This window comes from Primulina tabacum, chromosome 8 (genome assembly GCF_025594145.1).
Source record: "Primulina tabacum isolate GXHZ01 chromosome 8, ASM2559414v2, whole genome shotgun sequence".
NCBI lineage: Eukaryota > Viridiplantae > Streptophyta > Magnoliopsida > Lamiales > Gesneriaceae > Primulina > Primulina tabacum.
In genome coordinates this window covers 33,867,967-33,921,326 of record NC_134557.1, presented here as the reverse complement: position 1 = coordinate 33,921,326, position 53,360 = coordinate 33,867,967, and the positions used below count along the sequence as shown (strand labels likewise).

Sequence of the window (53,360 nt, the reverse complement as noted above, 5' to 3'; positions counted from 1 at the left end):
TTTTTGCTCCGTTATAATTTTTTATTGGTAATTACATATGGTTAATTTTAAATGATATTTTTAAGTAGGACTGCATGCATGCATATGATTCAAATGTTTATAATTTTAAAATTTGAGCTTTATAAAAAAATATTTCCGCATTTTTAAGTTAGCAGACGTTACATATGTGTTTGCATTTTTATGCTAGTGATTCCCACAAAAAATATGCTCAAATTCTCGATTTATGTACTCAATAGAATATGAAATGTAGTGAAATTGTTTTGTTGTATGATGAAATCAATCTATTTGATATCGAGAATTATTATGCTATTGGCTTGTGTTAGGTATATTAAAATAATGGTAATGAATTGATTTCCCAATTCTTACTCATTAAATTGATATATGAGTTTTCTTTTTTATGCTAGTGGTTCCCCTCAAAATATATGTTCGAATTCTCGATTTATGTACTCAATAAAATACAAAATATATTGAAATTGTTTTGGTTGTGTGCTGGAATTAACAAATCTTGTGTCCGAAATTATAATGCTATTTACTTGTTTTAGGTAGATTAAAATCATGATAAGGAGTTGGTTTGCAACTCTTACTCATTAAATTGATATATGAGTTTGCATTTTTATGCCAGTGATTTCTCTCAGAATATATACTCAAATTTTTGATTTATGTACCGAATAGAATACGAAATATACTGAAAATGTTTTGGTTGTATGCTAGAGTTAATCTATTTTATGTCCAAAATTATGTTAATATTGAGTTGAGTTTACTCATAATCATAATAATTACTCAGAATCAAGAATTCAGGTTTTCAAGAACTTAACAAAATAGCTTCAGTGTAACTACATCATCTAATATCCAAATTAGCATATGTTCGTCAAGCTAAAGATGAAAAAACTACAAGGTAATATTATCCATACAAAATACCAACGTAGATTATCCATCCTACAAATTTTTTCAACCATCACGACTTTTTACTGAAGAAACCATTATTGTCAGATAAAATGGCTGCGATGATACGTCCTCTAACACTGTTCATTGTCCAATCTCTTTCACAGGTCCAAGCTTCATCGTCATCACGAGCATAGCGATCCGCCCACCAAACATGTGTAAATAGCGCAATTCTTATCAGCACATTGTTGTCGACATAAAGCTCGGCTCAAATATTCCCCCATTTTGTAATCGAATATAATCCTCATATACCCAACGAAGAAAGTAGCCTTAAAAAATGACAACAAACACCCAGTTAATATTATCTTACATAAGCTCTTGTGATTCCAAGTGACATAGATGTGTATATCGAGTTTCTAAATTCTAAATTTATTTTCTCAGTTCTGTATACAAGCAAGAATAAATGATATCCGGTGTGAATTGGGAACAACAAAAATCTACAATGATCCATCAACTTTCCATTTAATTTTTCTAATTTTCCCCTCGAATCATTTGTCAAATGTGATAAAACAATCATGGTATCCATCATCTTTCAACTTTCGCTTTTTGTTCGACCTCTGTAACGCAGCCAATAACTTATCCGAAGCATGAAAAATAATATATTATTATATTTATATTTCATATATACAAACCAATCATTCAAATTTTAAAAAAAAATACAAATCTAGACTGTTGTATACATGCAAAACATTTCACAACCATTTTTCCCACTATACTCACTCACAATTTTTGTATAGAAATTTAGTATATTTTTTTTAATGCATTCACAAATAACAAATCACATAATTCAATGCCAATTTTTTTGAATATTTCTCCTTCCCACATAGTACCACTACAAGAACAAGAATAAGGTTAACTCAAATGAAATAAAAACAAGAACTAAATTTGAAAAATGGTAAGAGCTGTACCTTAATTTTTTCTTTGTAAGATAATTCATTATGGTATTTGACCGAAGATTTCGGTTGGAAATAAATCTAGCAAGCGGGCTAGGTCAAGTTATAGCAAATGGACGATAAGTCCAAGTATCGATCCCACAGAGACTATTATTTAAGTACTAAGATTTAAATTTTTCGATTTAATCTAGGCAAACAATAACAAGTGATTTGATGATAATTTAAACTAGTAAAATTAAATTTAAATTATGCTAAATTAATAACTAAGATCGAATTTTCAGAACAGGTTGAAACTTGGGAAATTTTCAAATTCGACAAAATGACCGGAAATACACAATTGTCCAAACTTTGATTATTGTCACGCATTGGAATTAATTAACCACATATTATTGATGTCACGATGAAATTCTCTAATTTAACTATAAATCTATTTCTAGAATTTATAATCCTATTTTCATTTAACAGTTCAATTATTTCTAATTGAATTTAATTAAACAAAAACGCATTTATCAATGATGGAATCACAGCTGTCATCTAAAATCGCACATTGAAACCGAATGCTATTTCTAGTCAGTTTAACCGTGTGTTGATTAATGTTTTTGAAGCTAAACTCAATCTATTCCCTTTTGAGTCAAGATCGAACAACAAACATGCAAATAATTGGCCAAATTAAAGCATGAAAATTACAAACATTAATCAATAACATAAAATTAATTCATAAATCAAATACTCCAATGAATGAACAAAATCAATAGTTTGTTCCTATCGTGGTCCCGATCACAAGAAAAACTACTCCATAAATTAAAAACTAGAAGAAAATCTAATATTCGAATTCATGAATAAAAATCAGAAAACAAGAGAGGAGAAAATTTCAGCGATGGTGCGCGACTCTTGCGTGTGAAGCGCGGTTTTCTCTCTTTTCTCCCAAGCCGTCGCCGTCTTCTCTTCGATTCTTCCAAGCCGTCGAAAGCGTTCAAAAGTTCTTTCTTTCCCGTCTGAAAAGCGTCCCCCAGTCTCAATCTCTCTCAATATCTTTTATTTTCCCTTTTATCATATCTTCCTTCCAAAAATCTCCAAAAAATCTGAATCCGATATCAAGTACACGGACCCCGTGTAAGCCTCAAGATTAGGGGCCGTGTATGTTTGCTTCAAAATTCTTTCCGGGGGATCGTGGGCACGGACCCCGTGTAGGGATCTGTCGTGGGGTCCTGTAGTCACTGGGTTTTTCTTCTTTGAGGATGATGGACATGGACCCCGGGTATAGGTCCGGCGTGGGGTCCGTGTAAGCACTGGAATTTTCTTTCTCGGATGGTAATGGACACGGACCCCGGGTACAGGTCCGGAATGGGGTCCGTGTAGGCTCTGTAAAATTCTTCCTTGGGCTTCTAAGACACGTACCCTTACACGGGGTCCGTGTAGGGGTCTGGATATGCTCTTTGTACTATTTCCTATTTTTCTGGGTGCTTCTAACATGGCATTGTGCAGCTTGACTTTCTTTCCCTTTCGTTGGTTTTAATCATATTTTGGTCAAACCTGCAAATAGAAATAATAAAACGAATAAAGCGCAAAACTCGGAATAAAATCGCCAGATAAGCATGAATACGACAAAATAAAATCCCTAAAACACTATATAATTCGTGCTTATCAACTCCCCCACACTTAAACCTTTGTTCGCCCTCGAACAAGTCAGATATGAAATAAAGATGAGACATATCTTATATTCAGAACTCATGTACTACAATCAAAACTTCTCAATTTGTCAAATTCTATCACCCCCGGTCAAAAGATCATGCTTCGAATATCACAAGATTCGTTTTCATTGCAATTTAAGATTCAAATATTACCCAGTAAAGATCAACAAAATGAGATGTGTGTAGTGTGCAAGTCAGAACTCATACTCATCAACAACTACTTGGTTTAAGAACATCTTATATTCATCATTTTTTTTATTTTTTATTTTTTCGAAACGCCCTATATGCTCGACTTTCATACCCCTCTTTACTAAATGTTGAACGATAATGACTTGGTTAATAGGTCTTTTCAAGCTTATAACGTAAGGCCAAGGTTCACGGCTACAATAAAAGGCATGGGAATCAAAAGTGAGATAAAATAAACAAATTCCTGCAGCGTATTCATTCAACTTTTAACTCGTCACCAATCACTGTCCAATCAAATTAGATATTCAGGTAAACATGCATTTCAAAGCAGTGAACATGCTAGCACATATAAGCAGGAAAGAAAACTCAATCTACCACGCTCACTAGCTTCTATCTCAGTCTACAGAACCTACTACTCCGATACCACCTGCTGTGGGGATCCGAACCTAATTCGTCTTCTTAATCATTATTAGGATCATTTAATTAATCTGGGTCTAAATTTTTTTTTTTAAATACATAAGTGCGGAACACAATGAAATCAGTCTGATATAAATATCAACAGTAAAATACAGGTCTAGTACAAAGTACATTTATTCCAAACTAGTGTTCAGTCACTACATCAAGCACTGAAAACCCATCAACTCTAAGTCTGGATCTCCACGCTAATCTTGAATCTCTCATCCTCTTCGTGACCCTGATCCTGTCCCATCTGTTGTCATTCACACATACAAACACAACAACAGCCGGATAACTCCGGTGAGAAATACATCCCAATATAAACAACGTATACATGCGATCATATAAACAGATATAAAAACATGAAACTGATATCAATAACATGTATCAATCTGAAAGACATGAATTGATATAAAACTGTAAATAAACTCTGGACTCGTCATCTCAGACTCGATTCATCTCTAATCTAGGGATCCCAGTTCCTGGACATTGGCATACTATATCGAATCTCCTCAATAGAAATCAGTCCGCTCCTACGCAACATCGATATAAACAAAACATCTAGTGTCTTGGCACATCCGCCAAAGACTTGGCACCTCCGTCAATGACTAGGCACCTCCGCCCATGACTCGACACATGCTTTGCTATAAATCAATAAACTAAGCATATCAATCTCATGAATTGCAAATATCAATGCAATAAAGTAAAGTATGTGGTTTTTGGGAAACTCGAGTCAAATCAAACTCGAGTCATATCCTCCCGGTTCGACATTGATTTATACCTTTCTTTTGTTGGGGTTCGGCTCTGATCTATCTTTCAAATCTTCAATATCAATCTGGCATAACATAATCGAGGAATACAATATCAACATATACCCCAATCAATACCCGATATAATCAGAACTCAGTCTAATTCTGTTTCGACGGCATAACATCACAATCTTAAAATACCAAAAATACAAAATCAGTATATACCAATCCCAATAACTCATAATCAATCAACAAACAAAATCTGATATCAACTCTGTATAATCTCAATCAAATCCACTCTGAAAATGGTAAAAATTCATACGGTATCCATTCTTCGATCCACTTTCGATTATACAATGTCTAATATCTCAAGAACACCATATATAGATCAAATCATGATTCCTTCCATATCATATTTTCAAACCATATCAGAACATAATAAAACTTACGTCCTTTTGAAGTTCTCGTCGATAGCAACACGGTACTGAAGTCGGATTAAAATTCAGACGGACGGATTTCTCACAAATTGAATTCTAGTATGTGAAAAGGTTGGAAATTCTCCCTGGCCTCCGTTCTTTCTTTTCTGGATATGAAGGAATGAAGAATGTTTCTATATATATATCAATGCATGTTAAGGGCAAGTGGCTTCATCTTTATGCAGCACGTCTCGCGCATATGCGCGACCCTCTTCGGCGCATATGCGTGAGACATTCTGTCTCGACGCGTGTCTTCTCGGGAGCTCGCGCATATGCGCGCCCTCTCCCGGCGCATATGCGCGAGGTTCTCTGCCATACTCGCGCATATGCGCTCCGCCTACCTCGTGCATATGCGCGAGGTTCTCCGCTGGGTCGCGCATATGCGCGAGGCTCATTCCTCGCACATACTTCCATTCTTCTTTCGTCTTTTCAGGTCCGATCCTTTCCATCTATGATCACATCAATTATCAACAAATCATTTCAGATTACAATAAAAAAATCCTCGGGCATACATTTCTCCCCCTCTAGGATCTGATTTCGTCCCCGAAATCACAGGCAATCAAATCAGATAACGAATCATATACAATAATAAATGGAGAATAGAAGCTAAATAAGAAGACTCACATCAGTGAAATAACTATGAGACTTTCTCTCTCATATCTGATTCAGTCTCCCATGTAGCTTCCTCAATGCCATGATGACTCCACTGAACTTTCACAAGCGGAATAGTCTTCGTTCTGAGCTGCTTTTCTTTACGATCAAGAATCTGAATGGGATTTTCAAAATAACTCAGAGTCTCATCAAGTTCGGCCTCGTTTGGCTGAATAATATGAGATGCATCTGGAAGATACTTCCACAATAAGGATACATGAAAAACATCATGTATTTCAGATAAAGAAGGCGTTAAGGCGAGTCGATAGGCACGATGTCCTATCTTCTCAAGAATCTCATAAGGCCCAATATATCGTGGAGACAAATTCCCTTTCTTGTCAAATTTGACAACGCCTCTGAAAGGAAAAATCTTCAAGAATACTCTGTCTCCTGCCTCAAATACCAACGGTCTACGTCGAACTTTGGCATATTTGGCCTGTCTATCTTGCGCTGTCCTCATTCTCTGACGAATCAGCTTCACTTTCTCAGTCATATATCTAATCATATCAGGTCCAATCTCAGGTACTTCAGAGATATCATCCCCATAAAGAGGGGATCTGCACTTCTTGCCGTACAACGCTTCAAATGGAGCCATCTCTATACTCGTCTGATAGCTGTTGTTGTACGAAAACTCACAAAGTGGCAAAAAATCTTGCCAACTAGTGCCAAAATCTAGCACTACAGCTCTAAGCATATCCTCTAGTGCCTGGATAGTCCGCTCTGACTTTCCGTTGGTCTGAGGATGATATGCGGTACTCATATGTAACTTCGTATCTAGAGCCTGCTGTAAACTGTGCCAAAAGTGCGAAGTAAATCGAGGATCACGGTCTGATACAATCGACTTCGGCATTCCGTGCAATCTGACCACTTCTCTGACATAGATCTCTGCCATCTGGTCGTGTCTGTACTTCATCTTGTACGGAATAAAGCATGCTGATTTGGTCAATCTGTCAATCACGACCCAAATTGCATCACAACCTCGGGAGGAACGTGGTAACTTCGTCACGAAGTCCATGGAAATGTGATCCCATTTCCATTCAGGAATGGAAAAACTCTGTAATAGACCTCCTGGTTTCTTTCTTTCTGCTTTTACCTGTTGGCAATTCAGACACTTTGATACAAATTCAGCAATATCAGCTTTCATCTGTTTCCACCAAAACTGTCTTTTCAAATCGTTATACATCTTTCTGCCACCAGGATGAATACTGAATCGACTACTGTGCGCTTCTGACAATATCTGTCGTTTCAAATCTGAAACATATGGCACAACAAGATGATTATTCACATACAGTACCTGATATGTTCCTGATACTCTGATCGATGCCCTGCTCTGATCATCGATATCGAATTCTGCACATTCTGATCAACTTTTTGTGCCGCTTTAATTCTCAAAATCAACTCTGGTTTGACTTGAACAACATATAATCTCAATGGTTTACAATGTGTTTCAAATACTAATCCAGACAAACAACAATCTTCAATCAAATTCGAAACACCAATCGTCGATAAGGATAAAGAACATACCTTTCGACTCAGTACATCAGCTGCTGCATTAGATTTTCTCGGATAGTACTTGATCTCACAGTTAAAAAAGAGTTGGCGTATCTTGGCAGGGGCAACACCAAGACTACATGAAACAGGGTCTGAATAAGCAAGTTTTGATGCCAAAAACCCACCATTAGCAGGTGTGTTTGGTACACAAAACAGAAGGATAATAAGTGAGTAATGCAGAAAGAGAGGTGTACGATCACACACACACTCCGATAAATAAATTACATGTTCAACTTTTCTTTAAGTGTAATTATTAATGAACAAACAAGTAGCTAGTTCATCTACGGCTGCTATGATCTTCTTTCTTGGGGAGGGTGGGGCACCCAAAGAGCAACTTTATACGGAAGTCTTGCGCTTTAATAATTTAATAGATATAATTTTATTTTTTCCGATCATAAAAGATCTCAATTTTATATATATATATATATATTTGGTTTCAATCTATGGGTAATATTTACTTAGAGCTATACCCGTGTTTTTTTATCGTTAGCTTTGCTATAAATCAATAGACTAAGCATATCAATCTCATGAATTGCAAATATCAATGCAATAAAGTAAAGTATGTGGTTTTTGGAAAACTCGAGTCAAATCAAACTCGAGTCATATCCTCCCGGTTCGACATTGATTTATACCTTTCTTTTGTTGGGGTTCGACTCTGATCTATCTTTCAAATCTTAAATTAATTAACCTTAAATTAATTAATAAAAATTAAACTTGTAATAAAATAATTTTCCTGATAATTCTCCGGTCCCCGTTCCTCATTCGAGCGCTAAATGCTACTTTAAAAAAATCTAATACATGAACTAATAAAATGTATGGAATAAATTATACCATAAACAATCAAATATTCCTCCAATTCACACATCATATACATGCCATATTTCTGTGAAGTGCTCAAGCGATACTCAAAAAATGCATATAAATTACACTTGTATGCCTTGTTAACGTGCAATCCCGAGATTCTTATGTGTAGATTATACTTTTGGTCAAATTTTAGAACACCAGTCTCACTACGTTAGCACACAGATGACTATTTTCCACAATTAATGATACATACAAGGCAGGAATCCTTTATTTATAGAACTAACACCATTTCATAATATAACGATTCAGCAAGGCAGGAACATGGCAGCTTCTCGTGGTGTTGTTTATAAGTCAACAGAATTTGACATGATGTTTCGAGTTGTGGGGGTGTTATCGACGATGAACAAGACTGACCTTTCACGAAGGCGCACTTTCATGAGCTTGTAAATGAGAAGTTTCAGCGCTCCAGCACATCTTTCCACATTCTTGAGAACTTGGCTGCTAAAGAAGTGTGTGGGGAATCTGAAGGAGAAAACAATAGAATAGTGAGTATATATGATAAAATCATCAAATGGTAAATTGACTGGTTGAAATTTCTAACTCATAAATCACATCGAGCCAAAGCAATCCAAAAAAATAAATTAAGCAATTTGAACGCAAAAATGAGCAAGTAATCAAACTAAATATCAACCAAGTTTCAATGGGGGTAGAATTATGTAACTTGGTCAGTGTGTTCTACATTCTCCTCTAACTAGAGCAATAACTTATGTTCCAAAACACCTTACATTTCAACTATGTAGCTCCTAATAATGATCAACACGTATCAACAAATTTCACGACACAACTTTAGAACAACTACAGCCCTTGACTCATGTGAACGCTTTTTAACTAGTGAAGCAAATTTTCATCAGGTTTAGACCTTAAGACTTACTTGTAATCGACTTTATTCAACTTAAGAAATAAGATTCCATCCTAATCAAAAAAACTTAATTACTCTTCAAACAATTGCTAATTTATTTATCTTCTTAAAATGTGGAAATGTACTCACTTGGACATTGATGCAACCGCATAATTTCAACTAGGTATTAACAATAGCAACACACAAGAGGAAAAAAGCAAATAAAAACCTGACAACAAGACGCTCTGAAAAAGGGATGTTGATAACGTACATTACAGAAAACTTTTTTGTAAATCTATTAGTTTGTGTATTACTTAAAATACAAACATAAATGTGTGACTATTTAAGAATACTAGAAGACAAGTCTGAAAACACGTGATCCTCCAAAAGAAAATTATCTTCCGTAAACAGAAGAACGCACCACCTCTTGTGAAAGAATAATTTTTCGGGAGGCCCAGGTGGCTTAGTGCATAAATGCAGAAATGTGACAAAATAGTTGAGGGATTTACAAGGGACTGAGCATTTTGTAAAACTGTAGTCGATGAACTTATATTAAATTCTCAACTAATATAATTACGATGGTTCATTGTAGAGGTAATGAACTTATTGACAAATAAAATGTGGATGCCTATTGAAATAAATGTCAGACTATATTTTTAAATTCATAGAGCAGTTTAAAAGCAGTCCACGAGAACCCATAGAGAATCAGCAACAAATATGCTTTCTTTAAAACCTTAAAAAAATTGATTTTTGGCCTATAGAGTTTGCAGGAAAAATATAATATGGCCCATAGAAACCATAGTTTTATATTCACCAAATTAGGCAAGCACAACATAAGATAACCACTAAAAGCATAAGACATGTTAACCATCAAAACCTCCTTGTATCATAAACACAAGGACAGATGTGGATACTTTACCTTCAGAATCTTTAAGAACTGAAGCATTACTTTGGAGGTATAATCTATCACACTGATGTAATTCTAAGCCTTCCATCTTAGCAAGCTCGTCCAACATATGACCTATAAACTGATAGGCGACCATACTCACGGCATCACAAGCTTCCTGCACCTCAAGGTATTGATTAACACTCCTGCTCTGCTCAGGGAAGGGGATTTTCTGGTGCATCAGAAAATTCTAATTTCGAGGTGGAAAATGAGAATTTTGTCGTCTTTCCACCACTAATTTCATTGTGGCTGCTGTCAGGCGAATTAGATAGAGAAAATAGTTTTTTCTTGATTGTCGCTTTAAGAGGATCAGGATAAGCCAATCCACATTCCCCAAAACATCCTGGTAGGTGATGTTTCGTATCTGTGAATGAACAATCTAGTACTTTTGAGTCCCCGCATTTTGCGGAATGAACAAAACTATGGTTTTTATCTGGATCCATTTCTGTGGTATGAAAAGACATTAGAGGTACATCCAACTTACTGCTTGAGGACGGAAGAGGGGAAAAGCAATTTGATTTAGCCGTTGATACAGGTGAAGTTTCACAAATGCTTTCTGATCCACAATATGAATCATGAGAATAGTGTCCACCATACTGAGGGTTCTCTCTTACTTGTTCATCGTCATCTGATATATAGAGGATATCACTTTTTTCTAAATCCTCCATGCATGCGTTAGAAAAATCTCGATCAAATGCATACTCAGGTAGAATGTTCCATACAACTTCTTTTGCTTGAGCACTGACAATTAATACATATTCTACCTCCTTTTGTATTTCCTCCTCCACTAACTCTTTGGTATGAATTCCTGAAGAGGGCGATCTTCTGAGACGTGGACGTCGAGATCTATTATTGATGATAATGTCAAGAGTTTCCAGTAAACAATTTGGGACCTTGTCCATATCGCTGCACTCAAAAAGATATTCAGTCAATAAATTCCTTACAGCCCTGCGTAAACTTCTGATCGACATCTCAACATTAGGAGACTTTAAAACATTCACTCTTCTCACTTCTATCAAGCTTACTCTCTTCGGATCATTTATGAAGAAAATAGCCCTTGCTATGTCATTTTGTAATGCTTCAATTTCTGGTGAAAATTTCCTAAATTCTATTGCAGCAGGCTGGTTAAGCATCAGCTTTAATTGTTGGATCTGGGTTTTCTACACCACAAACGCAGCGGAAGTTTTAAAAATTTTATTTATTTTGACAATCAAAATATGTTTTGCTTTGGACGCTCGTATGATTTAAACATAAACATTCATAGGATGTTAGAAGATTATACCTTTGTGAATTAATCACGAGGCTCTAACTAATCCGGTATAAACAGATTAGATCTTGATGAATCCCTACGAACTTTCTTCAAGGACTCCTTTCCTCTAATCAGGTCCACAACTAGATGATTTTTTCCTCTTCTAATTCGCACTAGAAAATTAGAAGAAGTTTTTACGTTGGAGATTAAAATCGAGAGATGGATCAAGCACCCTTCTCTTTTTCCTTTTGCTTGGCCGAAAAAAAATTGGAAGAGAATGAGTTTGTGATTCTCGAAAATCATAATTTTTTTAGATAGTGGAGGGTACCCCCTTTTTATATTAAAAAGAGTTTTAACCTAAATTTCATAATTATGGATTTAGGTTTCTAAATTAAATTTAATGGGCTTTGTTAATTAAATAGACTAGTCAAACTAGTTTAATTAATTATATTAAAGTCCATTAAGAACTTTAATCATTTAATATATTGGACTTGTACTCTTACAAGTCCATGAAACATATCTCACATCATATTTAATTTAATATTTAATGAACCCAACTTTTTAGTTTAATAAATTAAATTAATTATAAATTCAACATTTGAATTTAAATTGTGAATTCAACTCCTTGAATTTTATCACCTCCAAAATTAATATTTAATAAACTCAACTTTTGAGTTTAATAAATTAAATTCTCAAATTTTATAAATTCAACTCCTTGAATTTATTTTCTCCAAATTTCATAAATTCAACTTCTTGAATTTATTATCTTATAAATTCAACTCCTTGAATTTATTTTCTCAAAATTTAATTATCTTAAATTCAACTCATTGAATTTACTATATCATAATATAAATTCAATTTCTTGAATTTATTCTCTCAACGGGAACAAACGATCTAGTGCTTGTGTGACCCTCAATGGTTCAGAGATACAGCTAGCCGTGGGTTCACAACTCTTTGTGATTCAGAATAATATTTATTCTTATTCGGGCTTACCCTAGTTAGCCCCATTTTTTCATCAACACCTTGATTAAGAATGTCAGAACTCATTTCTGATTGCACCCATCGGATCATGGTAAGAGCGTCTAGTAGCATCGTCCCATGATCCCCTAGGTATCACTGATAGTGCCTACAAGAACCAGTCGATTATGATTAACGTACAGTACGGCTCCCTTCATCTCAAATATCCCGATCGAATATGCAACCATTGGTTCAGCGAGGATTGCATATTAATTCGATAACTATGTGATAACTATAATAGTGGCATCGCATGTACTATTTTGAGAACTCATTCTCTAACGTACATCTCATACTCTGGCCAGAGATTCCAATCACTATTATTTCATCAGATCACACAGGATATCCACACCCGTAGGTGAGCGGTGAATCCCCGACTACAATGCACTGGCTCCTATATGTGTCGCAACTGTACCCAACCTCGCCACCTGATGACTCTCCTGGAGCCGGTAAACGAGTCAAAGCACAGCCCTAGCATATAGAGCCTCAGTGTTGTCCCGGGTCGTAAGGACTAATGGTGTACAATCATAACCACGGACTTATCCTCTCGATAAATGATAACCACTTGGAAAGTTCGAGAGAGGGTTGTTCGGTATAATTATCATATGACTACCCATCTGTATGTTTGGACATCTCTATGCCCTTACCAAGAAACGCAATACACAACATCACAGATGCTAGTCTTGAGCTCAAGCGGCCTTTATCCCTGTTTTAGGCGGCTGAATCGACTAGGAACGAATTTAGAATTTGTAGTGTTTACAAATGAGTTTCAACATCGAATTACGATTCATTTGTATTAAAGCATAATCAAGGACTTTATCTATGCTGTTTGCATGGGTATACAGATAAAGTATAACAAGACCATAAAAAGTTAAATTATATTAAAATAAAGATTGTTTATTTCACTTGAGTCAATAAATTCCCTAGCCAACCGTTGGCTTGCAGGGCATCTACTCTATTAATCTCCCACTTGCCCTAGAGCCAACTACCGTTAACTTTAATCCCATTGTTTTGCGATACTTTTCAAACAATGGTCCTGGCAAGGGCTTTGTAAGTGGATCAGCAACATTATCTGCAGAGGGGACTCTTTCGACCGATATGTCTCCTCTTCCCACAATCTCCCGTATGATGTGGAACTTCCTCAGTACATATTTGGATCGCTGATGAGACCTTGGTTCCTTTGCTTGCGCAACGGCACCAGTGTTGTCCCAGTACAACGGAACTGGATCAACTCCATTAGGAATAACGCCCAACTCTTGGACAAAATTCTTCATCCAAACTACCTCTTTGGCTGCATCAGATGCAGCAATGTATTCAGCTTCAGTGGTGGAATCCGCAACGGTGTCTTACTTGGAACTTTTCCAAGAGACAGCCGCACCACTAGGCATGAATACAAGTCCAGAGGTCGATTTCGAATCATCTACGTCACATTGAAAGCTAGAATCAGTGTCGCCTTCCGATTTCAATTCTCCACCACATAGACCATGAACAAGTTCTTAGTCCTTCTCAAGTACTTAAGAATAACTTTCACGGCCTTCCAATGCATTGCACCAGGGTTCGCCTGATATCTGTTTGTAACACTCAGAGCGTAAGCAACATCAGGACATGTCGATATCATACCATACATGATACTACCAATAGCTGACGCATATGGAATACGTGTCATCATCTCTATCTCTTCATCAGTTTTGGGACACAAAGCTTTAGATAGAGTAACACCATGACATATTGGTAAGTATCCTCTCTTGGACTCTTCCATAGAGAATTGCTTCAGAATGGTATCGATATAAGTGGCTTGGGTGAGCCCCAGCATCCTCTTGATCTATCTTTATAGATTTGTATTCCCAATACATATGATGCTTCACCCATGTCTTTCATGGAGAATTTACTTGCTAACCATATTTTAGTTGATTGTAATAATCCTACATCATTCCCAATGAGCAGGATATCATCAACATAAAGTACTAGGAATGTCACTGCATTCCCACTAACTTTCTTGTACACACTTGGTTCCTCAGGATTCTTTGCAAAACCAAACTCTTTGATAGTGCTATCAAATCTGAGGTTTCAACTCCTTGATGCCTGCTTGAGATCATATATTGATCTCTGAAGTTTGCATACCTTATGCTCACTTCCTACTGATGTGTATCCCTCAAGTTGAGACGTATAATTTTCTTCTTTGATATCTCCATTGAGGAATGCAGTCTTTACATCCATTTGCCATATCTCATAGTCATACCATGATGCTCTATGGCTAGTAGTATTCTAATGGACTTAAACATAGCAATTGGTGAAAAAGTTTCCTCATAGTCAACTCCTTGCCTTTGAGTATAATCTTTTGCAACCAGCCTTGCTTTGAAGGTCACTACCTTCCCATTCGCCCCAAGCTTTCTTTTGTAGATCCATTTGCACCCTATGGGAACGATTCCCTCAGGTTGATCTACCAATGTCCAGAATTGGTTTGAATACATAGAGTCCATTTCTGACTGCATGGCTTCAAGCCATTTGGTTGAATCAGTATCAGATATTGCTTCTTTGAAATTCATTTGATCACATCCAACACAATGCTCATCGTGGCTTTGTTCATGAAGAAGCGTATATCTTGCAGGCGGTCTAATAACCCTATCAGACCTTTTAGGAGCTTGTACTTCAACTACTGGTTCTTGGGAAATGGGTTCAACTTCTATAGTTGAGGGAGTATCTTGAATTTTTTCAAGTTCTATCATCTTGCTTTTTCTATCTAATAGAAACTCCTTTTCCAAAAAGGTGTCATTTCTTGAAACAAACACTTTTGCTTAATTGGGATGATATAAATAATATCCAACAGAATTCTTTGGATATCCTACAAAGTAGCACAAAGTGGATCTACTATCCAATTTGTCTCACACTGTCTGCTTCACGTAAGCAGGACATCGCCATATTCTCATGTAAGAATATTTGGGAGTTTTTTCCATCCATATCTCATATGGTGTTTTATCAACTGCTTTAGCATAGACATTATTCAACAACATTGCTGCAGTTTCAAGCGCAAAGCCCCAAAACGATGTAGGCAATTCAGTGAATCCCATCATAGATCGAACCATGTCCAACAAGGTTCGCTTACGACGTTCAGAAACACCATTCAATTGTGGTGTTGCTGGTGCAGTCCACTGTGAGAGAATCCCATTCTCTTTTAGATAACCCAAAAATTCAGCACTCAAGTATTCTCCATCTCGATCAGATCGAAGTGTCTTAATACTCCTTTCTAGCTGTTTTCCTACTTCAGATCTGAATTTTTTGAACCTTTCAAATGCTTCAGATTTGTGTTTCATAAACATACTCATACCTCGAATGGTCATAGTAAGAATGCCCAAATTTTGTGCTAACACTTAGCGGGCCACAAATTGTCTGTGTGGATCAAATCCAATAGACCATGCGCATGTTCCACGTTTCCATTTAACGGAGTCTTAGTCATTTTTCCTTTTAGACAGGACTTACAAGCAGGTAGAGAATTTTTGTCTGACAAGTCAAACATGCCTTCTCGCACTAGCTTGTGCATCCTTCTTTGGGAAATATGACCTAGTCTAGCGTGCCATATTTGTGTGGGATTTGGATCATCTAACTTTATTTTTTTTTTTGTTGAAATCATGTTTACTTGGACATTCAATTATCATTTCCAGAACATTTCTGGCACATATAATTTCTTATGTTCGGACTTCTTGCAGTGAAATAAATATGTTCTAACTTATCGGGCTTTGTAGGCCTTTTAAGTGTCTTTCAGAGTTTGCCTCTTATTGTGATTGTTTTTCTTGTGAGGGGCAGAACATTTCTTTCCCTTACCATGTAGGCCATTTTTGTTTGACGAGAGGTCCATAAGAAAAACAATAATTTCTTGTTTTTATGGTGATCTCATAAGTTATAAGCGTATTGACTAGCTCTTCAAGGCTATCATCTATCTTATTCAAATTGAAATTCACCATAACCTCGTCAAATGTGGAAGAGAAAAACAACAAATTGATGTCATCAATTAACTCGTTAGGAACCACATATTCCAGGCCCACCACATTCTCAATAAGCGCAGTCATATGTACACCATGCTCATGGGCTAGAGCCCCATCTTGCATGTGTGTAGTCATGAGCTCCTTGAAAGTAGTGTGCATCATCGTATGAGTTTCATGCACCATGCAACTCTTGCACGTGCATTCGAATGTCAGCAGCATTCAAAATTTCCTCAAACTGGCCATACAGTTCATTTGACATAGAAGCGAGCACATCACACTTTAGCTTGCATACTATGGTCCTACCATCTTGCATGCTTTGTCAGTTCAGCAGGACTGGTATTAGTGTGTATGTCATTTTCTCCGAATTTAGAACAAGTTTTTCCCAACCAGTCTTGAAAATTAGATTCGGTTAACTTGTTAATAACAAAAAGATTACGTGACGAAATCGAAAATATACTGATACGGAAACAGAATAATGGTTGCTGATTATTTTAAAATAATTTTAAGATATAAAATATGGATTTTATTTTATAAATCTCCCTCCCACTATTTTGACATTTCCACCACCCTCTGATGAAAAAGGGAAATCGTATTTCCTTAGTGGGCACGTAGAGTCCAATTAGCCAATTATAATCCTGAATAATATCAGCCAATTATAATTTCTAAAAGGTAGAATCCAATTGCATCCCTATGCAACCTCCGCGTATTTTGCCTCACGTTTAATAAGGACCCAATAATATGACGCCGTTTATTTTCGCGTGTCAAACCGACCCATCAATATTGAATTGTAGTAGATGATCGCCATGAGTTCCCCCAATAATATGAGCCGAAGTCATGGGAGTTCCACTCAATTCACATCATATGTCCGGTGGAAATCACAGCTTTCCGGTGTACAAGCCTCCCCAATAATATGAGCCAGACACATGCCCGCGGGTAGTGATCAACATGCAACCACGGTTGATGGAAGGCAAGGAAAAATTAAACTCTTTTAATTTTTACTTTTTTGGTTTGATATAAATTTTGAATCATATTCAAAATAAGGGATTTTAATTTTAAAATTGTCTCATCATTTTAATTTAAAAATCGCGTGCCACGAGTTTGTATGTTTGCCGGATCCATGCAACTATATTATCTAATAATATACACACATGCATACTACTATATATCGCATATATCATAATATGACATTGAACAATAAATAAGGATGATCGATCGCCAACACTATTAGATCAATGTGAGCCAGACATGGATCCAGGTTCAAAACCTAGGTCAATGTAGGGATACAAATGCAACTATTACAAGAGCTTCCAATATTTTACATGTCTTCATCTCGTTCATCGGGCCCACCATCTTCCAGTCTTGATCTCCCACTATTTCTAATAATTACATTTAAATAGCCATGGCACATATGGGATACATCTCATGGGATGGGAACGGTCCATAAACCAGGCTCACTTTAATAATATCAAATATTAAAAACGAATAAAACAGTAAAATATCCTAACATACACCTAACACATTGGCCAAGGCTCTCGATCATCCTTCATGCATTTAATATCAAATATTAACATCAATTTAATTAAACAATTTAATTAATTGATAAATCATATATCTAATAATTTTATCATTAACCACCACAATTATTAAAGGATTTAATAAATTAAATAAACTCCTTTATTTAATTTCCAATTAAATCAATAATAATTGATTTCTTGTAAAACTCATTTTACCATAAATAATTAAAATCACATTCTAATTATTTATTTTACAAGAAAATTATTAATTTTCTAAAGATCAATTTTCAAAAATAAAAATGAACCAATTTTCAAAAATAGCAATTTTATCCAAAATTTTGAAAAATCAGAAAATTACACTCTGGACCCAAACAATTCAAGCCCCACCATTCAGCACGCTTCCCGAGATGATCCCGGGCAGCCGCCCTCGCTACCCGCCCGCTGCCCAAACGTTTCGGGCAGTGGCGGCACTCCTGTGCGCGCAGGGCGCACAGGCGCGCGCGGCGCCGCGCTGGCGGCGCCCCGCGTGCAGACGCTCCGCACGCGGCGCCTCCTGGCGCGCGCAATCCTCGCGCGCGCGTTGCACGACCCTGCCCGCACGGACTGCCCGGAACAGTTCCGGGCAGAAACGAAATTTTTTTTTTGTTTTCTGGAAAAAGTAAATTTTTTTATGGTGCATCAATTTTCTGAAAAATTTTCTTGTGTGGTTAGAAATAAATTATTCAATATCAAACCATACGATTTAGAAAAACCTTGGCTCTGATACCACTGTTGGATCTGGGTTTTCTACACGTCCAAACGCAGCGGAAGTTTTAAAAATTTTATTTATTTTGACAATCAAAATATGTTTTGCTTTGGGCGCTCGTATGATTTAAACATAAACATTCATAGGATGTTAGAAGATTATACCTTTGTGAATTAATCACGAGACTCCAACTAATCCGGTATAAACGGATTAGATCTTGATGAATCCCTACGAACTTTCTTCAAGGACTCCTTTCTTCTAATCAGGTCCACAACTAGATGATTTTTTCATCTTCTAATTCGCACTAGAAAATTAGAAGAAGTTTTTACGTTGGAGATTAAAATCGAGAGATGGATCAAGCACCCTTCTCTTTTTCCTTTTGCTCGGCCGAAAAAAAATTGGAAGAGAATGAGTTTGTGATTCTCGAAAATCATAATTTTTTTAGATAGTTGAGGCTACCCCCCTTTTTATATTAAAAAGAGTTTTAACCTAAATTTCATAATTATGGATTTAGGTTTCTAAATTAAATTTAATGGGCTTTGTTAATTAAATAGACTAGTCAAACTAGTTTAATTAATTATATTAAAGTCCATTAAGAACTTTAATCATTTAATATATTGGACTTGTACTCTTACAAGTCCATGAAACATATCTCCCATCATATTTAATTTAATATTTAATGAACCCAACTTTTGAGTTTAATAAATTAAATTAATTATAAATTCAACATTTGAATTTAAATTGTGAATTCAACTCCTTGAATTTTATCACCTCAAAAATTAATATTTAATAAACTCAACTTTTGAGTTTAATAAATTAAATTCTCAAATTTTATAAATTCATTTCCTTGAATTTATTTTCTCCAAATTTCATAAATTCAACTTCTTGAATTTATTATCTTATAAATTCAACTCCTTGAATTTATTTTCTCAAAATTTAATTATCTTAAATTCAACTCATTGAATTTACTATATCATAATATAAATTCAATTTCTTGAATTTATTCTCTCAACGGGAACAAACGATCCAGTGCTTGTGTGACCCTCAATGGTTCAGAGATACAGCTAGCCGTGGGTTCACAACTCTTTGTGATTCAGAATAATATTTATTCTTATTCGGGCTTACCCTAGTTAGCCCCATTCTTTTCATCAACACATTGATTAAGAATATCAGAACTCATTTCTGATTGCACCCATCGGATCTTGGTAAGAGCGTCTAGTAGCATCGAACCATGATCCCCTTGGTATCACTGATAGTGCCCGCAAGAACCAGTCGATTATGATTAACGTACAGTGTCAGGGCCCGTGCACTTAGTTAATATTTAATTACCACACAACAAGGATTAATGGTGTAAACAGCGAAAACGAGTTTAAAACGTTCATTAGGGCCTACAGAAAATTTCGACATGACCTCCCCGTAAGTAGGACATCCCAAAAATTTCAAAACACAACAATAACAATATACGCTCGGAAATAACATCAGTTTCACAACTAACCCAACAAACATCCTACAGCCGCACTGGCCAGGACTAGACACAATAACCACAAATAAAATCCAAAACAACATAAAAGCATCATCATACAGTTACACAGGGCATCTCCCTGGCAAATGTATCAAACTAGGATAATATATATAAATATCTGGGAACTCTGACACCAACCGACTGACTACTGGGTACCACTCGCTGACGCTCCACCAGACGCGTCAAAACCCCTGGAATGGCCTGCTATGGCATCAAAAACAACCACAACATCAAAAGAAAACAGGGGTCGGACTCCAGTACGACAAACCAGTAAAATCACGACGTATATAAAAGACATGTAATAATATCAAGTAAATGCAATGACATGCGATGCATGAATGGTAACAATGGAATAACGGATATCAAATGGAGTCCAAACGAATAGCATCATCAACAGTAACAGTGGCCACCCGTGCCAGGAATGCAGCATCAAATTGCTGCTCGTCCATGCACGTAGCATCGGGAATGCGAGTAGCTAAGTCGCTCGTCCCTAGCTGTCATCTGGGAATGTGGCTAATCCTAACCCACTCGTCCCTCTGATGAATCAATATATCTCAACAGAATCAACATAAATAGCCGTCAAAGGAGTCAAGGCTCAATATGTTATGCCAATACAATTTATGCATGAATGCATCAGATTAAACATTCAAAGCACATAATAGCAAACAACATTCACCGAATATTCTTACACGCCAATATAAGCGTCATAATGATATAGGTTTGAACGTACCTCAACTATAGTTTACAATACCACGGTAAATTCTTAAGGACTATCGAATGAAACTCGTCCAACGATAAAACCTACAATATAAATTCGCTATACACTTCAATACAATGCATACCAAACGACGGAAACAATTTAAATCGGCTCGGTTAAAAATCGAATTCCGGACAGCCTATTAAACCCATACAAATTCTGAAATTCCAAGCTTAATACCTCAAGAAACGAAGCTTAAACACACAATGGTGATCTCGCGAAAATGGCTCGTCGGAAAAGTCGCCGAAAAATACTGTTCACGCCGGAAACCTAGCTGGAAATTAGGGGAAAAGCTCAATTCTTCACTTATATAAACTAATACACCAAGAACAACCAAAATTCGAAGCCAAAAGCTTACCTAAAACCAAATCGAAGCTCATGCACAGTGCTGGAAAACAGGGCCGATCGAACTCGATAACTTCCAATTCATGGCAGGAAAGTAGCTAATATACCTGAGGAAGAAGATTTCTAACCTACTACGCCAACATTCCGGCCGCTGGCGGCGTTATGCGAAGACGGCAGAAAACCGAAGAAGGCGACGAGCAAGGCTGGGGAAAAGTTCTGGATTTTTGAGCGATCTGTTATTCTGATTTCTCAAATGGGTTTGGGTATTTAATTAAATGGAAATGGGCTGGGCCTAGAATAAGTTATTGGGCCTCACATACAGTACGGTCCCTTCATTAATGTCAAGCCAGCAACTTCCAAAGCCCCAGCTAACGATTCTGCAGGCTCATTACCATTACTAAGATCCAAGAGCATCTTCTTGCACTTTTTCCTAATTACATTGATTAAACCATCACGGCTCCATCCAGATATTGGTGACTGCAGGGTTGGGATGTATCCCCTAACTCCTCTCACCTTCCTATGCATAGCGCTTAACGCTCTAAAAGGGAAGTCCTCAAGCCCATCCAGTATCTTGATACCTGCAGCGCAATAATCTTCAGAAGGAGTTGGACAAACCGCATGATACCCGCGAAAAATTGTCACATCTTTCAGTAGTTGAAAAATATGTTTCAATCTTGTTTTGGAAATGTCACTCTTATCAGCAAGAACTTCAGGAAGAAACTCTCTAATTATCTTCTTCATACACCAATTGGTTTTTTCGTATTTAACTAATCCCCCCGTGAGTATCTCAACGAAAGAATATAATCCTTTGTTTGTCATGTCATCAAGAAGGAAGAATACATCTTTGAGATCATCGTGGGAATTAAAAATTTGTAAACCCTCTAGTATGCCCAACTTTAAAGCACAAATGCAATGTGTGGCCATAAATTATTAGGAAATAAGTATAATCCGAATTTAAAATATAAATGCATTGATTGATTAATAAAATTATGATAAATGATAAAATATGACCATGTGGGAAAGTATATAATATTATTTTAAAAATAAATATATTATGGAGTTGAAGCATACGGTTACACATATAGAAAAGGTTTCACAAATAACTATAATAACAAAACCCTTTTCTGCAAAAAAATACAAAATATTTCAAGTTGATAACATACACCCGAAGGCTTAATGCATATTGACAATTTTTTAAAAAGACAATAACACAACCCTAATATCAAAATAAAGCAACAAACTGTCACATAGCAAACTCAAGTTTTTTTTAGAAAAAATAAAGCACAAAAAAATTTATATATCATGTTGATCATACCATGGGGTCATTGACAACAATTTTTTTTTTTTTTTTATTTTCTTGTTTTTAAAAATATTCCTCATAGTTGGTAAGTAATATAAGAACATAAAATTAAAATTCATTCCGAACATCATGATTATTTGTGTAACCTCATATCCAAACCTCAACTCCCAACCTTGTCCAACCCCACTTCCCAGTCACATCCCGACTTCACCATCTACATTTAACGTGTTATAATTCCCTTCAAAATATAACCACCATTTTGACACAAATCTTCAAACTCATTGCTATATGTTAACCATGGAGTAAAACCATATTCAAACTCTTTAAAGCCAAATCTTTATAGATTTAAAGGATTACCTTGATAGGCGGCAATATAGTTTCTGTTTACAAACTTGGTTATTGTGACGACTAACAGATAGTAGGGAGTGTGATGTTTTCACCAAAACGTTAATATTGATTTATTTAGAATTCAACCTTCTTCGAAACAACTCAATAAACCCAGGAAAAAAAAACATACAAGGACATATTAGTTTTTCATATTTCTCTTATGAACTGAAGCAAATTAATCAGCATGCTTAACATGAAGTAACATATCCAAGCTCGAAAGCCATAGTTGTTTTAGGGCGGCAATATCATAGTACTTGACCTTAAAATGTTTCATCTACAAATTTTTTTAAAAAAAATCCTTAACAATTCTTAGGAGGCTATAAGCTCGAAAGGAGACACCAAGCCCATAAAACTAGATTTCTAGGTAGATGAGCTTTTCTAGACTTGTTAGCCACACCACATTTCTTGTTAGACGAGCTTTCTAGACTTGTTAGCCACACCACAATTTCTTGTTGAACCAGTATGGGATTCTTAGAGGCTGATTTTAAACAGTGTTCTTTTCTCGATCAATAATGACCCCCAAAACTAGAATTCTCCACCATGATCACATCACACTGAAAAAAGGTTTAAAAAAAATACACTCACATGAAAACAAACAAAAGAAAAATAAAATTTTGTGCATACTTATCATTGGGTGGCAGTAGTTCTTCAGCACGTTCTTGTTCTCTTTTGGACAAGGATAGACCCATCAAACATCTACGAAGTAATTTTTCAGATTTAATTACAAAACATGCGTCAAAAGAATGAACATAAAAAATATAATTAAGAGACGAAAGGAATGGAAGGAAAAGTGGTTGGAAGAATTAATTACCGGCGCTTGAGCCTAAGAAGAGACTCACGCTCCTTAAGTTGAGATGTCAAAGCTTTAAAATGAAACATTGATGGTGATTCATGAATATCAGGGACTTTGGATGGGGGTTATCCGCGGACTTGCTGTTCAAGCAATGATACTTGTTATTGTAAACCTTAGCACTGCTTGTGAAAATGTGAGAAATTCCTGATATGATCGGATTACATTCATATAATATTAAAGCAAAAATTTATAAATTTGCTAAAGCTTATGTACGAGTTATTGAAAGTATAAAAGTGAGAGTATCCTACTTTATTTCATGTTGTCACCAGAAGGTAAAGAAGTCCCTTCAAATACTCTACAATTTCTGATCCCCCCAGCTTCGAGCTTCCATATACTCTATCAACAAAAGTGATAGGAACCTGGAGAAACATCAAAAGAACATGACGGAACCAAGATATTAAACATAAAAAACCTTGATATTTAAAGGTTTAGACGCTCGACAACTAGAATAATCGATGTAATTCAGTCAACATGCTGAATTCTTGTTCGCAATCATTCTAATTTCTGAAATGGCAATTGGACATTTTAAATCATTTAAGTTTTACTGTACAATCCATTGCCAACTCAAAAGTCCTTGCTGTTTTCATAGATTCAATAATTGCCAAGATTTAACATTGTGTTGTGAATCTTCTGATCTCTAGCTAGAGTTAATTCCCTCTCTATGAAATCCTTTCCAAGAATTGACACTGACTTTGACTAATCTTGCCAGGTTTAGTCGCCCTCCTCTTCTTCTTTCCCCCCCTTTTTTCTATTTCCAGATTTCAACTAGTGTGTTCAAAAATCAGTTTGTTAGCCCTAAAATCATTGCATATCACCAATTCCAAGTCATGTGAAAAAAATTAAAGAAAAAAATGCATGAATAAAATAATTTATATAAACCAGCTATATAAATAAATTAATTAATTACATAAGATAATTACCTCTTCAATTTGGTAACCCTTTCTCGAAGCCCCAACAATCATCTCCATCTGGAAAACATACCTGAAGGGAAATATTATTTCTAATTTTAATTGATATATTTTATTGATTTAAATTATTTCTCTAATATTATGTTTCCTTATTGATCTAATTAAGTTTAATTTTTAATATGATTTTGCCTTTCTTAGATAATGATATAATCATTTAAATATATTCGGAGATATGTTATTTGTGATAATGAATTGATAAGATATAGGTTGTAGTGTTTAAAAAGAGTTTATTCCTAACAAAACTCTACCTTCCTTGTGAAATAGGTTTTCTTGTGGAGGAAAAAGTCTACATCCATAAATAAGAGCAAAGGGACTTCATTGCGGCGGCTCTTCCCTCTTGATAATACATACACTCACTTGCACACGGTATGAAGTTTTTCAGAGAAACAAATTCAATAAGCCGTTGCTGTGTTGAAGAGTCGTGATAGGGTGTTGCCGTGAATGTTGAGAACATCTGCGGACAACATCTGTGAAGAAGTAGGCCGAAGACTGTTTTCTCGTGGATCTCTGTTTTAGCAACACGTTTTGCTTTCTTGTTTAGTTGTATTCTGGTTATTTGTTTTAGAAAACATTTGTTTTCTCAACTTGTTGAGGAAACTGATTTTAGTGAGAATCATTAGTGATAGGTTTTTGTAATCGATTTGATTTTCTAGTGATTAATTTTTGCCATAAGGCACCGCACAAGTATTAATACTTGTGCTAATTTAATCTCGTCCATCTATTTATTTAAAGTGAGTTTGTGTTACAAAATATAATAATCCGCTGCATGTTGTCCGAGATGTTGTAACATCTGGAACGACATTTAATTCTGACAAAACACAAATTCTCTGTTTTACATCCTATACTGATATTCTTATTATTTTGAGCATCTGTCGGACAAAATAATTCTTACAAGTGGTATCAGAGCCTACTCTTGATATACTAAGTGCCGATTCTGGTTCTCGTTTTGTTTGACAGTGAATTAATCAAATGGACACTTCATTTGCAAGCGCAGCACTTCGACCACCAGTCCTAGATGGTACCAACTACAGCCTATGGAAGGTCAAAATAAGATACTACATAAAATCCATAGATGAACAGGCATGGCAGCGTGTCATCAATGGATGGACTCCACCAGTCATGATAGATCAAGAGGGTGACAACCTGCCAAAACCTGAAACTGACTGAACTGCTGACTGAAGTGCAAAATTCGAACTACAACTCAAAGGCCTTGAATGCTATATTTACTTCGGTTGACATGAACATGTTCAGTTTAATCACAAACTGTACTTCGGCTAAAAGTGCATGGGATACTCTCCAAAGACACTGTGAAGGTTCTGAGAGTGTTCCACGAACCAGACTGAGGATGCTCACTTCCAAATTCGAGATGATGAGGATGGAAGAATCTGAGAACATACTCGATTACGATCGTCGCCTTCGGGAAATTGCTAACGAGGCATTCAGTATTGGAGACTCCATTTCCAATGAGCGTCTAGTTAGCAAGGTCCTCCGCTCTCTGCCCGAAAGATTCAACATAAAAATTTGCGCAATAGATGCGGCTAAGGACACTTCTCAGATGGCATTGGAAGATCTTATAAGTTCACTACGCACTTTTGAGATGAATCTGGACATGCATAAGAAGGATAAAGGGAAGACAATTGCATTCCAAGCCTCAAATGACTCCTACAATGAACTCCTTCAAATATCTGAAGAAGTAAATGATTCTGATCTATGCGAGGATTCTATCTTCTTTATCACAAAGAAATTTGGTGATTACTTGAAAAGAACCAGAGATAAGAAAAAGGATGCACAACCATCCAAATTTCCAAGCCTTCCTGCACCTGAAAGGTCACAAAAGTACCCTGCCAAGCAACAATTTCAACCAAGGAATGAAGGCAAGGGACAATACAATTCAAAAAGGTATGATTCGGTGCAGTGTAGAGAGTGTAAGGGCTTTGGACACTATGCCAATGAATGTGCTAACAGATTGCGAAAAAACAAAGGCTACAATGTGTCTCTAAGCGATGAAGAATCCGATGCTGAGGAGAAATCCACTGATGAAGAAAATCAAACCTCTTTGACTGCATTATGGACAGAAAATCGCAGACTACAGGTGAATCCTTTAGGTGTTGCCCTAGGTGTTGCCACTCCTGACCGCAACATCTGCAAAAATTCAGTATGTTTGAAATCCACAACTTCTGGAAATTTGAGTGGAGATGATGCATCAGAAGCTGATGATGAAGAAATCACTCTTGAGAGTGTGCAAAACGTTTATGAAGAGCTGTTTGAAGATTGCACCAAAAGAAACAAGTTGAACTCAAGTCTCATGAAGGAGAACGTTGAACTAAAAGCCGTAGTTGCCAAACTTGAGGTAATTCTGAGCAAAAAAGATTTGGAACTTGGTAAGACCAAAGAAGAACTTCAAAAGACATCTGAAACCTTGTCCAAGTTTAGTTCAAGCACATCCAAGCTTGATTCCATACTTTTGATGGGAAGAGATGACAAAAAGGGGCTAGGTTTCAAAGACAGTGTGTTTGAAATTGGTGAATCTTCCAAGTCAACTATTTTTGTAAAAGAAAAGGCCGATACATCCACACAACCACAATCCAAGTCGCCTATCAAAAGCTCCCACAAAAAAGACAAACTGAGGCACCCATTCCTAGGAAAAGAAAACGAAGGTACGTATGTCATTACTGCTTTTAGCCTGGTCATATCAGGCCCTACTGTTTTAAACTCAGGGATGACTGCATGAATCAAAAGACAAGTCAAATGTTGCCCCGAATGTTGCCCAACACTTCCCCCAAACCTCTCACCATCAACCTACAGTAAGACAAATTTGGGTACCAAAGGTAAAAATTCACTGTAATGTTGTTTATACTTCATTAAAAACTAACACTGCAGGTCATTGGTACTTTGATAATGGAAGCTCACACCACATGACAGGTTCAAGAGAACATCTCATCGATTATGTTGAACAAAATTGTGGTAGAGCAACCTATGGAGGGGGAGCTAAAGGAAAAATTGTTGGAAATGGCACTCTGAATGTTGAAGGACTGCCACAGCTCCACAATGTGCTTCATGTTGAATGATTAAATTCAAATCTTATAAGCATAAGCCAATTATGTGATGATAATTTGCTCGTTAAGTTTGATAAACATAATTGTGAAGTTTTTGATGAAGCTAACATGTGAATTATGACATGTACAAGGTCTTCGGATAATTGCAATCAAATAAGTGAAGAATCTTCATGCAAACATGTGCAAATCACCGAACTTGACCTTTGGCATCAAAAACTCGGACATGCAAATTTCAAAACCTTGAAGAACTTGAGTAAGTACGATGAAGTAAGAGGTATGCCTAATCTTTCATCTGAAATAGCATACGTGTGTGGAGGCTGTCAAAAAGGAAAACAGACTCGCGTGTCGTACCCAATGTTGCCAACATCTGGGACAACATGCTGTCTAGAATTGCTACACATGGACATTATGGGTCCTATGGAAGTGGAAAGCTTTGGAGGTAAGAGGTATTATTTTCTGTGTGTTGATAATTTCTCACGATATTCATGGGTAAATTTCATTAGGGAGAAATCAGACACTTTTGTTGTGTTTAAACAATTGGTCACAAGAATCACAAACTTCCATAATTTGAAGGTGAGAAGAATCAGAACTGATCATGGTAAGGAATTTGAAAATTCTTTATTCTCATCCTTTTGCGACAAGAAGGGAATCTCACATGAATTTTCAGCACCAAAAACCCCACAACAAAATGGCATTACCGAACGTAAGAACAGGACTTTTCAAGAAATGGCAAGGGTGATGCTAGCTTCAAAGAATATCTCAAAGCGTTTTTGAGCAGAAGCTCTTAATACAGCGTGCCATATTTCGAATAGGGTCTATTTAAGAAGTGGTTCAACCATGAATTCTTATGAAATCATCATGGGGAAGAAGCATAATCTTAAATACTTTCATGTTTTTGGCTGTGTTTGTTACACTTTGAATGACAGGGATCAACTTGCAAAGTTTGATTCAAAGAGTGATAAGTGTTTGTTTTTGGGATATGCCACTAATAGTCGAGCCTATCGTGTGTTTAATGTAAGAACAAGGACTATTATAGAATCAATTAATGTTGTTTTCGACGATTGTGCAGGCCTCAAGAAGAAAACTACTGAGGATGATGTTGATGATCTTCTGGAAAATCCCACCATACTGGAAAATGCAGGTGTTGCCCCAGATGTTGCAACACCTAGCACAACATGTGACACTGAAGTCACTGAATTTGAGAACGAAGCAAATAGTGATGATGACACAGCAGATGATGGACAGAATATACCAACTAAGATTCAGAAAAATCATCCATCATCCCAAATAATTGGAAGCGTGCAAGGTGATGTCCTAACCCGAAAGAAAGAGAAAATTGATTACCGAAAAATGGCTGGACTTATATGCATGAGCTCAGCTTACTCACATGTTAGATTTTCATGTTTTGTATCTCAATATGAACCAAAAAATGTTGACGAAGCCTTAAAAGATGAATTTTGGGTCAACGCTATGCATGATGAGCTTGATGAATTCGTTCGAAATGATGTGTGGGATCTTGTTCCACCTCCTGACCACGTCAACATAATTGGAACTAAATGGATTTTTAAAAATAAAACCGATGAGTCAGGAAACATCATTCGAAATAAAGCAAGGTTGGTTGCTCAAGGGTACACACAGGTTGAGGGGGTCGATTTTGATGAGACCTTCGCTCCTGTTGCCCGCATTGAGTCGATCCGACTTCTGTTATCCATTGCATGCTACATGAAAATCAAATTATTTCAAATGAACGTCAAAAGTGCATTTTTGAATGATATCTTGTGTGAGGAAGCATACGTCAGACAGCCTAAAGGATTTGAAGATCCACATAATTTGCATCATGTGTGCAAACTAAAAAAGGCTCTCTACGGTTTGAAGCAAGCACCACGTGCATGGTATGACAGATTAGCAGAATATCTTCTTGAAATTGGCTTCAAACGAGGTGAGGTAGACAATACCCTCTTTATTCAAAAATCCAAAGGTGAAATTCTCATTTGTCAAGTTTATGTTGATGATATAATCTTTGGTTCCTCATCTCAAAAACATGCTGATAATTTTGTTGAGTGCATGTCATCCACATTCAAAATGAGCATGGTTGGTGAGCTAAGTTTCTTTCTTGGTTTGCAAATCAAACAAATGCATGATGACATCTTTTTGTGTCAAAGTAAGTATGCTAAAAACTTGATAAAGAAATTTGCTAATGAAAAAACCAAACACATGAAGACTCATATGGGCTCAAATGAAAAATTATCCAAAGATGATGCTGCCGAAAATGTTGACAACACCTTATACCGCAGCATCATAGGTAGTCTCCTTTATTTGACAGCCAGTCATCCTGACATCATGTTTAGTGTATGCTTATGTGCTAGATATCAATCTAATCCTAAGATCTCTCATTTGAAAACTGTGAAGCGTATTCTTCGCTACATAGCAGGCACAATTGAATTAGGGCTATGGTACACTCAAGAAACCAACTCGAATTGTAACGCCCCATATTCGACGACTGTCCTCAGTGTATCAAGACGAGTCTTTCCGGCGTGCTTATGTCTTCACTCACACGCACCCTAGGAAACTTCCCAGGAGGTCACCCATCCCAAAATTGCCCCAAGTCAAGCACGCTTAACTTTGGAGTTCTTATGTGACGAGCTACCGAAAAGAAGATGCACCTTCGTGATATGAGTAGTACCAATCAAATCTTTTAAGCCCTCTTCAACTGTACAGTCCATTACATTGAACAGTCTTGAAATCCATCTCATTCCGGTGTGGGATCGTTTCATTCATGTTCCCTCCACCTAGAAGCCTGCCAGGAGCCGCTCATTGTCCGTGCAACCTTATGGCACCGGCGATCACCCCCCGCCCTCTTCGGCCCCGGGCCTCACGAGAATTTAGTAAGTTTTTCTGATGTTGATTGGGCTGGTGATTTAAATGATAGGAAGAGTACATCTGGAGGTTGCTTTTACCTTGGCAATAATTTGATCTCTTGGCATAGTAGGAAACAAAATTGTGTGTCACTCTCAACTACTGAATCTGAATATGTGACAGCTGGGAGTTGTTGTTCTCAACTTTTATGGATGAACCAAATGATAGAAGACTATGGACTTAAGAGTGAAACATTAACCGTGTACTGTGATAATTCTAGTGCAATCAATATTTCAAAAAATCCAGTACAACACTCTCGAACTAAACACATTGACATTAGACATCACTTTATTCGAGATTTAGTAGAAAAAGAATTGATTCGAATTGAATTTGTTGGTACAAATAACCAACTGGCTGACATATTCACAAAAGCATTAGATTTTGAGAGGTTTTCCAACCTTAGGAAATCTCTCAGCATGTGTTCTTCCTGATCATACATAGATGTTGTCACAGATGTTACAATATCTCGGACAACACCTAACATGTATGTGCATTCTTAGGACTTAGGCATATCACATAGCATTCATACTGTGATATGTTGTGTTGAAAATTTGTAGCAAACTTTTCTGATGCACCCACAATTCCTTGTTATATTTTAAATCCTCACACTTATATACATGTGAACTTAAGTCACGAAGGTTTTGAAGAATGGTCGATTGACTCTAACCAATATGACAAGTCACCCAAGTAAAATTGGTACATTATTATTTAAAATTATTGGGTCTGTGTTTAGAAGGAAAGATGGAAAAAGCTACCTAAATTAGCCCTATGAAGGCTGGACTTTAAGTGTGGGAGCTACCCCTTCTAAATATTAACACAGAAATAGAAGAAAATGAAAAAAGCTACCTAGAGGAGTCCAAAGAAGACTGTTCCTCTAGTGTGGGAGCTGCCACTTCTATGTTCAGAAAGTTGATAAGTAAGTGTGAAGAAAAACTGGAAATTTTTTTGAATTGTGCGTGTTGTCAGAATATGTTGCCAACATCTTCTGACAACATTTCATCAGTACTCATACCTCATATTTATTCTCATATTTCTATTCTTGTTACATTCTGTTATTAGGCATCCATAAGTCATGCATAAACATAAATTAGTGAATTTTGTCAAGTCATAAGGATATTCGTATGTCAACAAAGAAAAATTCTATAAAAATCCATTTTTTTGCAGGAAATCGAATTCTTGTGCTCTTTGATGTTAAGTGGAGTTAATTCGATGTGGGTTCTACCTCTAGAAATCTTTTTGAATAGACTTTGCTCTTAATTATCTCGATAAAATCTTAAGCGAGTAACAGATATTTTCTCCTACCCGTTATTTTTTTTATCGTTGGAACCGATATTACTGAATTATATTACCGTTGCACTGAGATTTCATGATTATCCTCTTGTTTTTACACCGCTTAACTCAAATCATCTGCATTCTCATTGTTCTGAATATCCTCGAAAAAATTCCACTTGCGATTCCTCCTTTCTTCCTGTGATCTCCCCTACTGACATCGTTTAATTCTCAAATCATAATCAATGGCAGGAAAAGGGTTTGACCCCATGACATTCGGAGCAAAATGGGATACACAGAAGATGTTGGTCCTGACGTGACAACATCTGCTGCAACACCCACAGTCGAATCGCCTCTACCACTGGTACCTGCTGTTGAAGAAGCTGTGCCCTTGGAAGTAATTGCTCCAGGTGAACCTGAGAATGAAATTGATCTCGATAATCCACCGGATTTTGCTGCCATCAATAAGGCATGCCCGCCTCCTCCTCCAGACAGAAGATCAAAACGACAGGCGGGGTATAATCCTTACTTGACTACATCCAAGAGGTTTCGTCACAAAGGAAAAGGGCCGATTCGACCGTCTCTTATTGATCCAGAGAATACTTCAAGGGATGACTCAGATGATGCGAACTATGAATTTGTGGCGCGCAAGAAAACTGCCACGCCACTTAAGGACAGTTGCACCTCTTCCAGCGAAGCCACTGAATCCAATGATGAAGCACTCAATGTTCCTCCACGACAGCCCTCACCCACCAGAGAGGAGGAAATCACGTTGGCCCAATTTATGGCCAACTTGAAAAATCCTAGAGCTGACACTTCTACTGTTCCTGCGGATGTCCAAGCATCTGAGAGTTCTACTGAATCCAGCGGGTCTCCTGATATCCCTGCTGAGGTAAATGATATCCCTGAAGCACACGAGCCTCTGGAAGCAGATGTTGCTGAGGATGTTGTCCTTCCTGATGACAACACTTACCTCAATGATTATGACCTGGACACTACCTTCTCTACCAGATTTTACACTGAGCACGCCGTTGCTCAATGGTATCTTTATGCTCACCGTGAATTCATAGAAGAAAGGAACATTGATACCGATGCTTTTGACAGACAGAACTTGATCACATTCCTCCAGCGAGCTCAACTGTCTCTGCTGTTACACCTTTCTGCAGGAAACTTGTTCTGGAGTTCTATGCAAACCTCTCGCCTGGGGTAGGTGATGAGAGGTCAGACAAATACGGGAGGGTATTTGTTCGAAACAAAATTTTTTATTTCAATCCTGTTGCTATCAATCTGCTCTACAACACACCCACTGATTCCGAAGACGGACTCCTTCCTGACATCCATGAGGTCACCTCTACTCTCAATGGGGGTCTGATAACGCATTTCCCAGCACACCCACAGAAGCTATCAGCTGCAAAGTTGACATCCTTTTACTCAGTATTACACAAGGTGGGTATTAGAAACTGGACACCCTCGACAAATTCCACCATCGTGACAAGACATCAGGCGTTCATACTGCACTCCATTGGGACCCAAGGAGTGTTCAATTTTGGGAATCTTGTTTTCCAGACAGTTCTTCAGTATGCCGAAGGGGGACTCAAAGCTTCCAAGCTACCATTTCCATCACTGATATATGGAATGCTTGTTTCTCAAGGCTTTATTAGAGACATTGATGAGCAACTATCCACCACCAGTGATACACTCAAGATTGCTCCTGCACTCTTCAAGGGCAATCACCTGAATTGATCTTCCTTGGTGTGACTCACCCGAAGCACCACCTATTGCAGAGCCACCACCAAGTCCTCCTACTCCATCCCAGTCCACTGACTATATCATGATCTCTGTCCCAGACGCACGTGCTCACATTGCTCACACTGAGGCACAGATTGAGCAAGCCAAGGCTGCTGTTGTTCATGCTATGAAAACTGTTGCACAAGACACGGCAGGATATTGCATACTATGAAGCATTGGCTAGACACTTTCGAATGCTTTCGGAAGTAGCAGTCTTTCCTGGACAAAAAGGGGGAGATGGAGATGAGCAAACCGAAGCTGGTCCTTCAAGGACCAAGGATGAAAGAGATGAGGGGAATTAAGTGTTTTTGTTAAGAGTTTATTCTTCTGAGTTGTTTTTGTTTTACTTATGTGTTGATTCTGCCTATGCGTTTATCTTTCAACTGCTAATGAAATGGTGCCGATGTTGTCTCCAGTGTTGCCAACATTTCTAACAACAATTTTTTAATGTCTGTAGTTTGTTCAGGGGGAGAGAAATGCTTTAACTCAGGGGAAGTTGATTCCAACTGAAAGGGATAAATGTGTTTGATCTCAATTTGTCCAAGAAATGCAAAAATGGGGAGATTGAAGGGAAATATTATTTCTAATTTTAATTGATATATTTTATTGATTTAAATTATTTCCCTGATATTATGTTTCCTTGTTGATCTAATTAAGTTTAATATTTAATATGATTTTTTCTTTCTTAGATAATGAGATAATCATTTAAATATATTCGGAGATATGTTATTTGTGATAATGAATTGATAAGATATGGTAGTAGTGTTTAAAAAGAGTTTATTCCTAACAAAACTCTACCTTTCTTGTGAAATAGGTTTTCTTGTGGAGGAAAAAGTCTACATCCATAAATAAGAGCAAAGGGACTTCATTGCGGCGGCTCTTCCCTCTTGATAATACATACACTCACTTGTACACGATATGAAGTTTTTCAGAGAAACAAATTCAATAAGCTGTTGCTGTGTTGAAGAGTCGTGATAGGGTGTTGCCGTGAATGTTGAGAACATCTGCGGACAACATCTGTGAAGAAGTTGGTCGAAGACTGTTTTCTCGTGGATCTCCTTTTTAGCAACACTTTTTGCTTTCTTGTTTAGTTGTATTCTAGTTATTTGTTTTAGATAGCATTTGTTTTCTTAACTTGTTGAGGAAACTGATTTTAGTGAGAATCATTAGTGATAGGTTTTTGTAATCGATTTGATTTTCTAGTGATTAATTTTTGTCATAAGGCATCGCACAAGTATTTATACTTGTGCAAATTTAATCACGTCCATCTATTTATTTAAAGTGAGTTTGTGTTACAAAATATAATATTCCGCTGCATGTTGTCCGAGATGTTGTAACATCTGAAATAATATTTAATTCTGACAAAACATAAATTCTCTGTTTTACATCATATACTGATATTCTTATTATTTTGAGCATCTGTCGGACAAAATAATTCTTACAATACCCCTTACTCACAACAGTGCTTATAACTTCTTCAAGCACAGATTTCCGGTAGAGTCTGCACAAGAAAGGTTAATATCAAATATGTGGTTGCATATTGTCAAGTTGTGAAGGGATTTACCTTTCACAAGACGCGTAGTTTTTCCGTTTCCTTCTATTGGAAAGTTAGGGTTAGGGCAATGTGCAAGACAACGCCGATGGGAGTTGGGACAACGAAGATGAAAAAAGTTTAAGGGAGCGTGAGTTTTCCAGGCCCAATAACAACTTTTTCAAGAAAGCCCAACACAAATAAAATCATAAGAAAATCAAGCCCTATTCCATGTTAATATATATATAATATATCGGTTTAACTGGTTTTTAAAATTTAAAACCAAAATCGAACTGATTCAAATTTGAATATTTTGATGGTATTAATTGAATTATTTAAATTATCGTTGTTTCTAGAATTTTTGCGAGTGGTGTTGGTTATTTGTGTTGGATATTTGAGATAAGATTAACCTAAAACTCAAATATTGCGACTTTGAGAAAATAATTATAGATTCCTCTTTGTTAATGAGATTCTTTGAGTCGAGATTGTTACCAACATTTGAGTTGAGATTTAGAACTTCGAACTTTGTGGATTTTAGCTTGTTTAAATAATTAAATCAATTGAATTAGTTGGTGCGATGGAGGAACTTTGTACGGATTGATGAATTGTTGTGGACTTTGGTGGAATAATATGTTGTTATGAAATATAAGGGAAAAATTGAGGAACCGGTTAATTATGGGAAAATTGGTGGATTGAGTAATGAGTTGAATTCTTCGTTTATGCATCTTTGACTCGAATCATAATTTATGACTAGTATATTTTCAACTACAGCTGGGTAATTGTCTTGGAAGATTTTCTGGATATTCCGACTATTATTTGAGGTATGTCTATTGTGGTATTCATTGAGCATCTCACACCTGCCTCTGTGTTGTATCTGTTGCGATGGAATTTTATCGACAAGTTGTGACATTGAGCTCCGTGCGATGTATATGGATTTATGTTGATGGTTGTTAGATGCTATATCTGATTATTTTGCTCAGATTTTGGTCAATATTCTTATGGATTCGACATCTGACGTATCTAGGCCGACCTATTGGATCGGAGCAATGCTTTATATATTTTAATGCTTTATTAAGCGGTTTATAATTAATAACAAGTCTAGGAGTCCCTCTTTCTAACTCAGCTGTATTTTCTACATCAAATGTCGGGCAACTCCAAGGACTATTAATTAGTCTAATTAATTCTTTTTTAAGAAGGCTATTTATTTCTTCTTACAATATTTTAAAAGTCTAGGCCCCATTACAATAGACATTGCTTTAGTAGGAATGTTATCATCAGTAAAATCATCTGTAAAACGAAGACTTACTTGATGCTTATTCCTAATCCAAAAAGCATTAGAAACATCTGCACATATCTCTTATATATGTTTTCTAAAATAATTTTTATTTTTTCTAGAATTTTTTCAGAATTAAATTTTTCTTTAATATTTTTAAAAAGAATTTCAACTTTTAATGAAATAACAAAATTTTCTTAGTTAGTTACTATTTTTTGTAAAATATTAATAGATTTCGATACTCATATTGTTGTGAGTGGAAAAAACAAATTATTTCCTTTAATATTGGTATATAAACTTTTTTCATTAATTTTATTATTAGAAAATAACATTTGAAAAAAAATGTGTTCCTAATATAACAGGAGTAGAAATATTTTTAATAAGAATAAAAGTTGTGTTTAAACAAATTTTCAAATTGCATACTGCAACATCAGACAATTTGTAATTTCTCTTCATAAATGATATAAAATAGTGATCATCCATTTAATTCTCAATACTGATTTTGGATTACATGAATAACTCATTTTTTATAATGGTAGTTTAAAGCTAGCATTCTTTACGCAGCTTTACCCAACAGGCATATTAATTGGGTCAAATATTGATCGAACTCTTCTTTATTGCATATTTGTATCAAAGGCACAAAAGTGGAAAATGGAATTCGGTTAATTGTAGGAGTTTTAAAGAGATGTGTTTAATAAAGGAAGTGAGCTTTTTTCTATAACTTTCCTCCAATTTAATTCACTCAACCACTCTCTATTTTTATTTTGTTCGCTTTTGATCAAATATACATACATTATATGTTTCCAAGAGTTTTTTTGAAACAACTATATATGTACGTGAAGATTTGAGTGATTTGTTTTGTTTGGGAGGATTGGAGCTTGCGTCTCGATATTGTCTATCAGGTCTGCTTATTGTTTTATATTTACATAGAAAAACACTTTTGAATAGTGTTTGTTGAGTTTTCATATTTTTTTGGGTTAATATTGTTGGCTTTTGATCAAATATACATACATTATATGTTTCCAAGAGTTTTTTTGAAACAACTATATATGTACGTGAAGGTTTGAGTGATTTGTTTTGTTTGGGAGGATTGGAGCTTGCGTCTCAATATTGTCTTTCATGCACTGCTTACTGTTTTACATTTACATAGAAAAACATTTTCGAATAGTGTTTGTTTAGTTTTCATATTTTTTTTTGCCGGCGGTCTGAGTGGATGGCTAGCAGTGGTCGGCCGACGGCGGGGGTGGTAGGTCGGCAGTCGGTCGAGGGAAGTGGTGGTGAGTTTGGATTTAGGAGAATGGTAAAATTGGAAAAATAAGATGGATTAAAAGTAGGATAAATAATCATAGAGGGTGATGAGTAATTATATTATCCCAGTTAATATAACCTAATCATTCATAGGAGGAATTGACATGGTTAAATAAAAATCCTACTAAACATAAGATTGGGTGGGTTACAAATTAATAAACTCACCTTATCCCCCAACCAAACGCAGCGTTAGGCTACATTTGGTTGGAAGATAAAATTATGAAATGATTAAGACATAATGATAAAAAGAATGATTGAAGTAGATAATGATAAAATACTATTATGTTTGGTATGATTGTTAAGAATGGAAGAATTAATAATCTTTTGATGAATTGACAAAATTGCCCTTCCACTTTTACGGCGGTGGTGGTCGGCCGACGGTGTGATTGCCGATGGTGAGGCGGCGGCGGTCGGCCGACGGGAGGAGGGGGTGGTCGGCAGTGGTGACGGCAGGGGCGGCGGCTGTCGGTCGACAGGAGGAGGCGGCGGTCGGCCGACAGGAGGAGGGGGTGGTCGGCAGTGGCGACGGCAGGGGTCGGCGGCCGTCGGCCGGCGCTCTGAGGGGGTGTTCGGCAGCGGAGCAGCGTCGGGCGACGGCCGACGGCGGGCGGCGGTCGGTGGAGGGAAGTGGTGGTGAGTTTGGATTTAGGAGAATGGTAAAATTAAAAAAATAAGATGGATTTATAGTAGGATAAATAATCCTAGGGGTGAGTAGAAATTATTTTATCCGAGTTAATATAAACTGAGATAACAGGAAGGAAAAACCGAACCACATTATCATTTAATTATTTTTGTGTTGACAGGGCATGGTTACCACATTAGAGAAATTAAAGCTTAACTACAGTCCCTGTTTTGCTAACCAGAGTCAGCAAGGTAAAAATCTTATTTTTTATCCAATATTGAAGCACATATGTTGTGTAGAAAATACCAATTTTTTCTTCTTTTTACGCATTATTTTATTGTCGAACTCGAATAACTAGCTATTATTTATACTATTTGGTTTGATTCAACATGAACATGGAACCAGTAAATTTAAAGTAAGCGAAAATGCCATTACCAATTTTTTGGGATATGGACACTTGTCCGATCCCAAAAAGCATCTCAGCAACTGAGATAATACAAAATATACAGGATGCGCTACGAAACATAGGATACGAGGGACCAATATCCATTTATGGATATGTTAAAAACAACAAAGTTTCCGGAGAATTCATTGATGGCCTAAAATCACGCGACATGAAATTAATTGTGATCGACGGTATAATGATTTTGATTTGGGGATACATTTTTCTTGTGAAAATACTATTTTTTCAATATTATTATTATATGTTTTATTTAATTTCTTGTGAATTTGCTTTCATTTTTATATTATTTATGCATTTTATTTATTGTTAATTTACTTTCATTTTAGTATTATTTGTGTTATTTGGTTAGGTAAGAAAAACACAGTAGAAAAGAGGATGATTGTTGATATACCTTCCCAGAAACTGCATGTAGATTTCGGGTAATGATGAATTTGCCTCTATATTACATAGGCTGAAGATGAAGAAGTTCAACATCTTATTGGCGTTAGGCTACGTTTGGTTGAATGATAAAATTTTGAAATGATTAAGACAGAAATGATAAAAAGAATGATTGAAGTAGATAATGATAAAATAATATTATGTTTGGTATAATTGTCAAGAATGAGATAATTAATAATCTTTTGATGAATTGACAAAATTGCCCTTCCAATTTTACGGTGGTGGTGGTCGTCAGGCTGTTTGATTGCCGACGGTGAGGCGGCGACGGTCGGCAGGAGGAGGGGGTAGTCGGATGCGGCGGCGGCGGTCGGCCAGCAAGAAGAGGGGTGGTCGGCAACGGCGGTGGCAGCGGGCGGCGGTCTAAGGGGGTGGTCGGCAGCGGGGGCGGCGTCGGGCGACGGCCGACAACGGTCGGCGGTCGGTGGAGGGAAGTGGTAGTGAATTTGGATTTAGGAGAATGATAAAATTGAAAAAATAAGATGGATTCAGAGTAGGATAAATAATAATAGGGGATGAGTAGTGATTATTTTATCCGAGTTAATATAACCTAATCATTAATAGGAGGAATTGACTTGGTTAAATAAAAATCCTACCAAACATAAGATTAAGTGAGTTAAAATTCATAAACTCACCTTATCCCCCAACCAAACACAGTGTTAGGCTACGTTTGGTTGGAGGATAAAATTATGAAATTATTAAGACAAAAATGAAAAAAAAAATGAATGAAGTAGATAATGATAAAATAATATTATATTTGGTATGATTGTTAAGAATGAGATAATTAATAATCTTTTGATGAATTGACAAAATTTCCCTTCCATTTTTACGGCGGTGGTGGTCGTCGGACGATTTTATTGCCGACGGTGAGGCGGCGGCGGCCGGCAGGAGGAGGGGGTGCTCGGATGCGGCGGCGGCGGCGATGGAGGTCTGCCGGCAGGAGGAGGGGGTGGTCGGCAGTGGCGGCGGCTGTCGGTCGACAGTCTGAGGGGGTGGTCGGCAGCGGACGTGGCATCGGGCGACGGCCGACGGCGATCGGCGATGGTCTGTCGGCGGTCGGTGGAGGGAAGTGGTGATGAGTTTGGATTTAGGATAATGGTAAAATTAGAAAAATAAGATGAATTCAGAGCAGGATAAATAATCCTAGGGGGTGAGTAGTTATTATTTTATCCCAGTTAATATAACCTAATCATTCATAAGAGGAATTGACTTGATTAAATAAAAATCCTACCAAACATAAGATTAAGTGGGTTAAAAACTCATAAACTCACCTTATCCCCCAACCAAATGCAACGTTAGGCTATGTTTTGTTGGGGGATAAAATTATGAAATGATTAAGACAAAAATGATAAAAAGAATGATTGAAGTAGATAATGATAAAATAATCTTATGTTTGATATGATTGTTAAGAATGAGATAATTAATAATCTTTTGATAAATTGACAAAATTGCCCTTCCACTTTTACGGCGGTGGTGGTCGGCCGGCGATCTGATTTCTGACGGTGACGCGGTCGGCCTGCCGGCCGACGGCGGCGGGCAGGAGGAGGGGTTCGTCGGATGCGGCGATGGGGGCGGTCGGCCGACAGGAGGAGGGGGGGTCGGTAGTGGCGTTGGTAGCGGGAGCCGTGCGGCGGCAGCTGTCGGCCGGCTGTCTTAGGGGATGGTCGGCAGCGGAGGCGGCGGGGGTGGTCGGTCGGCGGGGGGTTTGAGTGATTTGTTTTGTTCGGAGGATTGGAGCTTGCGTCTCGATATCGTATTTCAGGTACTCCTTACTATTTATATTTACGTAGAAAAAAAACACTTTTGAATACTGAATAGTGTTTGTTGAGTTTTCATATTTTTTTTATTAATAAACTTGGTTGGATTATTTCCACTTGTGTTCTTCTAGAGTGAAAAAATTACCCTAAAAAAGAAGTAGATTGACAATATAGAGAGGATGCGAGAAATATAAATATGGTTCCGTCTCTCATAATGATATTCAACAATTGATGAATTAACATAAGAAATTATTAATATTACAAATCACAATACAAGTCTCAAGGATAAATTGTTTCAATCTCTCTCTTCGACAGGGGAATTCAGGAAGGAAAAAACCGAACCATATTATCATTTAATCCTTCATGGGTTAACTCAAAGGTTATTTCCTGCACATTTAACTTGTCCAAACTCTTGGCTCATCCTATAGCTCCCTTTTTGGTCTTGTTAGGACAAGCTTGGTTGAGCTGCTGTGAGCTGACAGATCGAGTCCTTGAACTGGGGATTTACTCTTCCAGTGACGACTCTTTGATGGATATGGTTACTTGCAGCTTGACCTCTCGTTGAGTCAGTCTCCGAGCTTTGAAGCTACTTTCTCGAGTCAAGTTAGCTGAAATCTAAGTTCATATTTAAGTTCTATAGTTAAAATGAAAGTTGTTAAGCTTAGTTTGAGTTAAATTTCAAGTTCGAATTTTTTACATGATTTGCTTCGGGTCGGAAAATCCTAGGTTCTGACATCCCTCCCTCCTTATTGAAAGTTTCGTCCTCGAAACTTGGATCAGCTCGAGCTTTTGAATAAATGAGGATATTGTGAGCGCATTTTCTCTTCGAGTTCCCAAGTGGCCTCCCTTTCGGTATGATTTGACCACTGCACTTTGACATAAGAGATTGTTCTATGCCTCAACACTTGGTATTTTGTGTTCACTATTCGGATAGGGACTTCTTCGTATTTGAGTTCTTCATTGAGATTTCTTCAATCATCAGTGGTGCAACCTTGAGTATATCACTCGGGTCTGGGACATATTTCCTCAGTTGTGAGATGTGGAAAACATTGTGAATTCTGGACATATCAGGCGGCAAAGCTAGACGGTAGGCTAAGGTTCCCACCTTCTCCAGTATCTCAAACGGTCCCACATATCTCGGGCTTAACTTTTCGGATTTACTGAACCGAACTACTCCCTTCATAGGAGAGACCTTGACATAAGCCTTTTCACCAATCTCCAATTCCAACGGTCTTCTCTTCAAATCGGCCCAGCTCTTTTGTCTATCTTGGGCTGCCTTGAGTCTTTCCTTGATTATGGCTACTTTGTCAACCGTTAATTGAACAAGCTCTAGTCCGGTAACAGCTTTTTCTCCGACTTCATCCCAATATAGAGGCGACCTACACTTTTGGCCATACAGAGCCTCATACGGAGCCATCTCGATGCTACTGTGATAGCTATTGTTATAGGCGAATTCTATCAGGGGTAACTGTTCACTCCAGTTTCCAGGAATATCCAAAGCACATGCTCTCAGCTTGTCCTCGAGGGTCTGAATCGTTCTCTCGGTTTGACCATCAGTTTGTGGATGATAAGCCGTGCTGAGAGTGACCTTAGTTCCCATAGCCTTTTGAAAACTTTTCCAAAATCTTGGATCTCTGTCAGACAGTATACTTACTGGGACTCCGTGTAATCTCACTATGCTGTCCATATATAAAGTAGCTAGCTTATCAAAGTTGTAAATCATCCGCACTGGCAAGAAATGTGCAGATTTGGTCAGTCTGTCGATAATTACCCAAATTCCATCGTGACCTTGCCTTGATCTTGGTAGTCCTACCACAAAATCCATGGAGATGTTATCCCACTTCTATTTTGGTATTTCCAATGGCTGTAAAAGTCCTCCAGGCCGTTGGTATTCTGCCTTGACTTGTTGACAGGTTAGGCACTTGGAAACAAAGACAGCCACGTCCTTCTTCATTCCGTTCCACCAGTAATTGTTTTTCAGGTCTCTGTACATTTTGGTGCTTCCTGGATGTACCGAAAATCTCGATTTATGTGCCTCGGTCATGACATCTTCTCGAATTCCGTCGATATCGGGTACAAACAACCGTCCTTTCATCCAAAGGATACCATTCTCATCCATTTGGAATTCTGGAACTCTTCCTTCTTGGATCTGTTCTTTAATTTTAAGGTTGGAGGTGTCTTGGTTCTGCTTCAATTTGATGGTTTCCCGAAGTCCTGGTTGCGCTGATAGTGAAAATAAGCTTACTTTTCCAAAAATTTTCGGCTCAATGCATCAGCCACCTTATTTGCCTTACCCTGGATGATAATTTATTACCAAATCATAATCATTTAGAAGTTCCATCCACCTTCTTTGCCTCATGTTTAATTCTTTTTGGGTGAAATGTACTTGAGGCTCTGGTGGTCAGTAAATACTTCACATTTCACTCCATAAAGGTAGTGCCTCCAGATTTTGAGCGCAAACACAACTGCAGCTAACTCCAGGTCATGAGTGGGGTAATTCTTCTCATACGGTTTCAATTGTCGTGAAGCATAAGCAATTATCTGACCTTCTTGCATAAGTACACATCCTAACCCTCCCTTTGAAGCGTCACTGTACACTGTGAAGTTCTTGCCGTCTTCAGGAAGGATTAATACTGGTGTAGTTATGAGTTTTGTCTTCAGGGTTTCAAAACTCTTCTCACATGCTTCATTCCAAATAAATTTCGAATTTTTCTAAGTAAGTTTGGTGAGTGGAATGGCTATCGAAGAAAATCCTTCCACAAATTTTCTATAGTAGCCAGCTAATCCCAGAAAACTTCTTACTTCGGTTACTGTTTTCGGTTGAGACCAATCTTTGATTGCCTCTACTTTCTTAGGGTCTACTGACACCCCTAATTCAGAAATTATATGACCTAGGAACACCACACTTTTTAACCAAAATTCACACTTCTTGAATTTGGCATATAGTTCCTTTTCTCTCAGTGTTTTCAACGTGAGACGCAAATGTTCTCTGTGTTCTTCCTCACTTGGTGAGTATACCAAGATATCATCTATGAAAACAACCACAAACTTGTCGAGATATGATTTAAACACTCGATTCATAAGATCCATGAATGCTGCAGGAGCATTTGTTAGGCCAAAAGGCATTACTGTAAATTCGTAATGTCCATATCTCGTCATAAAAGCAGTTTTAGGGATATCCTCAGTTTTGACTTTCAGCTGATGGTAACCAGATCTTAGATCGAGTTTTGAGAAAACTCTGGCTCCTTTTAGCTGATCAAAAAGATCCTCTATTCTCGGGAGTGGGTACTTGTTCTTTTTGGTGATCTTGTTTAACTCCCGGTAGTCAATGCATAGCCTCATGCTTCCATCTTTTTTCTTTACGAACTGCACTGGGGCTCCCCACAGAGATGCACTAGGGCGAACCTGCTTCTTGTCCAGTAATTCCTGAAGTTGTTCCTTTAACTCATTTAATTTAGTTGGAGCCATTCGGTATGGTGCTTTTGAGATTAGCGCAGCACCACGGACCAAATTGATTTCAAATTCTACTTCCCTATCGGGTATCTCACCCGGTAATTCCTCGTGAAAAACATCTGGAAGTTTTTGAATAATTGGAATATCTTCCAACTTTGGGACCTCTTCTACTTTGATCTCATCGATCATTGCCAGATAAATTTCTTCTCCTCCTTTTATGGCCTTCCAGACTTGCGAGGCCGATAACAGAGATTTTTTTCTTTGGATTTTCCGTGATATATGACTTCTTCTTTAGTCGGAGTCTGAAGTCTAATATCTTTCTTTTGACAGTCTACTATGGCATGGTTTTTAGCTAACCAGTCCATTCCAAGAATGATGTCAAACTCAACCCTATTGAGTTGAATTAATTCTGCCTCAAAAATTTGTTTGCTGATACATATTTTACAATTTCTATACATTTTGTGGGTCTCAATTATTTTGCTCGCCGGTGTTGCCACTCTTAACGGCTCACTAAGAATATCATGTTCAACTTTAAGTTTCTTAGCAAATCTTTTGGACACAAACGAGTGCGTAGCACCACAATCAAACAAAGTATATGCAGGTATGTCATTGAGTAGAATAGTACATGCCACCACCTCGTTGGTGTTATCAGCTTCTTCCTGGGTGATTGTATACACCCGAGCATTGGTCTTGTTTTCATTCTGCTTTCTGGGTCCCGCCCCTTTTTCTTTGTTTTCTGGACATTCCTTAATTCGATGACCTACATGTCCACACTTGAAACATGCGCCTGTCTTCCGATAAAATTCTCCGGTATGATACTGTTTACAGGTGTCGCACCACTTCCCTTCCCTATTGCCAGTATTGCCAGAGCTTCCTTTGAAAGGTCCACCTGAATAATTTGGCTTTTTAAACTTGGGACCATTCTGAGTAGATTGATTGACCATCGGTCTTTTGTTCTTGTTTTCTTCCTCGCGGCGTTTGATATCCGTTTCTGCGCTCATCGCAACGCCCATAAAATCCGCAAAACTATTTGGCTTGAATACTGCCAAAGCTGACTGAATCCGGCTGTTGAGTCCCTTTTTAAAACGATGCATTTTTAGCGTTTCATCAGACATGATTGTTGGGACATAGGTTCCTAGATCATTGAACCATGAAGTGTATTCCATCACTGACATGTCCGGAGCCTGTTTGAAGTTTTCGAACTCGCTCATCTTCTGCAGACGAAATTCAACTTGGGTAGTATTGTTTCAAAAATTCTCTCTTAAAACTCTGTCATGTGATCTCTTCCACTTCAGTTAGAGATGGTGACACAACTTCCCACCATTTCCTAGCTCGGTCTTCCAAAAACGATGTCACAACCTCCACTCTCAGTTCTTCAGGTATTTCCAGTAAATGCAGTTGTGTTTCGACATTCTTGAGCCAATTGTGGCTGACTTTCGTGTCTGGGTTCCCATCGAAAGTTGGATTTCAAGAACAGATGAAAGTTGGACTAAAATTGGGATGCACTAGGCTTTTGCCAATATCAAAATCCCAGCGGGATTATGAACCTGACGGCTCTGATACCACTTAAATGTCACGCCCCGTGTCGGAAGTGTCGATGACATCCGGCATTGTTAAACAATTACTTGAAAACAATTAAGCCTCGTATCGAAATGCCAAAAACCAGTCTTTTTCATAAATTAAACATTGTCTTTACATTGACAATAGAATTAAAAATACATAAGAGTAGCAATTGCGGAAACTAAACAAAAAAGAAATAAAGTCTTTATTTCTTGTATCCTGCTCGTCGACTACCATCCCCAGAAGGCTTCTTGTTCCTCCTCATTCAGTTGTTCTTCATTTTTATCTGAAATTTGTAAGGGGTGCGTGTTTTGGGGAAACACTCAGCAAGTGGGGTCGATCGATTTTCAATGATACATATAGATCTTAATCTTTAAACAGTTCTTTAACAATCTTTCAAATCCTAATACTTTTAACTCATCATAACAGCAACGAATCGAACAAAAGACAAAGTTTTTCAGATGATTCGAAATAGTTCAGAAACAACTTAGAGAATTTCAGACAGAATAGACACAACACTGTTACTCATCTCATTTCCATGGTCAAATTGTCCCCAATATGTTAGTCCTCTAAGGGGTGAGGCCAGAACTCGGTTTTATACCCACCGGTGGGGGCCAGACAGAAATGGTTTTATACCCACCATTGGGGGCCAAACGGAAATGGTTTTATACCCATCATTGGGGGCCAGACAGAATCACAATTCTCGTCCCATTTCAAATTGAATCGTAACAGTGTAACAAAGATTCCAGATTTTTATTGAACAGAACTTATCATATTTTTCAGATATCAGATTTTCAAACGAATTCAGCGGAATCAACGAATTTCTAAACATTGAAGAAACATATAATCGATCGAAATTTTTAAACAAAACAACTAGAAATTTTTGAAATAAGGACACACCTAAATGTATGTCATATTATGTATATCAAATTTTAAAAATACAAAAAGATATGTAACAAAAGCCCACTTACCGTAATTTGAGGATAGAACCTAAATTTGTAGACTTGGCACCTTGCCCCACGAAAATTTAGCAGCACCACAACGTAGAGATCTAGCACTCGAGCCGCACGAACTCCTCCTTCTTCTTTCTTGAATTTCGGCCGAGAGATTTTTAGGGTGAGGGGGAGCCGAAATTTAGGCTTTGTGGGATGATTTTTCTATCACTTTGGTGTAGTATTTATAGGACAATCCAAGGCTTTTCACCTAGCCTCTTGGCCGAATTCTTGGTCTCCAAGAATGGTCATAATGGTGATCATAATGTTGGTCAAGGATATTCAAATACCAAGAGTCATTCTTTGCATAATAAAGATGTCCTAGCCCTTAGCTCCCCCGCAGCTCCTTCATGGGTTAACTCAAAGGTTATTTCATGCACATTTAACTTGTCCAAACTCTTGGCTCATCCTATAGCTCCCTTTTTGGTCTTATTAGGACAAGCTTGGTTGAGCTGCTTTGAGCTGACAGATCGAGTCCTTGAGATGGGGTTTTACTCTTCCAGTGACGACTCTTTGATGGATATGGTTACTTGCAACTTGACCTCTCGTTGAGTCAGTCTCCGAGCTTTGAAGCTACTTCCTCCAGTCAAGTTAGCTGAAATCTAAGTTCATATTTAAGTTCTATAGTTAATGAAAGTTGTTAAGCTTAGTTTGAGTTAAATTTCAAGTTCGAATTTCTTACATGATTTTCTTCGGATCGAAAAATCTTGGTTCTCACAATTTCAACTGATCGATTGATGCCAACTGGAGTTGAACCACCTCTAATTTCTATACCTATCAGGGCAGTTTCAGTTGCAACATCAGTTGGAGAAACTCAGCCACGGAAGCCAACTGATCCTCAGAAGAAGATAATCAGTGAATCTGGTGATAAATTAAAATTGGCTGGAATTCGTGCGCCACCTATCTCTGTTTTCACCCCAACTGTTTTACCAGTTGCTGAACAAATTTCTGAGCAAGTGACTGTTCCTACTTCAAAGGATGCTCAACCGTCATCTTCTGCTCCTCCGAAATCTTCTCCAGTGAGTCTTCAGCTGTATACGAATGCTATATTGTAATTGGAAAATATAGACAAAGTGATACAATCAGTTGCCACTGAAATCTAGCTGAATCTTATAACCGATCAATCAGTTGAATACCAGAGCACAACAGAACAACTAGCCTCAGAGGCTATGTTACAAGAAGCCGAACAGCTAGTTCAGTCGACTGCCACGACTGAGCAACAAAATCAAACTTAAACGGCTCAGTTGCACTCAGAACAAGCTGAAGGTGTGCAAGTGCAAACTGAAGAGCCAACCAGTTCAAGTGCTGTTGAACCTTCTACCTGAGCTCAAGAACCTCAACAGAATCAGTTGAAGAAATTATCACAAAAATAGCTCAAGCTGAGACTGTATCACCAAATATGGCCATGGTTATTTTCGATGAAGAAGACAAGGAACAAGAACAAAATGCATCTGAAGCCATGTCTCATGAAATACCAATGGCTGCTGAAATCATGATTGAAGAAATCCAGTCCAGCTTGCACAATCTTATCTCAAATGTTTTTGATATGAAGTCAACCCAACTGCTGCATATGATGAAGATTGATTCTATGAAGGAGAATACTGTGAAGAGCCTTAACTAGGTTACTAAGGATATCACTTCATTATTCCTCCAAATAGATCAATTGAAGAAGGACAGAGTGACAGTTCCGAAACTTTTCCAAAATCAAGACATGTTGATCAATTGAATTGATTTCGTGCAAATAACCATGACAAAGAGAATGGATTTGATGCAGGAACAAATGTTAAATGCTATATCTCAAGTCACTACAGAAGTCTGTATGCTATCCAATCGAGTTGGTGGTGTTGACAAAAAGGGGAAAGAAGAGTAGCAGCATCATGAATCAAAGAAGAGACCCAGTCAACCAACTGATCAAGAATCGGCTGAGAAAAGAGCCAAGAAATTAAGAGATCAAGATCAATTAGAAGACAGTCTCTATTCAGTTTTTCTTTTATTTGGCAGATTTTCAGACAGAAATATATTCTTTCATTCGTTCATACTTTTATTCTTTGTACGAATATGTACAGTGAAAGATTATTTTCAATGAGAAATATTATTTTATCTACAGAGTTCAGTTTATATCAGTTCATAAATTCTAAATTTTGTCAAACACCAAAACGAGGGAAATTGTTGGAATCAGAATTTTGGAGTTTGACAAATTAAGCGCTTGAAGATTGAAGAACATATTACTCAACTGAACATATGCGAACTGATATTAATCGTAACCGAAGTTGCCCGAACTGATAATTAACGCGCTAAAAATCGAAGGCAAATGAACTGATAAAAGCTAATTGAATCTGTGTAGTTAACTGGATTATCAGTTAAGACTGATCAGTTACACAATCAGTTCATCTAATCGGCTACAGAGTCAACTGATAAATCAGTTTGACACGACATCAGTTATGAACGTAGCCAATTACCGACAAATTGTACAAAGCAGACTGCAACTGTGAGTAGGGAAAACGCTACAGTGTACGATTGTCAGAAGAATGATGACGTGTCTAGAACAATACAAATCAACAGATATATATTATTTGAACGCATACAAAGTTATCGTTGAGAAGCAAAGCCTATAAATAGCCGAGAAAATCAGCTGAGAAGAATAATACACAGTTACAAAAACAAAGCTACTGTAACCAAGCTATTCTTACGATTACAATCGTTCTCACTTACAAAAAGCTCACGCTTATCATATTTATATCATAGCTTTCAGGCTATATTTTGAGCACTAGCACAAGAACTTATTGTTGTTATATTTGATCTATCTTAGATCAGTTGTGCTTAGAAAAACCATGTCAATTGTGTACTAATAATATTGGAAAGATACTAAGAGTTTCAAATTGGCAATATTTAAATCCAAACTGAAGTGGGTTATTACCATTGCTATAATTAATAAAAGTCTTTTAGTGAAAAATCATATCCTTGAGATAGAAGGTATAACGTAAGAGCATTTGAAGTCTCCGAGTATTCATAAAATCTTTGTGTTATTTATTCTTCAAGTATTCAATCTGTCCTTCAGTTTGTTTCCGCATTTTTTTGATTAACTGATTGACATTGACATCTAGATTCACGAATTCATTTTATCACTAAACTGATTCACCCTTCGAAAAGATTTAAAAAATCTTGAAGTTTTTATTCAACCCCCCTTTTAAACATTTTCACTCACCCAACAGATCTTAACAAAATATTTCATTAAGGGTTCTATGAAATAAGATAACTTTTGCACACAAAAAATTTTCCGCCAAAATTTTTCTTCCCTCTCTCTTCCTCACAAAAATCCACCACATAATTTTTGGAGAAGAATTTCAGCAACCCTTCAATCATCGCACTGCAGCAGGATTTTAGAAATTCCGGCTATTCAATCTCAACACAAATTTCGTTTAGATATCTAATGCGATCTATGAGAGGAATTTAGTCTTTGATCGTGGACCTTATTTGACGATCGAAGAAGAAGGAATATTCGTTTGTGGATTTACAAGAAGGACCAACTCGTTAATCCCGGACTGGTTTGGTGTCCAATGTTAAATACACAAAAGTAAACAGATCTATATATTCTATGAATGTGTTAAATCATACGACACTCAAGGTACATTTTGAATGTAAAAAAAAAAATTTAAATTTCTGTTACGCCTTGAGTGCTAGAAAACGACAATACAACATGATGATGAACTAACATTATCATTTATTCTTCTCCTTAAGTGACCAGCCATCTTTCTCTTAGCTCCATTGAAATTCTCCATCAACTAGTGGTTAAGTTCACTGATCAAGGACCATTTGACACCTATTTTACTGTGTTATAAAGGAACACTATATATTTAACATTTTATAATGAAAATGAAAGAGAAAGAAATTTGGGTAAGCTTATTTTTTATACATAATTTTTTTTGGATAAAGATTGGATTTTGTAGCATTTTTCCAGTGGTTGTTGGGATATTTTGAAAGTTTGCAGTTTTGTACAAGTGCATACAAAAACTAATTATTTGTAGCAGTTTTATTGGAAAAAGAGCTTTTATGTTTTTTTTTTATTCCACAATTTAGTCATATGTGTCACATTTATACAAAAATACTTTAAATAATGTTTATAATAATATTGGAGATAGTCAATGAGGAAAATTTCCAAATAAAGTTATTATGTCCTTATAATATTGTATAATATATTGGAGCTGAGAGCAACGAAAGTGACCGAATGGGAACTTAGTAAATTCATGTTTTATAAACTATTCACTATACTATGGTATATTTTCATGGATAAGAGAATATGAAATTTTTAAAAAAAGTGTGAAATAATCCAAAAGGCGAGTTAGGGCAATCGAATGACGATTGAGTTATACAACAAAAAAAAGTGAAAAAATTTATGTTTTATAGACTAGTTATTATATTATGGCATATTTTCATGGATAATAAAGTATAAAATTTAAAACTAGTATGAAACAAGCCAAAAAAAGATTGAGGACGACTAATGATTACTGAATGATATTGAAAAATCTACTAATAAAAATGCTACTAAATTTTTTTTATATATAAGCTCATTTTCGAAGTTCTAATTCATGCATGCATGCAATACTACTACATTGTTAGGATCGGTAAGGGAGATTATCGTTGAATTACAATATCTTGGTTCTTGAAATATTGAACACCGATTAATTAAATCGAGTTTGGTGTTCAAACCAAGTGGAAGACACTCAAAATAATCCTTTGTAAAAACCGACTAAAGATTTTGTAAAGAATTTAATATATATGCAAGTTGAATGAGTAAAAATATTTTAGTTGAAGCATTTTATCAAACACTTTGTATGCAATATTTTGGTATTTGAAGAACACATAAAATGCTTCAATAATGCATCTTTAAAACAATGAAAATAATAAGTAAATGCAATAAACAAATAGACACAAATTTGTTTATGAATGTTCGGAGACTTCTAATACTCCTACGTCGCCCCTTATTCCCCTTGGGAAGGATTCACTAGAAGACTTCGATTTATACAAGTAATTGTACAAACCCGATCCGGAAGGGCAGCACCCAACTAGAACTCCTAGCACTTAAGATTGTAGGCAGCACCTCATAATTAGCATATTGTTTAATGTCTCATATGCAAAGACTACAAATACATTGTTTTACGACTTTGTGTGAAGACTCACTCAACTAATATTTTAAGTTCAACTCTCTTGTATATGTGTGAGGAATTTATCATTTACAGTGTATATCTCAAATGTATCCTCACACTAGGGCTTGCGCTCTCAACTAGCTGATTTTTTCATGCTAACTGCCCATGCTTTAATCATCTTAAAACACTCTTGTTTTATCTTCAAGATGTTGTATTTATAAGCCCCAACAATAATATATATGTTAGACACAATACTATGACCGTTTGGAAAGTTTTTGTACTGTTTTGAAATTGCAATGGTCAAATTCGCCTTACTGGGCTTAAACTGGTCAACTTTGGTCAACTCAACTGGTCGTTCACTTCAGTTGGTCAACTGCTGGTTCAGTTCAATTTCAGCTGGTCTGGTTCAGTTCAACTGGTTTCATTTCAGTTTCAGCTGGTCTGGTTTAGTTCAACTGGTTCAGTTCAGTTTCAGCTGGTGTGCTGAAATCATCCTAGCTGATTTCAGTTTGTGCAAAACTAGTAGCTTCATTGTTATTTATCAGCATCTTAAGCTTCGATTCTGTAGAGCCCAAAATCAGTACACATATAATCCATGCATTATTTAATTGTCAAATCATTTATTTAATTTAAAATGACTTTAGTGATGCATAATTTGTAAAATTTGCATTATTTTAAATTATTTATGTTCATGTGATGCATGTTAAAATGTGTTCTCGAGTTTCATGTTTCAGGCGATTATTCAATGGGGGATCGAGGAAAAGAGACCGGCATTTTGGTAATTTTAAAATGTGGTATTTTATTTTTAAGCGAGGATTGAGACATTTTAAAAGATTTATTTAGTTTTATCATTTTAAAAGCCTAATTTAATTATTAGGTGATTTTATGATTTTAAAGTTTTTGAAGATTTGACACT

The 53,360-nt window shown here is 36.9% G+C and overlaps 2 protein-coding genes and 2 long non-coding RNA genes across 5 annotated transcripts; all 4 read right to left on the bottom strand.

Moving 5' to 3' along the window:
- Nucleotides 1-8,522: 8,522 nt before the first annotated feature.
- On the bottom strand, nt 8,523-11,380 carry LOC142553932 (uncharacterized). Its single transcript, XM_075664492.1, has 2 exons — nt 10,217-11,380; nt 8,523-8,921 (listed from the first exon to the last, which is right to left on the bottom strand). The coding sequence occupies exon 1, from the start codon at nt 11,374-11,376 to the stop codon at nt 10,399-10,401; it is 978 nt and encodes a 325-aa protein (XP_075520607.1). The 5' UTR covers nt 11,377-11,380; the 3' UTR covers nt 8,523-8,921; nt 10,217-10,398.
- Nucleotides 11,381-21,710: 10,330 nt separating this feature from the next.
- LOC142553933 (uncharacterized) lies at nt 21,711-23,929 on the bottom strand. 2 transcript variants are annotated; one of them, XR_012822055.1, is made up of 3 exons: nt 23,868-23,929; nt 23,681-23,752; nt 21,711-21,947 (listed from the first exon to the last, which is right to left on the bottom strand). It is a non-coding gene; the product is annotated as an uncharacterized LOC142553933 (long non-coding RNA). The 2 variants fall into 2 exon arrangements; XR_012822056.1 differs by lacking the exon at nt 21,711-21,947 and adding an exon at nt 23,276-23,610.
- A 69-nt stretch (nt 23,930-23,998) lies between these two features.
- LOC142552499 (uncharacterized) lies at nt 23,999-35,408 on the bottom strand. Its single transcript, XR_012821810.1, has 3 exons — nt 35,354-35,408; nt 24,830-24,890; nt 23,999-24,268 (listed from the first exon to the last, which is right to left on the bottom strand). It is a non-coding gene; the product is annotated as an uncharacterized LOC142552499 (long non-coding RNA).
- Nucleotides 35,409-42,217: 6,809 nt separating this feature from the next.
- Nucleotides 42,218-45,959, bottom strand: LOC142554687 (uncharacterized). Its single transcript, XM_075665356.1, has 6 exons — nt 45,260-45,959; nt 44,505-44,978; nt 43,708-43,928; nt 43,541-43,590; nt 42,772-42,974; nt 42,218-42,651 (listed from the first exon to the last, which is right to left on the bottom strand). Exons 1-6 carry the CDS (start codon nt 45,957-45,959, stop codon nt 42,218-42,220), a joined length of 2,082 nt encoding a protein of 693 aa, XP_075521471.1.
- Between the last annotated feature and the right edge of the window lie 7,401 nt (nt 45,960-53,360).

Coding starts and splice junctions, on each gene's coding strand:
- LOC142553932 (XM_075664492.1), bottom strand. CDS start 11,376: ATGCTTAACCAGCCTGCTGCAATAGAATTTAGGAAATTTTCACCAGAA.
- LOC142554687 (XM_075665356.1), bottom strand. CDS start 45,959: ATGAGCGAGTTCGAAAACTTCAAACAGGCTCCGGACATGTCAGTGATG. Junction 43,591..43,707: donor TTTATGGAGTGAAATGTGAA/GTATTTACTGAC, acceptor ATTATCATCCAG/GGTAAGGCAAATAAGGTGGC. Junction 42,652..42,771: donor GGATATTCCTGGAAACTGGA/GTGAACAGTTAC, acceptor ATTGGGATGAAG/TCGGAGAAAAAGCTGTTACC.